Genomic DNA, 72,089 nt, shown 5'->3' with positions numbered 1-72,089 from the left:
TTCAACGCTGTCAAGCTTTATATTTGACATACTTCCAATCCATTAGGATTTAGAAAATTTTACAATTTTCTTTAAACCCCAAACATATAACTGGCTAAACGGCTGAACCAAATTGGCTGAATATTTGTGAGAGAACCAATGGGTATCCCGGGGATAACAAAGGCTATTATTTTTCTTTCAAAATTCAAAATTTATTTCAATATTTAAATTTTTTTCACAAGTGTTTCTAGAATTCCACATACAGATACTATTATGTATGTACATTTTGTAATTGTATATGTACAAAGTACATAATTATAAAAATGTATACGTACAAAGATTATTTTGTATCAGGTGTGTATACAGTAAATGGTTTTTTCTTATGTAAATATCAAGATATTTCTAGAAAAATCACCATATTTTTACAGAATATCTACAAAAAAGTATTTTTCACACTAACATTTTTTGGGAACAAAAACCTGACCAACTAGAGTTTCTTTAACCATTAAGAGATATAATTTACAATGTAACGTTTTTTTGTGTCAACTTTTTGTATTTTAATAATTTGTTTGTGCTATACAAAAGAAAACTTTTCAACTATATTTGTTCATTTGTTCATTTTTCATTTTTTTATTTTTCTAATTCAGTCCAAGGAGGATAAAATTTGAATTTTAGCAAAATTTAAAAAAATTATTTCACTTTTTCTTTTTAGTTTTCAGCGTGTTTTCTGTGGTCAGTTTCCCAAACGATGCTTGTCTTAGTGTTCTAGACTCTGCTAACGGTAAGATTTATAATTTTCATCTTTATATGATTATCAAAATACGTTTTTTTGAACTAATCGATTCGTTACAAAAATATCTAGGGTTACGGAAATTTAAGAATTTTAGCATTTTTCAAAATATTATTTTGGTTATAATATTTTGCAAAATATTATTTTTGCTATAATATTTTGCAAAATGTTGACTTACAGAAGATTAGGGCCTGAAGATAGTGAAACCATTCATTCGGTATTAATTCATTTCACAACGAGAACTAGGAACATGGCACAACATTTTAACTTAGAAATTGATTTGATACATTACTAGTACAACTATTTGATTTGTAACAACATTAAGATGTGTGATCAATATGTTTCGCTCTAATCTTTTTTTTAAGTTCACTTTATCCATATCGGATACATTTTTGACCAAGTCGATGTCAAGCAGATTTTAATTTAACCCTATTCCTGCTGGGGGGGGGGGGTCAATTTGACCCCCCCTGTAGTTTTTTTTACATAACTCAAAAAGTATTGGTCTGAGGCTGTTGAAATTTTCTGACTTTTCTTACATACCCAAAGCCCTCCCTTTAGGCCTAAAACCGGGCTTTAATACTAACTGCCTGAGTCCTCAGGCACACTGCCTGAATGACTGCTTTTGCCTGTAACAAACTAAATCTTTGTTTTGACCTACTTTCACTTATCAGATTTTGATAAAATTTAGCTTTTTGGAAAGCCTATGACATAAGGAAACGGATTGCACAAGTTTTGCAAAAAAAAATTGCAAATTTTTTGCAAACAACCTGTCAAAGGAAATTTGCACATTTTTAGTTTTTCTTGATTAAAATCAGGTTATTTAAAATTTTGCAAAATTTTTTGCATATTTGAAATGGCATGGTCAAGGGCTTTTCAAAAATGTATAATTTGTCATTTTTTGGACAAATTTTTTTTGCAAACATTTTTACTATAAAACTGGATTTTGCGATAAAAAATTCAATTTTCGCAAATTTGCAAATTTTTTTGCAGATTCTAAAAGTAGAGCACAAGAGCTTTCTAATGATGTATCATTTGTCATATTTGGACATAAAACATGGGATTTAGAGGGGGGGGGGGTCAAATTGACCCCCCCCCCAGCGTATCCTGGTTTTCAAGTACCCCAGCAGGGATAGGGTTAAAATAATTGAGTTTTTAAAATTTCTGTAGAGCCTCGTATAATGTAAAACTTGAATTATTTAAATTCTAAAATATTTCTTTAATTCAAAGAAATTAAAACAAAAGCAGAGCAAAAACCCCCAAAACAGGAAAAACACAACAATTTGTAAAAATGAATGAAGATAAAAACTTGCTTCCGTTCATTGCTCAGTGTTTCCAAAACAAAAAAGAAAAACATTGATAACACTTTACCATTACAATTTAACAAGTGAAATTATTTCTTCTAGGAATATAGCTAGGTTGGCTATTTTGTTCATATACAAAAACCCAGGATAGGGCTATATAATTGATAAAAACAAGTTTAAGAACAAAATCTCTATTAAATATCCCCGAAAAAACTCACTCACGCGAAAACATATTAAAGTTAATAATAGATGACAAGGCTGAACCGCTAAACCTTTGCAAAATATTACAAAATTTCCCCTTTTTTTCTATATTTCTAAGGGAGGAAGGTATTCAATCAAAAAAGAATTATTATGAAATACATTAAATTTATAACAAAAAACGGTAATTAAAAGCATACTTTCAAATGATGCTCTGGCAAATATGGCGTTGTGAATCGGGCATTGCCATATTTATCGGGTTACTTGAAATTCCTTAACTTTTAAGAAATTGTCCCAAACCACCCTGAACTAACGAGAGAGAGAAGAATTCGGTTTCTTTTATTTGAAATCAAACGTGTTTTCGTCTATAACTCAACAGTCTTTAGACTTACAGATTTGTTTATTTTATACTTTTTCGTTCAAAATGTATATGCCAACAAAAAAGTATCTAAAATAAAAGGCTATACAATTATGTAAAGGGGTCAAATTGTGATCGAAAGTCACAGTTTTCTGAAATATTGACAGAACCCTTAAATCAACGTGAAATAAACTTTAAATGCCACAAACCCTATTTTTTATCACCATATCTTTGCAACCAGATGTTAACTTCCAAAGTTTGACTATTTTATCTAATAGGATTTATAGTTTGAAATATCAAAAATCTTAAAAAGCATCAGGTTGCAAAGAAAAGGAATTAGAAAATTATAGTTAGAGGCGAGAGTTTGCTAAAGTTTTGATAAACTTATAACAGATATCGATTGAGTCAAATCATATGACTATCCACAGGGAAGGCTTTTACTGGTTGATGTTGACAAATTTTTCTCACAAAATGTCTTTTTTGATTATTTTTGAAAATGCACTAATTTAACCAGAAAATCCGCGAACATTTGAGAAGGAGTAAAGATTGTGTCAGTTGAAAGCTAAAATTGTGAATATGACAGGGGAGCAAAGCGCTTTAAAAGCCTAGTTAAAACAAAAAATATAAAAGAAAACAATAACAGTCTAAAATTTTAGAAAAGTTAAGATACAATTTTATATTTAGGAACCTGTTTGAGTCCACTGGAATGTAATCAACGGGTAAATATACAATTCAGTTTTTATCAAACAAATTTTTCACAAAACTTTTTAAATAATTCTAATTAAACTTATAGACTAATTTTTTTTTCTTAAAGGTCATAAAATGTTGAGAGATAAGGACCGGAAGTTGTTCTAAAAAGAGATTTAGTTTTATATTTAAACTATTGAATTATTTCAAAACTCAAGAAAAATTGATTAATATATTTACAATCTACGTTTAACAAAATTGAGTTTGTAGAAGTGTGTATTTTGGTTCCCGCATTTATATTTCTCGAAGGAAGACGACGTGGTATTGCTACAATGAATTGTGTCCGATTAGTTAGACACTTTCTAGCTATGATTTTGATGCTGCGACTTCCTTCCACTAGCTAGCCTGGGAAATTGCAGCCAAATTACAGCTAGAAACTGTTTAACGAATAGGATATTGTTTTCCCGCATTTTTTTTTTCGGAGGAAGACGACAATGAATTGTTTAAACAGGGTGGAACTGCAGAGGGTTCCTGTGCTTCTGGGTTCGGAATCTGTTGTGTTCTTAGACTTGAGTCCTGCGGGGGACAAATTCTAAATAATGTTACTCAAGTTCAAAATCCAGGTATGATACACTGGTAAAAACTTAACAGTAGAATGATTGTCGTCGTCGCTATTTCTTTAAGTTAGAAAAACCATTACTGACTTTGCAATTTGTAGTTGTTTATTAAAAACGTATCTCTTCAATATACAATATGCATTCATTATTATTAAATATTTTTATTGAAAAAAAATAATAATTTTGAAAAAGAATTTCGAGTTATTTTTGATTATTTGATGTAACAGAATTCATAGTTTGAAATAATATGATGAAAAAGATATATGATTTGCTAAATCGGGATTTGTGACAAACAATTTTTTTCCTTTACAAATTACAAAACATTCGAAAGAATGAGTGAAAATTACAATTATTCCGCTGTTTAAAGGTTATATATTACAATTATATTATTTACAAAGGGGGCTGTGTCATTGAAATTTAAGTTGCTCAAAGAATGATTCAAAACAGTTCCATTTTATACTTTTAGACTCATTGTCAAAAAAAGGCTAAACCTAGTTGTAAGCGAATTGAATTATGCATCGAATCCATTCCTCCTAGCCTATACATATTAAAATAAATAAAATTTTCTTATTTTAAAAAAGGAATATTGAAATTTGTAATTCTTTGAATAAGTTGTTGAAGGATATACAGCAATTTGATAAGTTAATAACCAATTTTAAATATTTATTAATTTCCTTGAAAAAGAATAAATATTGTTTAGAATATCCTATGTAGTAAGTATAATCCTAGTAAGTATAAAACTGCTGGTGCCTGTACATATATATTGTTTAGGATATCCTAGCAAGTATAAAACTGCTGGTTCCTGTACATATATATTCAGAATAAAAATTGTTCAGGATATCCTAGCAAGTATAAAACTGCTGGTTCCTGTACATATATATTCAGAATAAATATTATTTAGGATATCCTAGTAAGTATAAAACTGCTGGTTCCTGTACATATATATATATATTGTTTAGGATATCCTAGTAAGTATAAAACTGCTGGTTCCTGTACATATATGTATATATATTGTTTAGGATATCCTAGTAAGTATAAATTTGCTGGTTCCTGTACATATATATTGTTTAGGATATCCTAGTAAGTATAAAACTGCATTCAGAATAAATATTGTTCAGGATATCCTAGCAAGTATAAAACTGCTGGTTCGTATATATATATATTCAGAATAAATATTTTTTAGGATATCCTAGCAAGTATAAAACTGCTGGTTCCTGTACATATATATTCAGAATAAATATTGTTCAGGATATCCTAGCAAGTATAAAACTGCAGGTTCTTATACATATATATTCAGAATAAATATTGTTTAGGATATCCGAGCAAGTATAAAACTGCTGGTTCCTGTACATATATATTGTTTAGGATATCCTAGTAAGTATAAAACTGCTGGTTCCTGTACATATATATTCAGAAAACAATCGGAAGATATATGTCAGGTAATGTTCAGGGTTCAGGGTAATAACATACCATGCGGAAATCACTGTCCTTGCAACTCCAATAGTTTTGATTTAATGCATAAAAAGGCCTATATCTATCTGATTACATTTTAAAAATTCAGAACATTTTTTTTTCTGATCAATGGCTCTTCAAAGTAAAGAAGATATTATCTAAAACAAGTAAGATTTCAGTTTAATTTTATTTACTTTAGTTTGACACAAAATTCATATTTTTATAAAAGCTTTACTTCTCTGCTGGTTTGTTTGTTTGGTTGTTTGAAACCAATAAACGTCAAATTGGCTAAATGATCAGGCCCAAAGTTTGTGTGGGACCTCATATGACCCCAGGGAAGGTTTATAGATGATCAGATAAAATAAATTGCCTCCAAAAAACTTTGATTTTTGTAAAATTTTCCAATTCACGAAAACAAATTTGTGACATTTTTTGTTATTGATTAATAATGTACAAAGAGAAAATACGCGCAGATAGAGAAACAATAAGAAGTTTAAATGGGAGATGAGCGCGAAGCGTCCTTAAAGCCTAGTATTAATTTTTAATATATTCATGCAGTAAGAACCGGAAAACTGTGGAATAGGAAGACGACTGTGAGACTCAAGCTATGATTCTAAATAAAACACCAAACACGGAAAATGGCTGACTTTCTTAATAAGTTGATTTTTAAGCTACTAGTAAAACTATTTGCTATATTACAACACTAAATACATATTATATTGCTTGAATATCGTCTTCCTTGTTCACTGTTTTATTGGACAAGCTGTGATATATTCATAAATCATTTATTCTATCTAATAATCTTAAATGACTGTTAGTGTTGCCATAGTTGGGATTCTTAGTCTGGATTTCTACATTGTTTACTTTAATCCAATTTGCAAGAATTTACATTGTAATTTTCTCGACTGTCAAACTAATTGTTTTAAGTAAAAAATTATTAAATTTAAAATTTTTAAGAAAAGAATTATTTTCAAAAAAAGTTTTTATTGAAGTTGAATGCAATTCCTTTAACTCTATTTAATTAATTAAGAAGAGTCTTAAAAATGGTAAGTTGTAAAGAAGAATGTAACAATCCCGTTGTTAAAGATTAGAAAGAGGTTTCTCATGCAACACACAAGAGTAAGCTTAACAATTTTAACAATCTAAAGATTAAATATATATAATCACTCAAAAAAAATTAGATTTTGAATCAAACACCTTCAATCGAATCTCTTTCCCACTTTTATTTAAGTCGTTAGATGACAAAGATACTTCAGCAAACATTACAGTAGCAAGGAATTTATTCGTAAAACACATTTTTGAAGTAAAATTCTAGAGTTAAACACCCTTAGTCTTGACATTTCCAAATGTGGTCTGTCTTTTTTGTGCTCTCAATATTACTGGAGGAATGAAGAATTTCGTTCAGATTTCGACAATTTTATTAATTTAATAAAACTGCATGAAATCTGAACGAAATTCTAAATATCTTCAATAGTATCGACGGCAAAAATAAAGGCAGACCACAGTTTGGAAATTCCAGGACGAGAAGAATTTTGTGGTTATTGTTTAAAAAATCTTAGCGTCACATATCAATAATATCATATTGGATTAGCTCCAAGCTTTACCGCCAAAATACGCACATCTAAAAATAAGACAATCATAATGTCTACAGATTTGAGTTATTGAAATTTGAGTTATTTAAATCTGAATATTACAAAAATAAAAAAGTTTCTATAAATAATTTTTATTTAACTGACAAATCTGAAATTTGAAATGCTTAAAGATCTCTCAAAAATGCCGCAAAAAGCCTGTAAAGATTTTTTAAGTAAAAGTAAATAAAAATTGTAATGGATAGTTAAGCATTTATAAAGAAACTTTTATAACACTCATTTTTCAATTGGAGAGAGAGGGGAGTGAAGGGGGGGGGGTAGGGTATCTAAATATCTAAACCAATCTGTATATTGTTAAAACTATGTGTTCCTTGGAGTAATATAAACCACAAACCAATAATGAGTTTTGGAAATAATTTGACATTTTGCAAAGAAGTGCAAGGACAGTTTGGTTTGCATAGATACCGTTTGCATCATTCCATTTCATATTTTTGTAAAATCTTAGCAAAATTTCAATATTTCCCAAATGTTAATAATTTACTTTTGAGTTCGTGCTAAAAATGATTTTTTTTATACAAGACATTGCAGTTAAACTTCCATCTTATCCTGTCCTAAATATCACATTTTAGACAGGTTGACTAACTATCAAATTTTAAACAGGCTGTCTAACTATCAAATTTTAAACAGGTTGTCTAACTATCAAATTTTAAACAGGTTGTCTAACTATCAAATTTTAAACAGGCTGTCTAACTATCAAATTTTAAACAGGTTGTCTAAATATCAAATTTTAAACAGGATGTCGAACTATTAAATTTTAAACAGAATGTCTAAATATCAAATTTTAAACAGGTTGTCTAACTATTAAATTTTAAACAGGTTGTCTAAATATCAAATTTTAAACAGGGTGTCTAACTATCAAATTTTAAACAGGTTGTCTTAACTATCAAATTTTATACAGGATGTCGAACTATCAAATTTTAAACAGGATGTCGAACTATTAAATTTTAAACAGGTTGTCTAAATATCAAATTTTAAACAGAGTGTCTAACTATTAAATTTTAAACAGGTTGTCTTAACTATCAAATTTTATACAGGATGTCGAACTATCAAATTTTAAACAGGTTGTCTAAATATCAAAATTTAAAGAGGTTGTCGAACTACCAAATTTTAAACAGGTTGGCTAAATATCAAAATTGAAAGAGGTTGTCGAACTACCAAATTTTAAACAGGTTGTCAAATTTAAAAATTGCAAAGGAATTGAGTGTATGCCACAGACTAAAATCTTCTGATTCAAATATCTTTTGATGCAAACCTTCTTTGATATTTCAAACTTAAATTATTTTATCTATAAGCATTAATAGTTTGAAATATCTAAGGTCTACGACATTGGGTAACAAAGATATAGAGATTAGAAAATCAGACTTTGTGGCAAAAACTCAACTCCATTCCAAGTTTTTTAGTTTTGGTATTTTTGGACAAAAGATATAAAATACAAACCTGAGGATCTACATGGTCATGAAGCCGCTCCAGTAATGTAATATAAAGGTCTATAGACCAAAGTAATATTCCTTCCTGTTATCTTTAAAAGATATAAAATACAAACCTGAGGATCTACATGGTCATAAAGCCGCTCCAGTAATGTAATATAAAGGTCTAGACCAAAGTATCTTTAAAAGTGATTTGTTTAGATTCGGTTGGATTTTAAGACAGGAACATTTAGCTACTCTTCCAAGGGTACTACAGGTTAGTAATATATGTTTATTAAACTATTGTGTAAAGTACTTTATCATTCATGGTAACTTTATAGGAAATTTTATTATGTACAGGTGTTACAAATCATCGTATATGTTAAATTCCGTGGTGGTGCACATTAGACTGTGGCGTAATTGAATTGCTTCAAACTAGTTTATCAAAACAATAATAAAGATTGTAAACTTTTCTGGTCAGTTCTGGCCGTACTTAATTACTTACTGTTGTTTATTTACCTTAAACCAGTTCCGGGCCAGTCTAATATTTCATAGTAAAATGTACACATACTCTTTCCTCCCTACATTTAAAAGAAACATACCTGAGTCGGAAATTTAAGAGAATAGAATATATATTAGAAGGGAATTCACTAGAAAAAGTATAAAACGACCATTTTGTTGTACTGTTTCCGTACTGCAGGTGTACTTCACATATTTATGCTATATAGCCTTTCGGGCCCTGGAATATCATTATATAGAAAATCTAAAATTATTGTTAAATGAAAATCAAATTATAAAATAGGCTGGTTTCATAATTGACCAATGATCATTTCACATAGTCTCTATGCCTTTCACTTTACAAATGATGATTTCCCGTTATAATTATAAATCAAATGATGTTTTTAATTCATTATAATTCATTATAAAGTTTATTTAACAGCTCTAAAAAATTTGAAATTTAAATGGATAGATTAGGGAACATACTGTATTAATGTACTCTACTGCATATAATGTGTGAACATTTACATGATTTGTACACTTTGAACTCCCTTTCAGGCTGAAAGAGGGGTAAACAAAATGCATACCGAGGGATTTCTAAATTCCACTCTAATATATATTCTATTCTCTTTGATTTTAATTTAAAAAGATCAAAAACCAAAAGAGAATGTAAAGAAACCACATGAAGTAAAATTCTTGACAAAAGTATTGGATACGGGTTTTTATTACAACATTCTGTCTGAAGTTACTGACTCTATTTTTAGGATGTATTCCTGGTACTACGGATGTTCTCTCGTTCACTCTGAAAAACAAGGTTCCCTACTCTAAAGTATGCGGTGAACTAACAGGACAGCATAGTAAGTTTTAAATATTTATTCAGAACGAAAATGTAGATAATTAATAAAATTTCTATAATCAAATCACACAAAAAAATAAGTGGAATGATTCAAACGAAACACCACAGATTTAATAATTTCTCAATTATTAACACTGATTTAATTGTCTTTAATATTTTAGTGTATTATGAGGTTGGTAGTCCTGGGGATACGGTAACCCTGGATATATCTTTGGTTGGATCTGTTTTAGAAAGAAAATGGAATATTCTGGCTACACAGATTGCTTGCGCAGATCCTTGGAGGTTTAGTTTTCATACAGGGTATCCCAAAACCATGACAATAATTGACAAATGCAATTTTCCTAAAGAATTTGAGTCTTTGTCACAAACTCTGATATTCTAATTCCTTTATCTTAACAACCCAATGTCGTAAACCTTTGATATTTCAAACTATGGATCGTGTTATATCAAATAATCATAGTTTGACATGTTAAAGCTATACATAATCGGATTGCAAAGATATAGGTAGTAGAAGTTTTGAGTTTGTGACAAAGACTCAATTCCTTTGTCCAAAGTTTATGAAGTGGAAGTGTAGGATTAGAAATGTTCAAACTGTGGATTGCTGCTATAGTGCTGGGACATATTAGGGGCCGAGTGCTGCGTCCATATTTTTTGGAAAAGTGCTTCTTGGGATATTGTTACTTTTGAAAGTATTAACTTGGATTATTGAACATTTGGGAGGTTGCCACTTGCAAAATCACTTTTGGGAAGTTTTCTAAACTTTAAAGTATTTAATTCGATAAACTTAGAAATAAATTCAGAAATACAGCAGATAAGGTACAGTATGAAGTTTAAACTTTAATCATCATATTTACTAATTTTTTGGCAAAGTTTTTTTTTCTAATTTTGAAAATTGTTTAAATATTTCCAAGGGCCCCAACTAGTGTTGACATTTATTTTAATATTTTCCAGGTCGCCAACTGATTGTGAAATGTTAAAAATATTTTCCAGGGCCCCAACGGATTGTCTCCAGTATCATACAGGACCTATAGGATCCTTTCAAAGCTTTAATTTTGCCTCCGGTCAACTTCTGTCAAGCCAAAACTATAGAATATGCTTTAGACAGGAGCTAAGTAAGTATTACTTTTTATATCTAAGCTTTCAAGGCGTTTCACGCCCAGAATTTTCTTTTCTTAAATTATTAAAGAATAAGTAATAAATTTTCCAGGATTCATCGATTTTTTTCGTAGTTTAGAAAAAAATGATTATAAAAGAATTCTGACCAGCAATAATCCTTCCCTGTGGGTAATGTTTGCAGAAATTATAAAAAATGTCCAAAACACGTGCAACCATTTCTAAATATATAGATTTTTATACATTTATCTTTTATAACATATGATTGTTTCGTTTAATACATTATATATATGTGCGTCATCAATTTGGAGTCCGTACTTTTCTTCTTTTTTTATACACAGATAAACTTTAATAATTCTTTGCTATAATCAGATGGCTGAATCTAAAATTAGAATGTTTTCTAAAAGGTATTCTAATGTTTTATACCTGGCACTTTACTATCAATGAAAAATGTCGCATTCTAAACTAATGAGACATTTAAACTGTCGATTATTCAAAATGCAACTAAAGGAATTGAGTCTTTGCCTCTAGCTGAAATTTTCTAATTCCATTATTTTATCTAATTAAAACATCTTGTATTTAGGATACTGCTCCATCAGTTACCGTCCTAGCTCTCTTCCTTCCCCTCCTAATCCTTTTCTTCTACCAACTTCTAACCCTGGAGGAACAACTACTACAAACAACTGTGTTGTTGCCTATCTTGGTATTCCTGTGGTAAGAAGAATTTTAGAAACATTTTTTCTCCGGGTTTTTAAAAGACTTCTAGCATCTCTAATCATCTTGAAAATATTATTTATATTTTAAGGATCACAGGAGAGCTTTGTGAAAACTATCAAATCACTCCTGCTGCTGTAGTTTTTCATATATTTTTAGTACTATAATGTTTTGTTAACAACTGTTATAATTGATTGTTACCGAAAAAAAATATTTGATTTGACTTTGAAAGTTGAATCTTGAAATCAAACCTCTCCAGAATTATCAAGTCTCAAGATTTTTAAAGAACGGGTTTTCAGTCATAATGGGAAAGACCGACTAGACATGGTAGGTTGAGCTGAAAGTTCAGTATACGCTTTAATTAGAATTCATTGGATACCAATGAGAAATTTGGACGGTGTGCCATTTTTTTTAATAAGTCTTTTTGACAAGCTTCTGGCTTGATATTTGGATCAATTATATTTGTTTCTAAAAAAAACAGATATTCAAGAAACTCAATCTTATTATTCTTCAGAGTTCTAGGACTCTCAATAAACAATATATATTGCCAATACCATTATGTAATATAGTTTTTTTTATCAATGCTTAAGAAAAGAAAAAGAGCATAGGGAGAGAACCAGCTTGATTAAGTAAAATTTTTAATTTCCAGAAAATTTTATCGTCGTTCAGAAAAGAATGCGCGAATTTTTTCCCGAAAACTTCGCAGAACGGGAGGTTATTTTACATAACTGTCCCAAGGTACGTAAAAAACCTAACCTCCCTCTGTTGTGGGAATCATAGGTCGGCAATGTTGGTCAGAAGGCGGTGAAATACATAATAGTTTCATAAAAAAATTATTATAAAATCAAAACAAAACAATATTTTTTCAATTTTTAGGGAGGTGATTCCGGATTTGGAGACAGTAAAGCAAATAGATATTGTGGTAACTTTTTTGATAGTTCCGAAGGAGCTACAAGGAATGGTCAAGTTTCAGGTAAACGTTTAACAGTGATAAATACAGTGATAACCAGAAACTCTTAAATAGGAAGACGACTTTTAGAATCAAGTTATAACTTTAAAAAGTCCAAGGAGCATGAGACACGGCAATTGTGTAGTGTAAACAGACCCACTTTATTTAACTTGTGATTTAATAAGTGTTATATAAATTTTTATTATTTTTTAACCACATGAAATACACTTAAGTATTCCTATTATTTAGTCTTCCTATTCCATTGTTATTTGTTGATCACTGCATAAAAAGAATATAGAGATCTCTCATTCAAAATCCGTAAAAAACAGCGAAAAATGTTAAAAAATATAAAGTTAAATTGTTTAAAATAGAAAAAAAACGAAAAATATTTATAAAAGGAGTGCACACAGGTTCTAAAGTTAAGACTCACTGGACTGTTAAAAAGGACCTCTGGTTCACCGTGGATATAAATTGTGTAGAAAAGGGAAAAAGGTTGCAACTAATATGAAAAATACAGTAATTCTTAAACAAAATAACTTGTGTGATGTTTCAGCGGCAGTTACTCCATTTGATGTATTTGTATTCTCAGATGCTTTAACATTGGACAAATCTGGTAGAACAGGTACTCAAGATCAAAGGAATTGAGTCTTTGTCACAAACTATGATTTTCTAATCTCTATATCTTTGTAATCCAATGCCGTAGACCTTAGATATTTCAAACTATGAATTCTGTTGGATGAAATCTAAGTTTGAAATATCAAAGGTTTACACCATCAGGTGGAAAAAAATAGGTATTAGAAAATCAGAGTTTGTGACAAAGACTCAATTCCTTTATAAAATGTTTCCCCTTTTCCCGATATTATTTTTTATTTTAAATGATGCTTTCCATCCTACTATTTTTAATAATACATCTTAAAACTAAAAAAGGCAATGCTTTTAAATTGGTTCAACCGTTTTGAATATAATTAGATACAAACCAACAAGCGAAAAAAAGCTAAATAAATCATATTATATTGTATACTTTTTATTTGCAGGGTTTAATATGAACTATAGACAGAACGTGTGCTAATGTGCCGAACAAGATGATTTTAGTTAAGAAGTGACTTAACTTGAACAAGTTAAAGAATTTGTAAAACTGTTTCCATAAAAACTGTAAATCAACTTTCAAAATGCATAATGAAGGAACAGGCAGTTTTTATAATGAACCAAGATAGTTTAGGAGTGAAACTCAATGTTTTAATTGATGTCTAGGTAAAACTGCCTGCAGGTTGTAGTGCATATTTTTAAGGCAGAAAACAGGCAGTCATTATATATAGAAGTGCTAATTGCATTAACAGACAATTCTTTAAAAAAGTTTTTGGATGTAAATATATACACAAATATTTGTTTTATGTAATCATTCAGAAATGAAGAGAACTTAGTTTAGTTAAATCTGACAAATTGTTTAAATATCTCAAGCGATTTCACAGTATTCGATTGATCAAACTGTATTTTATCAATTTTAAATTACCAACTTAGTCTATAACAGTAAATTAATTCGTTTATTAAAACATTCTAAATGACAACAACTTCTCTGATTTCCTTCAAAAAAAAAGCTGCACTGAGAGGGATAATTGAAAGCATATAGATTTCAATTTAACCTGATATTAACTCGTGTTTTATTTTTTTAAGTGAATTAATTTGAATATTTAATGGTTTGAGCCCATTTATTTGAACTTAATCAGTTGATCTTAAATAAATATCTATCACAGGAAAATGTACACAAACTTTTTCCCTTTTTTTAGTATGTAAAATGAGCATGTATAGTACCATATGGTTCAAAATGGTCATTTACCATCATGACTATTTTAGTTCTCCAGAACCATGTATTTTAATATTGAATTTCAAGAAACATTTTCTTATTAAGTGTTTATTTCTGCATAAAATAGTGTTATTTTGTATAAATAAATATTATATATTATGTATATGATTAAGATTGCAAAATGTTCCTAATCTAATTTCATAATGAGTGATAACTGTGGTCAGCACAGTAATAAAAATAAATTCTAAGAATAACATAATCCTAGGTTTCCATTTTCTGAGGTTAAACTTACCAACCAAACGTGGAACAAATATATACTAAAGGGACTGTAGACGGAATTTCAAGTGAGTCTTCAGTTATAAAAATTGCGTGTCATATTCACAACGGTACCTTTGAGAGCCATGTAAGCTATTTCCAATCAAGAAAGTATAAGATATTTTTCACATTCATAATAGGATAAAGGTTTAAATTTATGAAATGTCGTCTTGAAAATTTTCAATGGGTATTTTACTATTGTACGTAAATTTCAGTAATTTAAAATAAATAGCCATGAATATGCGGGAACAGTTTTAAAGAGCTTCATATAATCATCTATATTAAAAAACTAAATATCTGCAGCATTCCATTATAAGAAAGTAAGGAATACGACGTTTTATATTTTCTTCCATTGTCTTTTTATATTTGAACCGTATTAATATATATATATTTAATTGTTCATCTTATAAAAGTTCATCGAACATCGTTTTGGGGGTATGAAGCACATCAATTTGGTGTACCGTCCCATTTTGCGTGTTCCTTATTCTTGTGTACTGTACAGCTTGCTCTAGCTGTTTACAGTCGGCCCAGTACAGCAAAATCAGATTTTCTAAAAGTTTGCTTTAATCATTTTATGCAAATTTTTTGCCTAACAAAACGATTATTAAAAACGATTTTATTTTTACCAGTACAGTGATTTAATAAGTGTCTAGTAAACTATTTGCTTTGTAACAACATCAAATACACTTAAGTTTTGCACTAAACTGTCGTCTTCCTATTCCATTGTTTTTTGGTTATCACTGTATTTAGAGTGCAAGCTTATGATTCTCTTTAACAGTTGTAATTGTTCATTTTGTAAAAAAAAAATACCTTTTTTCAAGACAAAACTTTTGGAAAAGATCGTTTCAATAGTTTTTCAAAACGAAATATTCCAAACGATTTCTTCATTTTTGGTTTTTAACAAATCATTTCGAAAATTTCAAAACGATTTTTGATCAAAAAGTGTTCATCACTACTTAGAAGCCTGTAAATATAATAAGCAATATAGTTGGATAAATGTAATTAAGTGCACAAGTGATGTAACTCGAACTAGTTCCCAGCGTGTAGGAGAGTAGAAGATGGAAATATAGATGGATCTATAACGAGATTATCACAACATGACGTCAACATTTACAAGAAACTAAACCAAACTAATCACGTGACTGTATTCATTTTTGTTTTCATTTCATTTCATATTCCAACCCTAATCTATATAATAATACTCTTTACCCAATATATACAGGGTGAGTCAAAAGAAAGTGTGACTAGCGGCGCCTGGTGCAAAATTTTACCTTTTTTGTGCAACTCTCCTGTTTGGTGTTTTTTTCTCAATATTTTTATTTAGAATATTTTGTTTGTGTATTCCAATTGTTCAAAAAAATTCGCGAACCTCTTTTTCTCAAAAAATCAAAAGTTCAGAAAGGCAAAATCTAAAACTTTCAAAAGATTAAATCACAGAAAATTTGCAAAATTGTAAAAAGAAAATTCGCAATATTCAGTTCTGGTCTAATTTTTTAGCTCCTTTCTTCTTAGTATATTCTAAAGTTTCAAATATACGCTGTTCAGTTGATTTGCAACCTGGAGAGCCATTGAAAAACTACTTTTCCTCAAAAATTAGACTAGAACTGAAAATCGCAAATTTGCTCATTACAATTTTGCAAATTTTCTGTGATTTTGTGACACGCTTTAAATTATTTTTCCTTAAGAGTAACAACAATTCAAGGTGATAATGTGGTATCAGGTATGGTATGGTTTGGCAAAACAACAAGAGGGCCTGTTTAAGGTTAGAGTGCACCTGCAGGCTACGCCTTGTTTTACCTGGGATATTTTCTTTGATTCTGTTGAATCAATTTTTCAAAAATCATGTTGCAAAGTAAGGATTAGAAAATTAGATGAAATCATCTGATTAGCGTGTCGGATTTCTAAAGGTTAAAGACATTTTTCAAATCTTATTTCCGTTAATAGTTTTTAATGAAATGATGAATTTTCGTAAAACAACTAAAGTAGTTTCTTTGAGGTTAATGTTTTTTCTATCCATAACCTTTAAACTTTTCATAATTTTAACATTTTCCTTAATTATGTCGGAAATTGCATTCTACAGATTTTTTAAAGAAAGTTTTTGCAAATTATAAGATATAAACAACCAAAGTATGAATATTTAAAATTGGTTAGACAAAATTTTCAACAAGTAGTTTAAACTTTAACCTTAAACAGGCTGGGGTGGGGGTTTGGAGCCCCTCCTGTAGTTTTTTTGTTCTACCACTCTCATTTTTGACACTTTCACGGTGAAATTTTGTGATCTTTAATGTAAAGTAATTTAAAGGATTTTTTGTAAAAAAATATATTTTTTTCAATTCATAGGGTCAGGGCGGAAAAAAGTCCGGTCTGTGAAAAAAAATCTAAAATTTCCCATAACTTTTTTGTGACTCAAGCTATAGATCTAAAAACTATATTTTTGACAAGCCCTTGAAAAATGCATGTAGAAACATGTGTCACATTTTGATATAATTGTTTGAAACAAAAACACATTTTTTTAATTTTTTGACCCTTTTTTAAGCATTTTATTTCACCCTCCCTAGCACCCAAACTATTAAAGTTTTCGGTCTAATTTTTTTTCTTTGAGCTGGCCATGAAAAATTGGGCTATGAACATGCATTTCAACCCTTTTTCTAGGCGGGGCCCCTTTTGAAACACTTTGTGGAAGTCACTACAATGCATATAAATCAATTTTAAATCCAGTTATGTAACTTTAAAAAAAAGAAATGAATAGGAGTAAATTAATGTTTCTTTTCTATTAATCATAAAAACGTATTCAATTAAGCTCAATTAAGACGGTGCACTTAAAGTACGTATGTTTATAAAAATTACTTAATAGTGCAGTACATAATTTGTACAGTTGGGTATTATAAGGGGTCATGGGGGGTTTGTCACAATCTTCCTTTTAACATGTATATGCCTAGTGTTTTATGATGAAAATGTACAATTTAGATTTGTTCTGAATTTTCATATTATTGCATTATTTATTAAATTACTTAATTTACCGTTCATTTATCTATCCATAAATGGATCTTATAAATCCGCTTTATTGCGTACATTATATACTTTATACAGTTATACGCAGTTAGGATAATCTAGATATAAAAATATAGTATAATTACCATTAATCATAGATTTTGGGGCGTCATAAACACGCCCAAGTATTTGTTTCTTCTCTTATTCGTTCATAAAATACCTCATAATTAAAAGTGTTTACGGAAATAACCAGTTTTCCTATCGGATTTTAGAACTTTAATAGAACATTATTACACCTTATTTACACTTCTCTAGAAACATTTTTTTTTTCTTGAAGAAGAGGTTTATGGTGTAAACCCCACCCCTAATACCAAACTGTGCCGGTGCGCCCCCTCCCCTCTTCATAAACATGGTTTCCTGACACAGCAGTTTATAGTTTAAAGCTTCGATTTTGGACAAAATTGCAGAAAAATGATAAATGATTGTTAATAAAAGATAAGTTTCTCAAAGGAATATCCATCTAGTAAGGGAAGTTATACACCAAAAAAAACTTACAAAAAATTTAATTTATATTATATTAAGTTATATATTTAATTATAAGGTTCCTCTTATGATTTTGCCCTTAGAGTTGTTATAGGGGAGTGTGATACATGTCAGTCCAACTTATCCAAAATTAGACCTCTTACTTGGTTAGGGTGTAAGGGAGAATTTTTAAAAAGTTCGAAAACTATGTCGAAAATTTTTGAAAAATAGTTATTTTTACTTTTAAAAAATATTAACATATAACACATGTTATTATATCTATTTTTATTCATATCTATTGTCTTAGCCCTGTAGCTTAATTAATAAAAAAATTAACCATTATTAACCATTTCTGATTTTTTAAAACACCAACCCGTCGTTTTACCGTCCTCCACCCTACCCTATTGCATCAAAAAAAATTGGGATAGGGTTAAAAGAAAAAATAAACAAAATGCTAATCGATGCATGCATATTATGTTTTTTAATCACTTTGGCTGGCAATGACATGAAGAGAGCCAGAGTCATCCTACCATTCACATGCTAATGATGGTCTAAATATATTTAACCAGATCTAGGCTTGTCAAATACCCTATCTTTCACATGCTAATGATGGTCTAAATATATTTAACCAGATCTAAGCGTGTCAAATATCCTATCTTTCACATGCTAATGATGGTCTAGATATATTTAACCAGATCTAAGCGTGTCAAATATTTCTGTAACCCTTGTGGGTTCCAACAATTAAAAGTGTAGTTTTGTATTATCTAAAAAAATAATATAGAGAATAAAAAATACGAGGTCGGTTTATTGTGTGTAAAATTATTATTAATAGGTTTAAAATTATAAGATGTTTGTTTTGATTTTTTATCTAAATTTTACATTTCTTCTTTAACAATTAAAAATCTAACTTCATGACCTCTCTCTACCCTCTCTACCCTCTCTACCCTCTCTACCCTCTCTACCCTCTCTACCCTCTCTACCCTCTCTACCCTCTCTACCCTCTCTACCCTCTCTACCCTCTCTACCCTCTCTACCCTCTCTACCCTCTCTACCCTCTCTACCCTCTCTACCCTCTCTACCCTCTCTACCCTCTCTACCCTCTCTACCCTCTCTACCCTCTCTACCCTCTCTACCCTCTCTACCCTCTCTACCCTCTCTACCCTCTCTACCCTCTCTAAGAGAGGGTGAATGATAATTAGTCAGCTAGTGAATAATGTTGGTTGGTATAAAGAGGACGAATCCTCACATTTTCCCGACACTTCCACCCATCCTCATCTTGAACACAGGACAACTACAATATCTTATAGGGACCATCGACGTAATTTAACGTTACCCTCTATACATATATATATATATATATATATATATATACCATGTTTGATTATCGATGGTACTCTTTAAACCATCGTCTGAGCAAATATATCAAAGTTCTCCTTTTTTATTTGATATTTTCCAATCGTGGATTTTTAATGAATTTGACTCGCGGATTTTTCTAAAAAAAGACTTATTGTTCTTCAAGTATAGAATTGTAAAGGGTTCGTACCGTTGTTAATAGCACATAGTCAATCTTATGGCTAATTTTAATTACATCGACATCATCTGTTACAGTTTACATATTTGTTATAACAAAAATTCATCAGAAAACATTTAGGCGTTTATAGGTGAAAAAAAACTATTCCCACAAACCTAACCTTAAACCAATATTTCTGTTCTGCAGATCTGAAAGGACAGTTTAAGCAACAAGACAAACTCGTAGTTTTAGAGTATGCGGAAGACCATTTACACTAATTTCTACAGAGAAATATCGGGGTGATAGAAAATTACTTTCAAATTTTTTTAAAAGGTTTCGTTTTCTATCCGATCCATGGCTATATACTTTCATAGAAAGTAAATTAAACAGATTTGGACAATTTTTCTTCATAGCACTTAAAAAAGTATAATTAATAGATATGAGTCGCTGATTATGTTAAAAAAATGTGTACATTTAATTAATATACTTTTCACATTTTTTTAAAATCTTGACTGGTCTTTTTGTTTGAGTCTGATAAACGTAAACATGCAGCTGAATTAAAATTTCAGAATGTTTATGAAACCAATATTAATTCATTAATAAATGTCTTAAATATTTTGATATTTTTAATGAATGAAAAAGTCTCAATTTATAAATTTCAGCCCGATTAATCTCTCTGTTTTCGACTGGTTTATTTTGAATTATTTTTTGGAACAATGAATTATGAAGCAGGTATTTATTCAACCCCACCACGCTAATAATTCGAATACTTAAAAAAGAAAATTTAACCTGGTTGAGCTCTCTAAAGCAAACTGAGAAATTTACACTCATGTCAATTTTTGGGGTCCTTGAGCGATATTTTCAAAAGAATTTTCAATTTACCAAACTTTAGCTTTTCCATTGATAAAAGAACGTTTCCTTGTTTTTTTCTTGCTATATTAATAAAAATATTAGTTAAACAGAGCATTGTTACATTATTACGCTGTACTGTACTGTGCTGCACTGTAATGCGCTATACTGTACAGTATTGTGTTGTACTGCACTGTACTGAGTTGAACTACATTGTACTACACAATACTACACTATACTACACTGTACTGCGCTATACTGTAAAGTACTGCGTTGTACTGCACTGTACTGAGTTGAACTGCATTGTATACTACACAACACTAGACTTTACTGCACTGTACTGTACTGCACCCTAGTTTTGCGTTGAACTGCAAAATGAAATTAACACCACATGTTTCCATCAAATTAAAAGTATTTATTGTCATGAAAAAAAGAACTGAATCTAATCATGCGTAGAAAACCTAATGCGGGTTTACTAATGTTAACCTATATATATCCAGCATAATTAACGCATGCAGCTTTTTAACCTAAATTAGTTTTCTAGTTGCAATTCATCTGCACTCGAGACTCTATAGGGTTATTAGTCAGTGCAAAGGGAAATGTACCACACTGTGAGTCATTAATTTTTGATCTTGTTTAAGCTGGAACCAGAACAAAAGTCCTATAAAATAAAGTCTCAAAATGATAGGACTTTATTTTCAGATACTTTTTATTTTACGGATTTTTTTCCACAGGACGTTTTAGTCCCAAAATTTTGGACTTCATTTCCGAAAACTTTTTTTCAGAGAAACTTTTTGGCAGTTATCTATTTAATACAGGCGTCCATATTATTCCATTTCTTATCGATCCCGAATGGGATAAGGGTTGAAAGTACATTTAGGGCCATGAAAATACACTTTCTGTTTCATTGTGAACTTTGGCAAATTTTTGTGTATGTGTTCTACTGGGTGCTCATAAGTTGTAAATATCAGTAATCAATATAAGAGATAAATTAGGATATAAAGGAAAATAAACACTCCCTTGCAGTAAGCATTCTGCAGTATGGAATTTTTTCTACAACTTTACATTATACTTCCAATTGTTTACAACAGGTTAATTCCTGCCCATAATATCAATAAATCAACAGCTGGGATCGTAGTAGATGGATCTATATGGACCCCTCATCTCAACACATATTATATTTTTCTTGCTAATTTGAGCTTAGGCCTATGCAAATATTAAAATCATAAAAATAATAAAAACCAACTGGATAAAAAGTCATTGAGCGTTAACTTTGAAATCCATTTTCAGCCGTTAAAAAGATTTTACGTATTTGCTATTTTATAATTTTGTGTGGTTCATAAAATACGGTTTATATGTGCACTTTAAATCTATTTCCATAGAATTTATTAAAGTTGTAAAAGATAAACTTCTTTAAAATCAAAACAGAAGAATGAAATAAGCTCAAAGAATATATATTGCACTAGCTTGAGAACCCAGCATTGACAAGGGAGGGTACCCCGCCGTTTACCCGCGCTTAGTCGTAAACTACGATTTTAGCTATTTTTTCTAAAAAATTTGTCTACTTAACTTATAATCTTAAAACCAAACTAAGAACATTCAATAGGATCTCACGAGTTCTCAAATCAAAATTTGACGCAAATCGGTCAAGGGTTCCTGAGTTATGATCGGATCAACAAATAGACAGACAAACAGAGATAACATCTTTATATATAGATGCAGGAACTATTAGTTTGTGGCCCATTATTACCACCAGTTGTCAGGTTTGGGCACAAACAGAAAGATTTTGGTTTTACGATAGCTTCCTAGCTATGGGATATATCAATTGCAAAAGTTAATAATAAAAATAATAACAACTATTAGCTACGTTTAATTAAAAGCTATTGTATTTTCAATCTTTCCTGCAGAGCTGATGTTTAAACAAAGAATTAGGAAACCTTCATGCTGGGTTTTTTTTTACTACGTAAACAAACAGACTATTTGAGTCTAAAACGAGACATCAAAATCGAATCCTTCTTGCGTTAGTAAAATGTAATTGACTTTCAGTGAAAACAGACAGATTCGGAAAAAGATTAGATAGCAGCTAAAAATCATTTCTCACGTTCAATTCATTTCTAGTTTTCAGTCTAGAATTGTCTTCCATCTACAGTTATACCGTTATTTTTCAAAACTTTGAATCTACAGTTGCAGTACTTGGTATACATGTGAGTACCCACCTTTAGGTTGGATATAGTTTCTTCCAGAGCTCTTTCACTTCCGTTTCTGTTTTTGCGAAAACGTAGTGAAAAATGGAGATTGGTGGGCAAATGGGAAATTTTAATCAATTTAATTATTTTTCCGCTTTATTTTTATTTACCTTTGAGTGTTACTTAAAAGAAGTAACCTATTAAAAGTGGGCAAATTTTAGAAAGAATTTATGTAATTTTATATATCACTTCTCAATTTAAGTGTCTTGAGGTTATAACTTATGTGTGGAAAAGCGCTAATCTACCATGCTTGATCTCACATTGTATAGACACTTTTAATGTACTTGATCTCAACTGTAGACACCGATAATTCTACAATGTACTTGATCTCAAACACTTTTAATTCTACAATTGACTTGATCTCAAACTGTAAACATGTTTAATTCAACAGTGCTTGATCTCAAACACTTTTAATTCTACAATGTACTTGATCTCAACTGTAGACACCGGTAATTCTACAATGCACTTGATCTCAAACACTTTTAATTCTACAATGTACTTGATCGTAAACACTTTTAATTCTACAATGTACTTGATCTCAAACACTTTTAATTCTACAATGTACTTGATCTCAAACTGTAGACACTTTCAATTTACACTGCGCTTTATCTCAAACTGTAGACACTTTTAATTCTACAATGTACTTGATCTCAACTGTAGACACCGATAATTCTACAATGCGCCTGATCTCAAACACTTTTAATTCTACAATGTACTTGATCTCAAACACTTTTAATTCTACAATGTACTAGATCTCAAACTGTAAACACTTTTAATTCAAGGAATCAATTTAATCTTTACAAGCATAAGTTAAGGATTTTTACTTTTGAGTAATTTTTTGCACGCACCTGTCTTGGCTAATTTTTGACATCTTTTTCGTAAAATAATAAGGTTTTAAAAGTATGAAAAACCGTGACCAATATTAAAAAAATTCTTTCCAGATTTATTTTTAAATTCTTAAAATGTTCTTATCACGTAAAGTTTCCTTTCATCAAAAATTCAATTTTCTCAAAACACGATATTTTGATTAACTTGTCCTTTGAGCATATTCGCTCTCAGCATACATGCAATTTGATTGACGTCGTACGTTTGTAATCAAAGTTGGAAATTGACTTTTTGAAAATTATAATCGTAAGAACCGTTAGATCTTGAAAACTAAGCTGTGGAAAATTATATTTAGCTTATACTTTGTACCTTACTCCAGGGCGTATCCAGGATTTCGTAGTATGCAGTCCCTAGTGAGATTCAGAACAAAGTGTATATACTGTCTTTAAAGTTTTTAAAATTAAAAATGCCACTTTGTTTTTTTTGTAACTCTCATATCCTTGAAAACATCTTCAGAAGAAAAATGCTAGTTCTATTCCTCACTTTATTCGCAATATCTTCAACATATTCAGCATTTTTTGCAACCCAGGTAGAACCAAGGTTGTGTAATTAGGTTAGACACTCTGGAATCTGGATGGCTCCAAAGTAGGTTAAGACGACCTTTATAGCAGAGGCCACTCTAAATCATCATATGACGTTACTGCTTATTTTAAAGAATTTTTCATTTTGTGGCTCACAAAATATAAACGAACCCAAAAATTGAGAACTTGAATTAGAATTGCAGAAGTATCAGTTACGTCATAAGAGGATTTAGACTGTCCATTGCAATAAAGATGATATTTACCTACATTGGAGCGCATCCAAAGCATCTAAACTTGTATTCAACCTTCAAAAAGATATTTAAAAAAATGGGCCGTCAAAATTTGTAAAATAATTGACGTAATACAGCAAATTAGTTTTACCAGTAGCGACCCACACCCGTTTTACCTCCGACCGCAGCTAGATGATATCACAAAACAGTATTTGCGGCATGCGTTTACCCCTATACCGTCTGACCCTCACCCGTTTTGCCTTCCTGCAAAATCTCTTAATTTGTATATGCTAATTATAGACGAATGCAGCATTAGTTTAAATTTATAAAGATGTGATGGCATCTATCATAATAATAAACTTATTCAGCATATTTTTTTGTTTGTTTGTAACAGTAGCACATTTCCCCGCTTAAATAAGCGATAGTTTTAAGAATTCTGATCAAACAACATTTTAGGGAAGATCATATTTGCGGCAGTGCGTTTTTTTACGTCACTTACCCAAACGTGTTCCGACCCGCAGTTGTATTCATACGATAAATGAGGTTTTTCGCAATTTATTCTGTATCAATATATTTAAGTATATACGAGGGCTAACGATAATCTACTCAAAAAAAGTTTTGGAACACTGAGAAAAAAAAACATTTCTTAAATAGTATCTCGCATTTGGCGTGCCATTTATTAAAAGAATATTCTATATATTATAAATCCAATTAAAATTTATATTTCAAAATTATAAAATTTTAGTTAAAACCAGTCGTGCCTGCCTGACGCTGCCTAAAAGAAATAAAAACAATTCAGACTTAAAATAATAAAAATAATTACATAAGCAAATGAAGACGGGAGAGGCGGAGGCCGGGTCGGACGGCATAGGGATAAGCTCATGCCGCCAGACCCTCTGACGTCATCTGCGGGTCGGAGATAAAACGGGTGCGGGTCGCACTCGCAGCAGATAGCTATGTTTAGTTTACATTGCAAAATTTCTATGATTTATGTTTATTGGATTATTTATATCATAACTTGATAGTGCACAGTATTATTGGTCTCACAGTACTTTTAATTTCAACTTGGGTTTTAAAATAGTTTGGAAATTCTGTAAGAGCACAAATCTAAATATGATTTACAAATGAAAATAAAAATTGAAAAGTTTTCTTTTATCTGTAACATATATAGCTTCTTTTTCTATTTCAACTTGCGTGATATTTAGCTACTTCTCCCAACTGATTGACTTCTTATAATAGCGAGAAATAGCTAAATATCATAAAAAGTTGAACCACTTCTATGCGATAAACCACGTCAACGCTATTCATAAAATTTGGTCTCTTAGCTCTCTAATTTTTTCAGTATTTATTTTTTTTCTTGGAATCTAATGGAGAACAGAGTTGTGAGATGTTTTTAGATTTAGATTATAAATTCAAATCTACAATCCAAGGTTTAACGTTTAACAACACACAAATACTATCACATTTCAAAAAGACGACTTTTATATTTGCACATCAACATATTCTCTGAAAGCATTACTTTCCTACCTTTTTTATCGATCTAGAAATAACATTTTTTCTTTTTTTTGTATTTTTCTAGCGCCATTTCTTCCCCGGATTGGATACAGTGAGACGAACAAATTCTGAGCCGACATTGGCCGACCTACAGGTATTTACACTGCTTTAAATCAGGTTTTAAGTGAAAAGACGAACAAATTTTCTTTGAAATATACTATTATGCAATCTACTGACTTATAATCCAAATTTCCAGGCCACCTGGGGAATTTTGATAAATACACTATTTATAGATCTAAAATATAACATTTGTTAGGCAATATTTTGTTAACGATAAATGGCAAGATCCTCAAGTGAACTGAATGATTGCATGAGAACTGCCTAATAAGCTTTTTGTCAAGTGAAATCAGTAAAAATTACATCAAAAAGACTTTTTTAGAACGTAAACACAGTCAAGCAGATTACTTTTCGCTACAATGTGTCTGATGACTGTTTTTAAAAATGTACAAAATTTGGGGACCCTGGCATTTGACATTTACTGTTAAATATTTGGGGACCCTGGCATTTACTGTTAAATATCGCAAAAAGCAGAGGAAGTCTTGAAACAAAATTTACGTTTAATATTAGACCTGTAAATGCACGAGATTTCTGAACTTTGCTAAAAGAAATATAAAAATGAGACTATAACTCAGTAGACTGCATGTCAATATATTACAAAGAAAAAGGTGTTTCGACTATTTTGGTAAATTTTCAGCAATGTGATTTATTCTTATTTTTATTTTCTAATAACAAGTGAATTTTGTTGAATTGGATGATGTTGAATGATTTCCGTCTGTATCACGTGACCAGTATAATGAATTCTCATTGGCGGGAGCTCTTGTGACGAATACGGACTTATAAATAATATTATCAATTATATCTATTAAAATGCAAATAGAAATGAAAGATTATAACAGGAGCAAACCTGAGATTCTCAGGTTTCTGTAAGATAAAATCGTTTTCAGACTGTTTGCATATCTGATGAATATGATCTGTTTAAACTTTAAACCTACTACTTTTATACAAAATTTCATATATTTAGATTTTCGTATAATTTTGACACAGTTTTATTAACAATTTCTCGAGACAGGAACATCAGATAGATGTCTTATATGTTCAACGCCTGAGTTTCGTAGGTTTTATCATATACCCTCTTTCATTTTTCCTGTACAGTCCCTTTAATCATAAGAATGCCATTCTACTTAACCCATTTTAGCAAACTCACAAGTAAATTCAGAATTCATTTTTTTTGTGAGTGCATCAAAAACACCCAAAAACATTTTAAAAGTCTTAATAACTTTGAAGGACAATTTTTGTGCAGAACCTGACATACACTTTTAACTTGTTCGGTGGCTGATTTTTTAGTTTTTTTAGCCTTTGACACAAACTCTGATTTTCTAATCCCTATATCTTTGCTACTTAATGTCGTAGACCTTAGATATTTCAAATTATGAATTTTTTAAGACCTAATAATCTAAGTTTGAAATATATAAGGTTATCACCATCAAGTTGCAAATGTATAGGGATTATAAAAGTTGAGTTTGTGGCGAAGACTCCAATTTCTCCGTTAATGTAAAATCTCAGTTAAGAATAAAGAAGTAAAAAAGGAGCAAAATGGTGCTTGCAGAAAAAAGTCAAAATAAGAACTGAGAGAATGACGTTGATTTCTTTAAAACTCCAGATTAAAAGAATTAAACTGTTAATATTATCTCCTCATTTTAATAAATTTTCTTTCATCTTTTGTGAAGCAGAAAGCTTTGCTTTAAATTAAATATTTTCTAATAAAGCTCTCTGGATTATCATTTACTTTAAGAAATTCTTATTATTTATTTTTTTTATTAGTTTTCAGTTTGCTGACTTCTTTTTGAAAAGGAAAATACTAAAGAAACTGAGTTTTTGCCACAAACTCAAATTTTATAATCTATATATCTAATTGGAACTTGATTGTCTAAACAATTAATATTTCAAACTTAGACTATTTGATCTAACAGATTTTTTAGTTTGAAATTAATGGTCTAGAACATCGGGTTTTACAAATATAAGATTGGAAAGTTAGAGTTTGTGAAAAAATTTATTTCCTTTGTACAAAAGGTACAAATTTAAAACTTAATTCTTCCAAAGATGTTGTCTTCTAGGTTTGAATAAGATTTCTTGCTTATTTTTAAACAAATATTTTGTTTTATTTAAAAATAATTAAAAAATACTATTACATAATCATATAGTAATGGTAAATGTTTTTATACATTTTTGATTTCGTACTTCTGAGAACTCTGTAGTGTTAGAGTGTCTATATATATCTAAATGCGTACAGAGGTAGACACTTTCGTGTGGAGTAGCATTAATCTTAAAAGGCTTAATGTTGATATCCAATGTGGACACTTAAAGTTGAGTATCTCAATGCTTGATTCCTTAACTGAAGTTACCCCTTCAAGGTATGCGTTTCAAGGTATGCGAACCCCCGCAAGATATCAAAGAAAAATTAATCCTAGATCTGCACAAGATGCAAGGTTCTAATGCAAAGAAAGTTATTTCAGAGATGTACGCATCTTTTGTACTGCAGTGAACTGTCTCTGGGCGGTATTGTAAACACAAGACGGATGTGGAAGCCTGACATGGGATCCATCTTTCTCATAAAAAAATCAATGAAATATTCTGGTCTTTGGAAACTATTATGTGAATTATCAAAATTATCAAAATTTAATGCTTTTGACCTCCTCGGATACTAAACGAACACTGATGCATTTATTCTTGTTTACAAATTCCGCCCAGAGAGAACTGGTTTCAATATGTACGCATTACGCAAAGTATACGCAGCTGCAATTAACTTTCCTTGAATTACAACCTTGACAAGATGGAGATCAATGGTTGTGTCCAAGATTCACAGCACAAATGTTCTGACTTCTGAGATCGGAAAGTATATTGAAGAGGGTCCGTAGGTCTGAATGAGATGGAGATTAATGCTAGATTCTAAGATTAAAAGCACAACAAATCTAAATTTAGTTGATGTTTGTTCTTACGTATATTTTAATTTTTTAAAATTTTCTTGCTATTTAAAGGTGAACGAGATGTTTTTAAATATTTGGATACTTTAAATCTGTTTTTTAACAATTTTGTCAAAATATTTTCAAGTTTAGTTTGGAGAAGGAAAAAATAGATTAAACTTAAAGAGAATGTTAATTAGATTCACAAGAAAAATATCTTTGTTGTTTGAAAAGATCTAGTTTCAAAACAAAAACACCATTTAAAAACTTCATCATCTTATGAACTATTGTAAAGTTAAAGTAAACAGTTTTTCTTTTAAATTCCCAAACTTGAAAACAATGAAAAATAACAGTAAGACTGTTGAATAGGAAGACGACAATCAGGTGTGTGGTGTGTCTTAACAACATCAAATATACAGATTAGATTTCATAAATCCCGCCTTCCTGTTCCAGAGTTTTTTTTGGATCCCACTGAATATTCCAAAATAATTTTTTTATCTTAACCCTATTCCTGCTGGGGGGGGGGNAATGTATTTGTATTCTCAATACTTTCGGCAAATTTATTTGTATTCTCAATACTTTCTGCAAATGTATTTGTATTCTCAATACTTTCGGCAAATTTATTTGTATTCTCAATACTTTCTGCAAATGTATTTGTATTCTCAATACTTTCGGCAAATTTATTTGTATTCTCAATACTTTCTGCAAATGTATTTGTATTCTCAATACTTTCGGCAAATTTATTTGTATTCTCAATACTTTCTGCAAATGTATTTGTATTCTCAATACTTTCGGCAAATTTATTTGTATTCTCAATACTTTCTGCAAATGTATTTGTATTCTCAATACTTTCGGCAAATTTATTTGTATTCTCAATACTTTCTGCAAATGTATTTGTATTCTCAATACTTTCGGCAAATTTATTTGTATTCTCAATACTTTCTGCAAATGTATTTGTATTCTCAATACTTTCGGCAAATTTATTTGTATTCTCAATACTTTCGGCAAATGTATTTGTGTTCTCAATGCTTTCTGCCAGTTTACTTCGTCGATCTCAAATGTATTTGTATTCTCAATACTTTCGGCAACCTTAATTGTATTCTCAATACTTTCGGTAAATGTATTCGTATTCTCAATACTTTCGGCAAATGTATTTGTATTCTCAACACTTTCGGCAAATGTATTTGTGTTCTCAATGCTTTCTGCCAGTTTACTTCGTCGATCTCAATAATGTTTGGCAAGTGTCGTTCTTGACTAAACTACTTCGTGTAGGTTTACTCTTTTCTCAATGCTTCTTGACAATTTACTATTATATCCCAAAAGGATTAAAGATATATGGATTAGAAAGTTAAGGTTTGTGAAAAGAATTCAATTCCTTTATGAATATTTCTAATTTTCTTCTTGTATTGTACAATGTACATAAATATTCAATTTGTAAACAATTAAGGTGTCAAAACCTCACCATGTCGCACGCCCTTCTCTCTCGGCATTTCATCCCCAGCTGGAAGGTCATCAATTCTACAAGAGGAGAGTTCAGAAACCAAGGTAAACTTTATTTAAACACAAATGAAAAATTGAACTGTAAAATTCTACAGTTGATTATTTTTTTGTCTACTTATACAAATTAGACATTTTTAACCTTTTAAGGCGTTCCACGTCAAACCCTAAATAATATATAGTGAACTCAAAATTTCGGAATTTTGTCTCACAGCAAAAGAAATTAAGTCTTTGCCACAAAATTTACTTATCAAAAATAATGGTGCAATGATATTTTAAACTTAGTTTATTTGTTCCAGCATAATTCATAGTTTAAAATATCAAAAGTCATTGGGTTTCAGAGCAATAGGATTAAAAAATGTGGGTTTTGGCAAAGACTCAATTCCTTTGCACAAGTTGAACCCCAGTTTTTTCTTTTGCATATTGTTCTATTCAGGCATTTCGCTAGCGCAGCCCTGAATAAGCAAAAGAGGGGTTCGGTTCACTCTCAAGAAATGGCCGAAGGATGGGATAGCTATCCAAATATAGAGCAGATAACAGGTTAATCACGTGATCATCTATTCGGAGATGTCTTTTATTACTTTACATGTGTGTTTTTATTATCATAGCTAAAAGACATGGTGTTGTATAAATAACCATGGAGTTAAATCCTTTTCTTTTTTAAATAAATAAAATAATTAAATGGTGTGTCCTTAACAATATTTCGTGAATAAAGACAAAAAATCGAAATATAAATTTGAAAATTTTGTTTAGAATGTATGACAGTTGGGACAATGGGGTCTGAGGAAGAAATTACTTGGTTTTTCAGGTAGTTTCTATTATTTTAGGTTTAATACTTTAAAAACCTAAACCTTACAACTATTTTTTCTTATATATACTTACATTTCACCTAAAATTATTTGCCCCCATTTTATTTTTTGAAAATCTTTATTAGTTCTAGCAATAAAATTTCTCTTTTAATTGTTTTTTTTTGTAAAGAAAAATCTATATATAGCCATAAAACAGTTATCCAACAGCTTCATAAAATATGGTGATGGTTTGTTTAAAAAAAAAAAACATAATATCCGCGGAAGACGAAATTATACAAGTTCTTCCGTTGTCCTCTTAAACATGGGTTTTACTGTATTGAATTGTAACCAATGGTAGACTGAACCTTTAGAGACATGGGGTGTCCCACGAGACTTGACAGTTAGTAAATATTTTTGGATGTCTTCTTCCATATTCTGTATTAGATATTTATAGATGTTTATTTAGTTACTCAAATATATTTTATTTTGAATTCCATTTTACTATAATATGACTGCTTTGTGATATTTTTTATAATTCTCTTTGACATCAAACAACTTAACACATTATGGAAGGAGACATTTTGAACTATTCTCCAACTGTCATGTTTCGTTGGACGTATGTAAAAAAAGTAATTAACTAAATCCGTCACGGTATAACTTTAAAAGTCCTGGCTAGTGATTTCATAATGGATTAACAATGGCATTGTATAATAATCTCAAACTTAGTACGAGTATGCAGTTGTTGTTGTTTAAACCAAACAAAGTTATTTGTGAAACAACCCGAGCTGTAGCACGTGTATTTAACATTTTGGTCCCTATTCCAGCAATCTGGGACTTTTGATCACAATTTGACTTTTTAACATTGTTTTTATTTTCTCTTTTATACTTTATTGTCTGTAAAATATGCGTTTCAATTGAAAACGCATACAAACTCCATAGTTTAAAGGCTGAATGAATTATAGAGTTAAATCGATTGAATTTAATTGAAAGAAATAGATAATCAAGTACAATAGGTGGCAACAGAGAAATGGACAAATTATACACAACGTCACAAGTGTCAAATATAACGAAAATTTTTTTTTCTCACATTAGTTGACATGTTTTCCAAGATTAAATAAAAAAGTGTAAAAACAGAAAATAAAGAACACATAAAATTGCACTTATTTTACTGTAAAATAAGCATTGTATTCTAAAATTATCACTATTATTAATAATTTTGTCGGACACAAAAACCAAGTTGACACTTGTGACATCAGAATACAGTTGTACTGCGAGTGTACAAATTCTACAAATTGTTTTAAAATCTATTTGATTAAAAGTAAAGACATATAGAAGATAAATACAAAATAAAAAGTACTATGCCGCGGTTCCGAAAAAGTTTGTAAATATCATAAAATGCTAAACATAAGTGTTTTGGAAAGTTTCGGAAATGAATATAAAACACAATATCACTTTGTTGATCAATTCGAGGAAAATAGTGCTAAAATTTATCATGCTGTAAATATAGGCTTAATGGTCAAGAGGGGGTAAGAAGGAGGGTACCCCCCCCCCTTTTTAATTTTTGTTCTTGAGCAAATAATGATCATCATCATTGATTCATTATCATTAATTCACATTTTTGTTAAACCCTTAACGGACTTTTTTCTTTTCAGAAACGATTGCGAGTATAGATATCTTAGTTCGTATAAGAATGTTTTGTTCATAAAAATACCAATGTTTACTTTCCAAAAGGTTGTTTAGTTTTTGAAAATTTGAACAATATTGATAATCAGTCGAAGGTTGAAAGGTTACCATAGTGAATTGGATATGCCACTTTTGTTTTAAATGGTGGGTATTTTTGAAATAAATAAAATGTAAACCTGCTTTTTACAGATCTCAGGGGGAGACGGAAACCTGTGGATTATACATCGGTAAAACATTAAATTATTTAATTTTTAAAGATTCTTGGGTAAACTTTCAGAATTTGATAACTTCCAGTGGCAAGAACATAGAAGATTTATTCGACACTTATATTAATACAATAATGACAACTTTCGATTTTAATTTTGATTTCAACAAAGCTTCTTAACATGATGGATATTCAAAGAGAAGCTTCCAATTAACAGCTTCTCTTTGATTACGTGCAAACTTGTAATCTTATAAAAGTCTTTTAGAAATCAAAATTTAAATAAAAAGTTGTCTTTATTGTATTAAGAAAACGCCGACCACAAAATGTCAAAAGATATGAACCAAAACGATTCATCGAAATGATCTAAAAAATCGTCTTTTTTTTTTTAGCCTTTTATTAACATCATATCAAAGTCAAACATGATTTTCACAAAACTATAATATCGATCTTTTACACCGTTTGGGAGAAATCGTCATCATTGGAGTACTATAAAAGAACCCCTCTCATTGAAGACCCCAATGGAGGTCTTGTTGGAGGCCCCAGGATTTTCATTGGGGTCTCCAATGAAAAGCTTGGGTTCTCCATAAAAAATCTGAGGGTCTACAATGAAAATCTGGGATCTTAGATGAAAATCTGGGGTCTCCAATGAAAAGACTGGGGTCTCCAATGAAAAGACCGGGCACTCCAATCAAAAGACTGGGGTCTCCAATGCAAATTTGAGCGTCTCCAATGAGACATCCATATGGGTCTCCAATGATAGGGTGTCTCCAACAGTGATGATTTCTTGCCAGACTCCAAAATGATACACATCTCTATGTACTAGTTGGTGAACCTGACAGACTGATAGAGATAACTGTTGATAAACTAGACGTAGACTGCTCAAACGGTCTTATTATGGTAATATGATACTTTTAACATTATGTGCCCCCCCCCCTAAATGTGCAGAAATCCACAAGTTAATTTTGAAGAAATTAATGATAATTAATTTTTATCTTACATTATAAATGCTATGAAAGATCAAAAGGTGAATTTATACTAGTCGTCTCCAAATACCATGTTTATATTTTGTTATGGCCAGATAATACGAATTTATTGGTTTGGAATAATTAATAATAATAAAAAATAAGAAAGTTTTTCTTCCAAACCTATTCACATCCATTCCACTATTTTACACTTTACAGGTGTTCAATGGCTGGGAGTTAAACAGTAACATATTTCCCGGGGCCGAGGATCATCAGCTTCCATTGAACAAGAGGTCAACGACCTTCTGTAACCAGGAACAAGCATCTAATAAGGTAAAACAGTTGTTTATTGAACAAGAGGTCAACGACCTTCTGTAACCAGGAACAAGGATCTAATAAGGTAAAATACAGGTATATTGAACAAGAGGTCAACGACCTTCTGTAACCAGGAACAAGCATCTAATATAAGGTAAAACAGTTGTTTATTAAAAAAGAGGTCAACGACCTTCTGTAACGAGGAACAACCATAAACTAAGGTAATACAGTAGTTTATTAAACAAGAGGTCAACGACCTTCTGGAACCAGGAACAAGCATCTATAATAAGGTAAAATAGTTGTTTATTAAACAAGAGGTCAACTACCTTCTGTAACCAGGAACAAGCATAAACTATAGAGAAAACAGAAATGTATTGAATAGAATTAATAGGGCGATAGAATATGTTGATATTTAGGTATTAGTATCCAGTCAGAACGCTGCTCTGGTATCCTATAAGATACCAACCCCGGGACAAGGATTTAGTGTTAGAGTTAGAACACTTCATAATCCAGATCGTAAGTTTTAAATTACTCAATTTGTTGAAAACAAATAAAATCAGAAAGTTTTAAATGTTTTTGTTGACGATGAAGTATGATTTTTTTTCTTCATTTTTTTTATTTATCCTAATTCTGATAAAAACTTTACATAAATAGTTAGATGCATAATAGTTTTCATCAATGTATAAAAGTCATTTTAAACTCATCGTCTTTTGTTTTGTTTAGCCTGTAATATTCTGATGTCTGACCTATCTGGTTACTTTACTCTTCAAAACCATGGAATAGCAAGGTAAAATAATTTTTACTGCTGAAAAGCCGTAATTTCAAGTGGTGCGGCATGGAAAGATGGCATATGACTGATTTACAGAGCTTTGCTTGATACAGTATAAATTATATATGAATGCTTTTGCTTCTTTGATTATTTTCATTTGCGGTTTCTCTGCAAAATTGACTTTCGCATTTTTTGCTTATAAGAAGAAATTGACCTTGTTTCGCAATTCAGCGATTCATGAATCCTGACCCTGAGCAAATTTAAGAGCTCTTATCGTAAAATTTAAAAAAATAATAATCGAACGTTAGTTTATTGAGCTTATAGTTCAATCCATATAGCACTTAATACACATATACACAAACCCCCTTTGCTTTCGAGCCTTACTGCTGCCTTAGATTCTTGTCCCCCCCCCCCAAAAAAAAATGTTGTTGTTTTTTTTTTTGGGGGGGGGGAATTTTTTTTTCGCACTTTGCGCGAAATAATTACCTTTTCCCCCTAACAAAATGTCAAGTTGTCCGGATGCACAAATGTGTCGAATAAAGTTCGATGGTTGTATAGGTTGTAATGCAAGGTGTCCAACGAAACATGACAGTTGTTAAATAGTTTATAATGTCTTATTCCATAATTTGTTAAGCTGTTTAATACCAAAGACAAGAATAAAAATATTATAGTAAAATCAACTTTAAAGTAAAATATATTTGAGCAAAAGATTTGTTAAACGAGATAAACTGTTAACAGCCTTTAATAACTAATACAGTGTATGGATAACGACATTCAAAACTATTTACCAACTGTCATGTTTTGCGGGACAGCCTGTATCTGAATGATTTGTTTGGAATTAAATTGATCTAATATTTGTTGACGTAAGCCTATAAGCCCTTCATTTTTCGCGAACACTCCCTTTAAGGTTCCAAGGTTCCTAATTTTACAAATCGAGAATATTATTTTTTTTTACTTGATGAAGGATCCCTTGGAATTATCATTAAATGATTTATAACCTTCAGAAACTGTTCTTTAACAACCCTTCTGTTTCCTGCAAACTTTGCTCTTCTCTCTATGGATGTTGGGGAACCTTACAGAACCAAGCGAAGTCAGGATTCAGGACTACAAACTCAGGTAGAGAACACACCTCAGGACTACAGACTCAGGTATAGAACACACGTCAGGACTACAGACTCAGGTATAGAACACACGTCAGGAATACAGACTCAGGTAGAGAACACACGTCAGGACTACAGACTCAGGTATAGAACACACGTCAGGACTACAGACTCAGGTAGAGAACACACATCAGGACTACAGACTCAGGTAGAGAACACATGTCAGGACTACAGACTCAGGTATAGAACACATGTCAGGACTACAGACTCAGGTAGAGAACACACATCAGGACTACAGACTCAGGTAGAGAACACACATCAGGACTACAGACTCAGGTAGAGAACACATGTCAGGACTACAGACTCAGGTAAAGAACACATGTCAGGACTTCAGAATCAGGTAAAGAACACACGTCAGGACTACAGAATCAGGTAAAGAACACAGGTGAGGACTACAGACTCAGGTAGAGAATACATGTCAGGACTACAGACTCAGGTATAGAACACACGTCAGGACTACAGACTCAGGTAGAGAACAAACGTCAGGACTACAGACTCAGGTATAGAACACACGTCAGGACTACAGACTCAGGTATAGAACACACGTCAGGACTACAGACTCAGGTAGAGAACACATAATATATCCTAGCAGGTTTAATATATCCTAGCAGGTTTAATATATCCTAGCAGGTTTAAACAATGTATTCTAATTTCTTCCATCCAACTCCTTACCTCTCCAAATTATTCCAAACTTTATATTAAAATTAAGATTGTTTATTTGTAAAACCTGAAAATTATGATTTTTTATAGTGTTCTCAACATGGTTGGTCTGATTATATTGAACTCGGAGGGAGTCTAGAGCTGGAATCATCTAATCTGGCATCCTCGGAAACCATTTGCGGATTTGATTCAGAACCTATCAAGAAGGTATTATAATGATTATACTATGTTCTCTTCGTAGAGACATATCTTAAAGGGTTTGTCAACGTTCCCATTCAAGAGTTTCATTTCCAATTCACAACGGTACCCTTTAAAAATATGTCTGAGCAAAAAATTGCAATTTTCTATAAAAGTGACTTTGTGATTTATTGTGGCAAACGCAAAGGAAGGGACAGAGAAGAAATATCATCTTTTTAGGCCAAAAACATATCATATTTTTCTTATTGTTAAAGGGACTGTAAACGAACTTTCAAGTTCAAGTGACACAAAGATTACAATGCCTGATTCACCATGGTACCCTATGTAGACGCTTAGTTACATCAAGTATGGATTAGATATTAATGTTTATAAATTGGAAAATAGATTATTTCAATAGAACAACGACAATATCTTCCACATTATTAAACAGTTAGAGTTTCAAAAATACCATTATTAAACAGTTAAAGGTTTCAATTATACCACTGTGAAAAAGTTAAAGGTTTCAATAATACCATTGTGAAACAGTTAAAGGCTTCAATAATACCATTTTTAAACAGTTAAAGGTTTCAATAATACCATTGTAAAACAGTTAAAGGTTTTAATAATGCCATTATTAAACAGTTAAAGATTCAAAAATACCATTATTACATAGTTAAAGGTTTCAATAATACTATTGTGAAACAGTTAAATATTTGAATAATACTAGTCAATATTCAAAAATATTCAAAAATAACGTCTTAATTGTATTGATACAAACGTCTACCATTGTACCATATACCAGGGGTTGACTGTTCTGTGTGGATCTAGCACTGTGAGATTAGTTTCCAGCGGAGACTTTGAAAACACTGTCTCGGTTTATGTCAAGGTAAAAAAAATTAAAAATTAGTTTTTTTTTCAAAATTTGAAATTTTTTTTTTAAGGCTGCTTCTGATGACGATCTAGACTTCAACACTAACTATGTTATCACTTGTCCTGAAAACTAATTTTATTTTCAAAATAAAAATAAATATCTATGAAAAAAGCCAATTATAGTAGCAGATGGAACATCAGAATTATTCAGGTTTGGCTTTCAGATAATAGATGTTTCCGCATTTAAGTAAAACCAAGAATATAAAAAATATATTTTAGAAATTTTCTATTTAATATGTTTAACTGTTTGTTAGAAATATATAAGAAAAATTTAAGTAATTGTAACATTTTAAACTTTAGGTTTGCTGTGCATTTTGTTATAAGTATCATTTAGTTTTAAAATGTTTGTAAAATTTAATGAGATTTTTTAAGAAAAGCGGGGTCATGAGGCTAAAATATGAGTAGATATGTGTATGTATATATGCTGACTATTATAATGTTATTCTGTTTAATAAAGAAATATTATTAAAATATTTGTTTTGTTTTTACAAAAATAGTTTCTGAAAAACGGTCAAATTCAGAGATAAGAGAGTAACAGAGATCAATTGAAACTAGTGTATGCAATATTTTCCATAGCATGTTCTACAGTGTACAAGTACTGTACACCGTACACACGACCAATCAGCAGTCTTCTGCATTCAGGGATATTAAAGGATCCGTGAAATAAAAAATCTTCAAAATAGACTTAATTCATAAATTTGATGTTTCATGATAAAAATTGTGGGAATTCTTTAAAAGTTGTAAAACTTAACCCCTGAAATGGGTACATGCCACCGTAGCATGACGTGCTGGGACACTAGGCCTGCTTAGCCTATCCGGGTAGAGAACATGCACAGTCTGGTTAGCCTGTGGTCAAATTGTTTAATCTGTACATTATACAAATATCATATTACTCTGAAAATTAGATTCTTTTTTAATTTTTCCTGTAAAATATCGATGTGTTTCTTCTATTGAAATGATCTTCATTATAGTGCATTACACCCTATAAACCTCTTTTAGCTATTCCAATTGACAAAGAACGGAGACCCATGACCATACAAGAATAGTGATGGAACATAAGTTAAGGTTTTTTTAAAAGCTTCAAACATTTAAAAACTTTATATAATTAAGGTTTGCTATCATAAACTTTCTAATAAGAAAAAAACAAAACCTTGGTTCCTTTTGGCTTGTTTAATGCATTTTTTCACAGAAAACTAAAGTAAATTGTATGTAAGATAGAAGAAAAACAAGAATGTTTAATACATGTATCACGGCAAACTAAAGTAAATTATATGTAAGATAGAAGAAGAACAAGAATGTTTAATGCATGTATCACGGCAAACTAAAGTAAATTATATGTAAGATAGAAGAAGAACAAGAATGTTTAATGCATGTATCACGGCAAACTAAAGTAAATTGTATGTAAGATAGAAGAAGAACAAGAATGTTTAATACATGTATCACGGCAAGCTAAAGTAAATTGTATATAAGATAGAAGAAGAACAAGAATGTTTAATACATGTAACACGGCAAGCTAAAGTAAATTGTATGTAAGATAGAAGAAGAACAAGGATGTTTAATACATGTATCACGGCAAGCTAAAGTAAATTGTATGTAAGATAGAAGAAGAACAAGAATGTTTAATACATGTATCACGGCAAGCTAAAGTAAATTGTATATAAGATAGAAAGTCCTCATATTGAAGAAGAATAAGAGTGTTTTGATGGAACTGCAGATAAATTTTCTTTTCTCGTGATTATGCTTGACATCAAAACTAGAGGAGCTAGTAGGTCGTAGTAATTTCGAATAATTTTTACCTTCTCCTTCGGTCTAGTTTGCAGTGATCATTTTTTCAGGGTCAAAATTTGCCCAAGAGTGTTAAAAAACAAATGTTTATATGAAACATTGTTGAATTTTTGTAAAACTTTTCAGTTTTTTTTTGTGTAACCTTTTATAAGTTCAAAACTATATATGGAATAAGGGAATCTTGTTTATTTTGTACTAACCCCAATTCTATCAGAGTGCTGATATCTCGAGCACAACCTTGGCTCTTTTATTACAACTTAAGTTTGTTTTTCCTCGGGGTTTTCTTAAATATAATAAAAGCAAAGCTAAATAATAATACAACGTAATGGATAAATATAGCTTACATGAAGTAATATAGATGGATGGAATTTCTTTTTTATTTCTAAATAGGTAAAAGATGTTTTCACTGATTTAATATCAAAATAAATTTTAAAAAAGTAGAATTTTTTTTAATTCAAAACGCCTTTCTTATTACGAAGTGGATGATTTGCAAATCTGCCTTTAAAGCGAATAAACCAGAAATTAAATTTTCATCTTACTTTTAATTCCAGAAAACATCTCTACACTCTAATTTAATCTTAAACATGGCTTGCTCTCAGTGCAGTTGGAGTTCAGTATGAAAGGGAGTGTTCACAAAAATTGAAAGGGGGTATAGGCTTACGGCGAAAATATGCGATTTTGATCGCTACGAATCTTACTTCAATCTATAAGGAGAAAACTGTTAAAAACAACTTATACTGAAGAACGTAGCGTCCATACAAACTCAGAAAGTTGCAACATTCAACTTGGATCGTAAAAATCAATTTAATTAAAAAAATCATTTAGTTACTACAACCAATAATCTTCTATTATTTTTCGACGCATTCGTATATAGTTGATATTTCATAATAGTTTTTATTTTTTATGATCTGAGAGTAACTTTTGAATACATTTATTCCTGTTTCGAGGATTATTGATAATGAAGACGACATTTTCATATTTTCCAGGAATGTTCGAAAATCCAGCGCCAACGAAATATTATTTAAAAAAATCAAAAAATGATTTGCTTGGAAGTAAATTGATTATTTTACGATCAGAGTTGAATGTTGCAACTTTCTGAATTTGTATGGACGCGATTCGTTCTTCGGTATTAGTTGTTTTTAACAATTTTCTTCTTATAGACGCAACAGAGATAGAAGTAAGAATACTAGCGATCAACAGCGCTTATTTTTCGCCGTAAGTCTTTACCCCCTTTCATTTTTCTAGACCACTCCCTTTTATGAACGCCGAGATTTTCCCAGAAAAGACATCATCATGTTAGAAACCCGTACTCAAGAATTTTTTTAGAGTCAAAATGATTTAAAATAAATGCTTATAAATCTGTTGTTAACGAAATTTAACTATACAAATATTAGTAATGCCTTAAGAAATGGATCAAAATGCGTTGCTTTTTTAAAAATGATTGTTTTCACTACCCCTGTAGTATATTAGGGACTTACAGGTTGTCACACATAATTTCAGATCGTCTTCAGATCTAAATTGAGAATTAAGGTATTATTTGATCAGAAAATTAAAAAGTTAATAAATCATTTGAAAAATTGTATAAAGCTAATATAAAAAATGTCTTTCAGAAAATACCAGATTTTTTAATATTAGTGAGTTAAAGTTTGGAGATAATATCTAATACGCTATGGAACACTCGATGTATCTAAAGTTTTATAAGGCTGTTAATCGTACAGTTTACATTTAGATATAGTTTATATTTAGATATCTCTGTACAATCATGAGACTGATCGAGCTCCAAACTTGTCAGGAAAATCTCATGATCCCAGATCCCAGGTTTCAGTGAATGTTCATGGATGTTTAAAAAATAATGTTTTTTTTTTTTTGAAAATGCGACAGTTTTAACCGAAAATCTCCGAAAACAAATTGATAAATAAATTATGTAGACTTCGAAGCAAAGCTTAAAGGTTGTTAATTTTACAAATTGTTAATTGCATTGAATGAGTTGACAAAAAATCCTTTAAAGGGACAGTAAAGGAAAAATGAAAGGGGTATAGGCTGAAAGCTAATCACTTTAGCTCTTGATCGTGACCCATGAAAGTTTTATCTGATGTTCCTGTCTCGAGAAATTTATATAAAACTGTGTTAAAATTATACGAAAGTTCATATATGTAAAATTTAGAAAATCTTAAACTTAAATCACGTGACCAGAACTATCACCAATGGCAGAGCAGTATATTGGTCACGTGTCTCCGCCTGTATCACGTGACCACTTTACTGCACTGCCATTGGTGGAATTTCTGGTCAAGCAATACGGACGTATATAAATAATATGAATTAAATCTATAAAAAATATAAATAACAAATATAAAATTAGAATTGGAGTAAATCTAAGTTACAATTAGCTTTCTCTGGGATATCATCGTTTTCAGATTCGTTGCATATTTGCTGAATTTGATCTTTTTAAACCCACTACTTTTATACAAAATTGTATATATATTAATTTTCGTATAAATTTGACAAAGTTGTAAATCATTTTCTCGAGATAGGAACATCAGATATAACTTTCATGGGTCACGATCGAGAGCTAAAGTGATTAGCTTTCAGTCTATACCCCCTTTCATTTTTCCTTTACAGTCCCTTTAAAGTAAACCAAGAGTGTAAAAAAAAAAGATTGAATACACGGTCTCATCTTTTTGGATAATATAAATATGTTTTAAGAACAGAATTATAAATTTTTTGCATTAACATTAAAAATCCCCCCCCCCCCCTCTCTCTTACAATATCAACTATGGCGTCTTACGGTCTTTATGATTTATATTCTCGAAAAAAATTGGGATTGTAGTAAAAGTCGTCTTACAAAATGATCAAATTTGCTTTATCGGAAATCATCATAGATATACAAGAATTCGCCAAAGTATCACCATCATCCCAAGAGATTTAATAGTTTGAAAGGTCTTCCAACTTTAATGTGTTCTTTGTGTGTAAGGGGAGTCTGATTGTCATCATTATCACTCGCATATCGGTAGCAAGCTGCATTTAATCTTCGTTCTAATCCTTAGAAATTCGAAACTTTTAACTAGTCCGTCTGCAAAATTTGTAAACATTCCCCATAAATTTGTATACAGAGTACAAAGATACTTGCCGCAAACCTTTAAATGTACTGTTTGTCAGTTGCTAGTACCATAGCTAAATTGCCATTTTCTTAAGCTTAAGCACTGCGGATTGTGAAGACGACATAAGCGATCTATATTCTTGCATATCTATAAGAAATCATGATAATAACTAAAAAGTAAAATATCCGAAAACCGTATTAATTATCTTTGCAAGAGTCATAACAAACGCTTATTAATAATATTCAGAAGCTAATTATATGAATATGATTCATCTACAATTATTAGAATACATACAGACTACAGTAATTACCAGAAAACAATGGACTATGAAGGCGACATTTGGAGGTACTTTTTGAAAGGCCGTTACCAAATGAAGCGGCAACTTCCCAAGTCTGTCAAAGCCGCAGCACTCGGCCCCTAGCCTTTTCTAGCCACAGCGCTTGGTCCCTTAGCACATCCAAGCCGCAGCACTCGGCCCTTTTATCGTTAATTATTTTATATATTTATGCCAAAAATATATTCAAATTACGAATGTTCAATTTTCATTTCTTTGAAATTAATTCGTTCTTTTTACTCTTTAATCGTTAAGTGCAAAATCATAAATCTGTTAATTAATAAACATTGAACAAAGCAGTATTACATCTATCACATATTCTTCGTTTAAATCAAAGCTAATTGTCGTCTCATTTTAAAATTAAATGCTCTTTACAAAAAAATGTAAAAAAAAATCTCAAAACGAATTTTTAAAGCTCGCCTGAAGTGTAATTACAATATTTTTTTGGACATCCCGGCCAAGAAGATTAATTAATGATAACAATTCTATTTTTTATCGAGAAATTTGCAGATATCTGAACACGTGGTTAATATCTACTTATTCTAAACATAAGGTTGATATCTGCTGTTTTCTGAACATATGGTTAATATCAGCTGTTTTCTGAACACACGGTTTATATCAGCTGTTTTCTGAGCACGAGGTTGATATCAGCTCTTTTCTGAACACGAGGTTGATATCAGCTGTTTTCTGAACGCGAGGTTGATATCAGTTATTTTCTGAACGCGAGGTTGATATCAGCTGTTTTCTGAACACGAGGTTGATATCACTGTTTTCTGAACATGGTTGATATCAGCTGTTTCTGAGCACGAGATTGCACAGCTGTTTTCTGAGCACAAGGTTTTATAGCAGCTATTTTCTGAACACGAAGATGACATCAGCTGTTTTCTGAACACGAGGTTAATAGCAGCTGTTTTCTGAACACGAGGTTGATATCAGCTGTTTTCTAAACGCGAGGTTGATAACAGCTGTTTTCTGAACACGAGGTTGATCTATGAATAAATATTGACAAGGTTCCAGATTATGAGAATTGTGAAGGAGATTACGTAGATCATAAAACAAACCCACCAAACTTTAATCTCCCAACTTATTACACGGAAATTCCTAAAAATAAAATAGATGAAATAAAATATCAATTTTGTCTTTACGTTAATGTATTCTAAAAGATAAAAGAATCAAAGGAACAAAGGAACTGAGTTATTGCCACAAACTCTGACTTTGCATCCAATTATATCGGAATTGTAGCAAGTACTCAAATCCTTTGTACAGTGATGAATAGGAAAACAGCATCACGATCGTTGGCTTTTTTATTTTGATTAAAAATAATGCAATGGATTGCAGAATTTCTGCTTTATATCCGAATATGAGACCTGAACTTTTGAGCAAAGTATCGATGTTCTTTAACGCCTGAAATTGATAGTGGGCACGTTTATAGAGGATAAATGCTTGACTCTCAATTAAATTTATTCCTGAAGATAAACCCCACGGGATATAGCAGAGGAATTAAATCAATTCGCAGGTCAGCATAAGATAAAGATCAATTCACAATACAAAAGTTCTGGCTCCTTAATTTTGTTTGTTCGATAAAAATGTTTGAAAATAATTATAACAGTTTATAACAAATAAAAAGCTTAATTCCAACATTTCAAATGAAAAAAAGAATTTTTGAATTATTTATTTCAGTATATTTGAAAAGTTTTCAAAAATTTATTTTGCTTTACCTTAGTGTTACAACGCCAAGGAAAAGTCCAACAAAAGCTCCTGCAAGATGGGCCCCATAACTCACCTTATAAATAAACAATCGTATAAACAGAGATATATTTTCATCAGTTGGATCTTAAACAAAAAAAAATTGTGCAAATCAGGGAGAGACAGAAAATGTTCTTTAATACGATAATGTATTTTTTAATTGTGTTGCATGGATATTAAATGACCCTTAAAAATGGGCTATCTTTAAAATGCCCTGCATCTATTAAATATACTATAGAAATGTCCTGTCTATGAAAAGTCCTGTCTATGAAATTTCATTTCTATGAAATGTCATGTCTATGACATGTCCAGTATATAAAATTTCTATAGAAATACTATGAAATGTCTTGTCTATGAAATGTCCTGTCTATGAAATGTTCTGTCGATGACATGTCCTGTCTATGAAATGTCCTGTCTATGAATTGTCCTGTCTATGAAATGTCCTGTCTATGAAAGGTCCAGTCTATGAAATGTCATATCAATTAAATGTCCAGTCTATGAAATGTCCTGTCTATGAAATTTACCATTCATGACATGTCCTGTCTATGAAATGTTCTGTCTATGACATGTCCTGTTATTGAAATGTCCTGTCTACGAAATGTCCTGTCTTTGAAATGTCCTGTCTATGAAATGGCCTCTCTATAAAATTTCTTGAAAAAGAAATGTTCTGTCTCTGAAATGTCCTGTCTATGACATGTCCTATCTAGAAAATTTCTTGAAAAAGAAATGTTCTGTCTATGAAATGTTCTGTCTTTGAAATTTCCTGTCTATGAAATGTCCTGTCTATGAAATGTCCAGTCTATGAAATATCCTAACTATGGAATGTGTTGTCTATGAAATGTCCTGTCTATGAATTGTCCTGCCTATTAAATGTCCTGTCTATGACATGTCCCATCTAGAAAATTTCTTGAAAAAGAAATGTCCTGTATATGAAATGTCCTGTCTATGAAATTTCCTGTCCATGAAATGTCCTGTCCATGAAATGTCCTGTCTATGAAATGTCCTGTCTATGAATTGTCCTGCCTATTAAATGTTCTATGAAATATCCTGTCTATGAAATGTGCTTCATCTATGAAATATCCTAACAATCGAATGTCCGGTCTGTGAAATGTCCGGACTTGAAAATGTCTATCAATATAGTTCCGTTCAATTAAATAGAAATAGATTATTTATTCTGATATGTCCCCCCTACTATCGTATTCTGATATGTCCCCCCTACTATCGTATTCTGATATGTCCCCCTACTATCGTATTCTGAAAATTGGCAAATATCTTGGTGAAAACTGCGCCTATTGTCTGGTCTCATATTTTCAGGTGTTTTCTTGTTCAATCCAGCCTTTTTCTCCCTTTTCTCTGGCACTTACAGTGTGTGCAGACTTTTCTTCAGTTCTAATCCATCATCAAGTTTTAAAATAGAAGACAAATCTATTTTCAATCAGATACTTTACCTCTACAAGACACACGCCGAGGTAAATAAGTTTTCTTTGCCTTTTTTTTGCATCTATTTTATACACAAGGTTACAATTTTATTTCAGATTAGCTTGGGAACCATGTTTTGCCTGGCAATATAAAATTTCTTTGCGTAAGTTGACCAAACTTAACCCTATCTCTGCTGGGGTACTTGAAAACCAGGATACGCTGGGGGGGGGGTCAATTTGACCCCCCCCTCTAAATCCCATGTTTGATGTCCAAATATGACAAATTATACATCATTAGAAAGCTCTTGTGCTCTACTTTTAGAATCTGTCATAATAATACTAATAAATAATTCTTATGAGTATGAAGCTATGAGAATTAATTATCAATTAGCTTTTTCATGAAGTCAAACCTTAAAGAAATTTAACGTATAAAAACAGCTACGTATAGCAACAAGGCGTATTTTCCGGGAGAACATTTTTTATGTTTTTGAGAAATTAAACGTTTTTGTAAAACATTGTAGCTTATCATTATCATTATCATAATTTCTATTTTGTAACATACCCCAGGCATTAAAGGGACAAAATAGTTTAATATGTACATTTGTACTGCTCTCTATTGTGTTTAAGGTGCCCCAGATTTTATTATGTACTGACAATATAAATGAATGATTATATGGTTATACATAAAATTGCGTGTTACTATTTAAAAAAATATTTTATAAAAATGCTATCTAATGTTTTGTTTTCAGAAAAAAAAATTCTTAAAAGTATAAAAAAAAATTTCTCCAGTAATGCTAATATGATTTCATAAAATTTCGTTTTACCATTTAAAAAAAAGGATTTTATGAAAATTATATCTACTTTACACCTATTATTTAATTTCTCAAAAATATAAAAAATGTTCTCCCGGAAAATACGCCTTGTTGCTATACCTAGCGGTTTCTATACGTTAGATTTCTATAAGGTTTGACTTCTTTTTCATAAGGTTGTGAACTTGTAACTTTGACAACGAAATCATAATATTAAAAGTATGAATTTTAAATTAAATGGGAAACAGAATCTTGTGTACGCTAAGTTTTTATATTGAATATTGATATACATATTTCTTCTAGAATTGTCTTGTAAAGCTCAAAGTCTTTGTTTTAAAAGGAAAAGTGATGGATTACTTCAGAAGAGAATCCATCTTTATCAAACTTTATCTTCAAGGTTAAGTGTGTACAAAGTTTAGTGTAGAACATTCTTCTTGTATTCAAGGTTTAGTGTAGAATAATCTTCTTGTGTTCAAGGTTTAGTGTAGAATAATCTTCTTGTGTTCAAGATTTAGTGTAGAACATATTCTTGTGGTCAAGGTTAAGTGTAGAATATTCTTCTTGTGTTCAAGGTTAAGTATAGAATATTTTTCTTGTATTCAAGGTTTAGTGTAGAATATTCTTCTTGTGTTCAAGGTTAAGTGTAGAACATTCTTCTGTGTTCAAGGTTTGGTGTAGAATATTCTTCTTGTTTTCAAGGTTAAGTGTAGAACATTCTTCTTGTGTTCAAGGTTTAGTGTTGAACTTTCTTCTTGTGTTCAAGGTTAAGCATAGAATATAATTCTTGTGTTCAAGGTTTACTGTAGAACATTCTTCTTCTGTTCAAGGTTTAGTGTAGAACAGTCTTCTTGTGTTCAAAGTTTAGTGTAGAACATTCTTCTTGTGTTCAAGGTTAAGCATAGAATAATCTTCTTGTGTTCAAGGTTTACTGTAGAACATTCTTCTTCTGTTCAAGGTTTAGTGTAGAACAGTCTTCTTGTGTTCAAAGTTTAGAGTAGAACTTTCTTCTTGTGTTTAAAGTTTAGTGTAGAACATTCTTCTTGCGTTCAAGGTTAATCGTAGAAAATTCTTCTTGTTTTCAAGGTTTAGCGTTGAACATTCTTCTTGTGTTCAAGGTTAAACGTAGAATATTCTTCTTGTGTTCAAGGTTAAACGTAGAATACTCCCTTGTGTTCAAGGTTTAGTGTAGAATAGTTCTTGTGTTCAAGGTTCAGGGTATAAAATTCTTTTTGTGTTCAAGGTTTGGTGTAGAATATTCTTCTTGTTTTCAAGGTTAAGTGTAGAACATTCGTCTTGTGTTCAAGGTTAAGTGTAGCACATTCTTCTGTGTTCAAGGTTTGGTGTAGAATATTCTTCTTGTTTTCAAGGTTTAGTGTAGAACATTCTTCTTGTGTTCAAGGTTTAGTGTTGAACTTTCTTCTTATGTTCAAGGTTAAGCATAGAATATTCTTCTTGTGTTCAAGATTTACTGCAGAACATTCTTCTTGTGTTCATGGTTTAGTGTAGAACTTTCTCCTTATGTTCAAAGTTTAGTGTAGAACATTCTTCTTGTGGTCAAGGTTAAGCATAGATCTTCTTGTGTTCAAGGTTTACTGTAGAACATTCTTCTTCTGTTCAAGGTTTAGTGTAGAACAGTGTTCTTGTGTTCAAAGTTTAGTGTAGAACTTTCTTCTTGTGTTTAAAGTTTAGTGTAGAACATTCTTCTTGCGTTCAAGGTTTAGCGTTGAACATTCTTCTTGTGTTCAAGGTTAAACGTAGAATATTCTTCTTGTGTTCAAGGTTAAACGTAGAATACTCTTCTTGTGTTCAAGGTTTAGTGTAGAATAGTTCTTGTGTTCAAGGTTAAGGGTATAACATTCTTCTTGTGTTTAAAGTTTCGTGTAGAACATTCTTCTTGTGTTCAAAGTTAAGCGTAGAAAATTCTTCTTGTTTTCAAGGTTTAGTGTTGCACATTCTCTTGTGTTCAAGGTTAAACGTAGAATATTCTTCTTGTGTTCAAGGTTTAGTGTAGAATAGTTCTTGTGTTCAAGGTTTAAAGAACATTCTTCTTATGTTCAAGGTTAAGTGTAGAATATTCTTCTTGTGTTCAAGGTTAAGTGTAGAATATTCTTCTTGTGTTCAAGGTTAAGTGTAGAATATTCTTCTTGTGTTCAAGGTTTAAAGAATATTCTTCTTGTGTTCAAGGTTAAGGGTAGAAAATTCTTCTTGTGTTCAAGGTTTAGTGTAGAATATTCTTCTTGTGTTCAAGGTTTAAAGAACATTCTTCTTATGTTCAAGGTTAAGTGTAGAATATTCTTCTTGTGTTCAAGGATTAAAGAATATTCTTCTTGTGTTCAGGATTAAAGAATATTCTTCTTGTGTTCAAGGTTTAAAGAACATTCTTCTGATGGTAGAACCATTAATATTTTACGACACAAACATCTCTAATATAATGTGCATTTAACATTTAACACTGCAGAAAAGGGGTTAAAAAATTACAGTTTTGAATGAGCATGAAAAATTTGAATTCACCAAAAACCTTACTTTGTTGTGTATTCCACTCCCAATATGTCTATTAATTATTGCCACTGCTATATCAGTTCCTGAAATTAAACCTTTTTGAACAATTAATTCATTGAATGCAAGAAAAAAACTGTCTACGATTAATTCATTACTGAATCAGGGATATTTCATCCATTTATAGATAAACATTGTTGGATGAAAAGAATCGTGCTTTTTTGCCACAAAATAAGATTTTCTATTCCTTACATTTTTCAAGCTGGTAGTTTAAACCTTTAATATTTCAAACATTCAAATTTTGCAGTTTGAAATTTCTAAAGTCTAAAGACATTGGGTTGCAAAGATACAGGGATTAGAAAATCAGAGATTGTGAAAGATTGCTTTGTTTGACCTGCTACAATTAAAAAGATGGTGAGACGTATGCACGGGTACTCCATTTCATTCCAGTTTGTGATCACATTTGCTGAACAAATGAATTTTTTTCTTGGATTAATCTTATTCATTATTTGACGGACATCAAAGAGACTGTTGGTGTAATCACAAGTTACCCTCCATTTAAAAAGGTTGTCGGATTCACAACAACTGTAATCTTTAAACCTTCCTCTATTTAAATATATCGATGATCCGAACGGTGGTTTACTATAAAAGTAATTTGTGTAAAGATGCAGCAAAGACAAAGACTAAATTAAGCAAAATTCATCATGGTTTAAGATAAAAAACGACGATATAATTTCCATTGATACTCCGATAAAGGTATAAAGTGTACATGTGTGAATCGAACTCTCCTGAGCTGTGAACTTTAGAATGGGATACCTTTAATCCCGACTGCTTAATCCTAATATCCAATGTGGACACTTTTAATTTTTTGTCTTATCCATTCTTTTTTGGACATAGCACAGAAAATCAAAAACCGGTTTTTCAAAATTAGAGATTTTCTCCCGTTTCTGTATAATAATCTTAAATGGCGCGCAAAATTTCAAATTTCCCGGCTTCTGATACGCGACTCTGATTGGTTGATTATTTTGCACTTTTCAGGATACAAGTACAAGATTAGGTTAGTCTTGAGATTAAGAAAAAGAGAGGATCAAGCATTGATCTCGATATCCACCATTCTGAAGTTCAAAGCTCTGATTATATATATTGTTCGTATTATATATGTTGAGAGGCATTTTTTAACTTAACAGTCTACATGTTTTGGTCGATGTAAAGTAGACATCTAAATCCTCAAATAGACTTTAAAATTTAATAGTTTTTAATAAAAAATACATGTTTCCACGAGTTTACATGGCATTCAAATTTAAAATTTGACTATTTTAAAGACATTTTTTTCAACTATGCGTGCTGAATCGCTGATATTAAACCATACTACTCAAATAGAATTCAAGTTTAAAATTTGACAGTTTTTGACTTGCATGATTTAACTAGGTGTGCTGATATTAGACTGTATAGTAATATATTTACTACTCTACAAAATGTTCAAGTTTCAAATTTGACAGTTTTAAAGACATTTTTTTTAACTATGTGTGCTTGGAACTATATTACTCAACATGACATTTAAGTTTAAAATTTGACAGTTTTTTGCAGAAATAGATTTCACATAAAAATACATTTTTCACCTAGGTGTGCTGTTATTTAACTATATACTACTCAACAAGGCATTCAAGTTTAGAATTTGACAGTTTTCGCAGAAATAGATTTCACATAAAAATACATTTTTCACCTTGATGTGATGATATTAGACTGTATACTCCTCAACAAGGCGATTAAGTTTAAAATTTGATAGTTTTGAAAAATTAGAATTTAAATACATTTGTTGACCTAGGTGTGCTGTTATTAAACTATAAACTCCTCCGCTCGCCCCAGCCAGGTATACAGACGGATCCACGAGAGACACTAAAATAAAATAGAATAAGATAAAAAAGTGTTTTTAAATATTTTTAAGAAAGTAGTTTTTTACATTTAATAAAAGTTTATATTACTAATTTTTTTATATATTCGAAATATTAAAGGGAACGACAACTATATACTAATAACCCCAAAACTTTATACTTATAACCTACCTACCTATGACCCAAAAAGTATCTCCTAATGACCCAAAAACTACCTACTATTGCATTGACCCAAAATCTACCTAATAATGACCAAAAACTATCTTCTAATGACCCAAACACTACCTAATAATGACCCAAAAACTACCTACTAATGACCCAAAAACTACCTACTAATGACCCAAAAACTACCTACTAATGCATTGACCCAAAAACTACCTACTAATGACCCAAAAAGAACTCCTGAGATATAAATAAATAAAACCCTCCACCATCTATGAACCATCTCCAAAGGAATTCCCAAAATCAACTAAAATAGATCAATGATAAATTAGGAAACATTTATAAAAAAATAATGTCAAAAGTTTATATACGAACAAGTATAAACCCATCAATTCTTTGAACAAATTGCCAAATAGTTAAAATTTAAAAAATAAAATTAACATCAGCATATTAATTAGATGTTCGTTAATTTTTTTAAAAGAACAAAATTTCTAAATATTTCTCAGAATCCTACATTACCTGAATTAAGATATTAAATATGATATGAAAGTATCCACTGTGAACAAACATATAAGTAAAATATCTCCATAATTCCTTCTTCTTGTTAGGATTGAAGATAAATATACTCTAAACAATAAAATAATTAGAACCCTGCATTTCAAAGTAATCTAGTATTGTTTTACAAAAGTTGCGTTTTATCTAACAAGACTCAGACTTATTGTGGACTAGAAAGAATGCTTTTGATTTTTCAATCTACTACCTAAACAATTGGCTTTATATCAACAAAATATGAACAAGATTTCTTGTATCATGTTTTCCTATTCAACAGTATTATAGGCGCGCCTCACTATATTTTAGAAGAATGAATCATCTTATATATTTGTAATCCGCAAAATTGTTTTTATTAAGAGAGTTTGGCTGTGGGATTCATCCCCTTTACAATACCTGAATATATACAGGACCTTCATGATTCATCCTAACCCCCTTTACAATACCTGAATATATACAGGACCTTCATGACTCATCCTGACCCCCTTTACAATACCTGAATATATACAGGACCTTCATGATTCATCCTAACCCCCTTTACAATACCTGAATATATACAGGACCTTCATGATTCATCCTGACCCCCTTTAGAATACCTGAATATATACAGGACCTTCAACCCCCTTTACAATACCTGAATATATACAGGACCTTCATGATTCATCCTGACCCCCTTTACAATACCTGAATATATACAGGACCTTCATGATTCGTCCTAACCCCCTTTACAATACCTTAATATATACAGGACCTTCATGATTCATCCTAACCCCCATTAGAATACCTGAATATATACTGGACCTTCATGATTCATCCTAACCCCCTTTAGAATACCTGTATATATACAGGACCTTCATGATTCATTTTAACCCCCTTTACAATACCTGAATATATACAGGACCTTCATGACTCATCCTAACCCCCTTTAGAATACATAAATATATACAGGACCTTCATGATTCATCCTGACCCCCTTTACAATACCTGAATATATTCAGGACCTTCATGATTCATCCTAACCCCCTTTACAATACCTGAATATATACAGGACCTTCATGATTCATCCTGACCCCCTTTACAATACCTGAATATATTCAGGACCTTCATGATTCATCCTAACCCCCTTTACAATACCTGAATATATACAGGACCTTCATGATTCATTCTAACCCCCTTTAGAATACCTGTATATATACTGGACCTTCATGATCGACTGTTTTCCCCTCTGTGTTTAGATACGTCAACTCTATTATGAAAACCACAATCTACAAATACAACCAAACATTCATCTTATTTAAACAATATACAAAAAGACAGAAAAAATGTTATCGCCCTAGTTCTGTATCAATTTAGTATCATGTTTCTGTATCAATTCTGTATCACATTTCTGTATCAATTCTGTATCACATTTCTGTATCAATTCTGTGTCATGTTTCAGTTTCAATTCTGTATAAATTCTGTATCAGTTCTGTATCAATTCTGTATCAATTCTGTATCAATTCTGATCTTGCTTTTTAGGATTTAGAATTTTTTTCTGAAGGAACTGATTTTTTACAACTGTATTTAAGACATAAGCAGAATGCATAGTTTTACATATCTTTACAATCTAATGTCGTAAAGCTGTGATATTTCAAACTGTAAATTCTGTACGATCAAATAATCTAATTTTACACCATCGGATTCAGGTTTCAAAGAAATAAGGATTAGAAAAGTTGAGTGTATTGTGGAAAAGATTGAATATTGTTATCTGGAAACCAACCTGTAGAATGGAAATTGTTAAAAGGAAACATGGTGGAGGTTTACAACTGTACTCATCCAAATAATCTAGTCGAGCGCTTCTACAACAAATCATTGTTTAAAATCTTTACGAGAGAAAACATTCAGGTTTACTTGTTAAACCAGACCTGGGAACTCTTGTATTGTGGATATCGAGATCAAAGCTTGATTTTCAACTGCAGATTATAATTTTTATTCAATCTTTTATCCCGCTTGGTTATCGTACCCTAGAGTAATAGCTTATATGAAGAGATTAAGCATTGATCCTCAAACTTAAAGTGCCCACAGTGGATATCGAGATCACACAAAAGTTACCAGATCAGGGAGTCAGGGGGCATTGGTTAAATATTAAAGAGATTTTTTTTTCGCCAATCATTTCCTTAAAACTCCAAACTTTATAAATGGTGTGTTTCACTAAACATGAAAATTTCTTAGTGAAATATAATAATAATATTTAATAACAAAACTATAAACTTAGTGAAATATTAGAATTTGTCAATTTACAATTGGTCATTTTACATTGTCTGGATATATATTTGATGTGAATAACTAAACTTTCTTATTTTGTAGTGTGCGAGGTTTTGGCGCCAATATTCGTGGATTTGTCACGCTAGTCTTCAAGTAAATTGATTTTTTCTCAGCTAAAATTGACCAAATGGAAGGCCAAGTTGTCAAAGTTGACAAAGATGACTAGATAGACAACTATAACATGTAAATAATTATGACAAAATGCAAATTGAGTAAATTCAACCCAGGCTGTATGTAGAACTATATATTTTTACCAAGGAGTATTTAAAATTTTACCTTTTGTGATTGTTAGGCAATGCTAATGAAACGGCGGCATGATGTGCCCGTTTTTTCTGTTTTTTATAATTCATTCTGAAACATTCATTAGTTTTGTGTTGTTTTCAGAATAGGATTAATAAAATGTTAATATATTGTATTATGCTATGAACTGAAAGTTTTCCTTTTAATGGGAGGTTATAAAGGCATTTTCGACAACTTTCAATAAAACTATTTTGATTAAATTCATAATTCTAAAGCAACCACTGGTTATACATAAAAAAATTAAACATGGTGATATCTGATAAAGATACACTAGAGGCGAGCGTGACGTCATATGCGGATTCTATCTATCTATGCTTCGAAGACGACATCTTCCGTACATTGGAGCGCATCAACAGTAACCAACATTATTTCAGAACCTTGCAATACTCTGTCTTAAATTTCTGGCTCTATCTTTATAAATGGGTAAGACAATTTTGTAGTTATTCATTTTTAGGTTCGAAATATTATTTCCTTTAATATAGATTTTTCATTTTCTAATTCTTAAAATTATCTACACAGATGTATAGACCACTCTCCACTAAACTCTACTATTTCTTCGGTCAGAGTACTGTAAATCACTGTAGTAAACACCGAAAGCTTAGTTGAGGGTAAGGTACAAAAAAGAAACTGGGAACTTTCATTTAAATGAATTTTTTTTTATTTCCGCTTCAGTGTCCTTGTTTGTTTTTAAAAGGCGTACAATATCAAAATCAAATATGATAAAATATGATATGATAAAATATGCTTATCCCAAGTAAAAATCTAAAATAAAAAGCTCGTCGCTCATATATTTATATATATGTTAGCTATAGCTGGCCAAACGGCTAAACCAAATTGGCCGATTTTTTAGGAAACCCATGGGCACCAACGTTGGGCACTAGCCTGAAAAAAAGATTCGTTTTTTCCATATATTTTCTCTAGGCGACAAATGTTAGAAAGTAACAAATATAAAGAAAAATATTATTTAGAAAGGAATTGAGTCTTTGCCACAAACCCTGATTTTTAAATCCCTTTATTTTTAGAACACAATGTCGTAGACCTTAAATATTTCAAACTATGAATTGCCTTAGTTCAAGTGATCTAAGTTTGAAATATAAAAGGTTTCCACCAATAGGTTGTCAAGATATAAGCATTAGAAAATTTGAGTTTGTGACAAAAACTCAATTCCTTTAATAACTTTTCAGATTGCTATGGAACCTTTTAAACGTCCAAAAGCTCTGATAAACGAACCAAAACTGTAGCTTTGGCATCTTCTCTTGAATTCAACGGAGCGATTAAGCTGGAGAAGTGTAAGGTTTACACAGACTGTTTCTAAAGTATGGTTAGTATAAAACTAATAAAAGTAGAAAAAGAAAGTTGAAGTTACTGTAGCTACAGCCTAATGGAAATACAGACCTTTATAAAATTCATATATCTATATAATAAAACTATTCATACATATATGTTGCGTATAGTCGGCCAAACGGCCGAACCAATTGGGCTGAATTTTTTTTATGGACACTCTTGTGTGGCCAGGGGGGGTGTTTTAGGCTTAAAAAATCGAATATATTTTTTTTCGTGACCCACCAGCCCCTGTACTAGCTACAGTAGCTACAGCTATAGTTGACCCACCAGCCCCTGTACTAGCTACAGTAGCTAGACCTATAGTTGACCCACCAGCCCCTGTACTAGCTACAGTAGCTACAGCTATAGTTGACCCACCAGCCCCTGTACTAGCTACAGTAATGAGTCTGTGTGAATATATTTTGATATTACAAAACAGACAACATATTTATAATGTGGCCAAATCAGAATCTGGATATGTAAAAAAGAAATCTAAGTATAATTCGCTCAAATATAGATTAGGACACATTTACTTTTTCATAAAAAAAATTTTCACAGGCAACGCTGGGCCCTTCATATATATATATATATACATATATATATATTCATAACAACCAGAAGTTGATGTCAAATCATCAATTCTTAACCCTAAACAATATACGTACATAAAAGGAGTCTTGGCCAAAAATCAAATTCTAGAATCCCTATATCGACTTCGCAACTTGATGCTGTAATCCTTTGATATTTTAAAACTATATTATTTGATCTAACAGAGTTTGAAATATCCAAGGTCTACGACATTGGATTGAAAAGATACAGGGATAAGAAAATAAGAGTTTGTGACATAGACTCAATTTCATGACATGACACAAGGTTTATGTTTTCCTATATTAAATCGGAAATTTGTCTAGAAACATGGAAATCTGTTCAGATTTAATTCAGGCACTCTGGCATCAACTATAGTTTTTATAGATACACCCTGTTCATAGCTAATATCTATAGGATGGGGATGGGAGGGGATGCATATGTGGAGAATGGGGAGGATGTGGAGGATGGGGAGGATGGGGAGGGTTGGGATGGTGAGAATGGGAAGGATGGGGAAGATGGGGAGGATGGGGAGGGTTGGGATGGTGGGAGGGTGTTGAGGTTTGGAGGATGGGAGGATTGGGAGGATGGGGAGGATGGGAGGATGGGAAGGATGGGAGGATGGGAAGGATGAGAGGATGGGTACCAGGTATGAGTTGGTTCCAGGTGTGGCCTCTATAACTCCTCTCAACTCTAGAGTCCTCTGTCCTCCAGGCTCTCCTCCTCTAGTAGTATAAACTAACCTCTACTGGAGGATGATGTATCCTCTAGAAATCTATCATCCATCAACCAATCCTCCTGAACTTGACATACAGCTTATCCAGGTCTAATGGATCACCCTGACATCTTACGGAGAAAAATTGAAGGTAAAACTACGGTACATGAGTGTACAGTTTATACACAAATAGACGATATAACAGTTTTTGATAGAGAAACACTACAGCGTAATAAATCACGTACAATAAACAAATAAAACTAGAATTGGTCCTATAGTAAAATGTCGTGTTATTGGTATATTTGAACGTAATGAAAGATTTGTACATATTGGTATACATTCATTATACCCTAGGATCAATATAGGTTTATATAAATACGCAGTTGCCATAATATAACAAATATATTATTACATAGTTGAATACAGAACCCAAACCTTGGCACTGTACTGTACTAGTTCTTTTGTACGCAAATGTACGCAATCTAACTTATTCAGAAATAAAAAACTTATATTTTGGATATTCTATGTAAAGTACTGTTAGATTTTTTTTCCCTATTTGAACAGAGCCTTTGCCACAAGCTCAAATTGTCTTATCAATTTATCTTTGCAACCTGATGATATTGAACTAATAGAATTCATGTTTTGAAATATCTAAGGTCTATGCCATTGGGTTGCAAAGATGCAGAGTTTGTGGAAAATTATATTTCTTCCTATTTTTATCATTCTAATTCGCCTAATTTTGGAGTCAGGAATATTTTTATCTTGACAATCAATTTTTAATTTTTTTTTTGCGGGCAAAATTTTGCACGGAAACACTTTTATTTTCGAGATGAAATTTATATTTATGCATTAGAATATGAGACATCAAGTAATACATATCTATGTTCTCTTATGAAAAAAAATGTTTTCCCATCCAAAATCTTTCATCGTCCCAAAAGTTTGAAATATTTTGAGGAATTTCCAAAGAATAATCACTAGAATTCAAACCATGAGTTTTCTTCTTATTTTCAAGTTGTTGGTGCAATTTTACTTTAATTTTTGTCTTTCATCCATTTCTGCCATCTGATATATTTTTGTAATTTTACCTTTTACTAATTTTATGTTTTCGAATATAGAGACTTAATAACATGAAAATCTGCTTTTAACGAGATATTTTAGGAGTACATTATTGCTTCTAGATATAAATACATAATGAATAACAAGTAGTGCTGGGCGTCGTTCCTGAGGAACGATTGTTCTTTCAGGAGAACGAATGGAACGATCAAGAAAGATCCCATCGCGTCATTTCAAAAAAAGAACGAACGCTATAGAACGCGACCTTAAAAATGAACGATTTGTAAAGGAAGGGAACGGAATTTTTTGAAAAGAACGTTTAAAATCAGAAACTCGTTCTTATTATCAAGAACGCACTCTAAGTCGGGAACGCATTTTAAATCAGGAACAAGCATATTAAAGGAGAGAAAGATGAGTAGGTCTTCTCTGGTTCCATGGAATCCGACGCTCTAAAATTTGTATTTTATAATCCTACTTTGGGGATTTCATCCTCTGCAATATAATAAATAGTTTTGTGGCAGCACATTATAGATTGAAACATATTGTAGTGTGCACTTTTGAAACTGTGCAGTTTGCGTTGAATTTAATTTAATATTTTCAAAAAGTTTTGACATTTTACAAATTTTTAGCTTATTTGGCGGTGAAAATTATTTAACATTTGACTCTCAATATATGATAAGTACTTCTGGCATTCATTTAAAAAGTATCACAGTAGAGCAAATATACATATTTATTATTTTCAAATATATGAAAACTGAAAATTTCTCCGTCTGTAACACATGACAATGAAACTTCACTGCCATTGGTGGGAGTTCTGGTCACGTAATACAGACGTATTAATCATATTATCAATTATGAAAAATTATTATATTCAAATAAATTTCTCGAAACAGGAACATCAGATAGAACTAGTATAGATCTCGATCAACTCCTGAAGTTCTTAGGTTTCAGCCTATACCCCCTTTAATTTTTTTAATACAGTCCCTCTCCATTCTATCGATATATATTTTGTGACCCAAACTTAACTTCGTTAATAATAAAAAGTTCTGACTAACTTTCTATTCCTGTTTTACCACAGTCATTATATCAATACTTTAATAGATATTACTGTCTAATCCTTGGATATTTATGTTCATTAAGAAAAATACCCATTATTGATTTTATAAACTACTAGCTGAATTGCCGGCGTTGTCAGTGGAATTTTGCCCTACAGCTACAGCTAACATATATACACTTATATTCATATTTATCTGCGGAGAGCTTTGTTATATAATATATATATAAATATCTATTTTACGTTTGTTTTCCAGTAACATTCTTTTAATACTCAATTTAGGTTTCAATGCACAATACCTTTTTTTCGATTTCAGGAAAGTTTTACCAAATTTTGCAAAAACTTGCTTTTGAGAATAATAAAAAATTATGTTATACATTGACTAGTAAAAAACTACCCATTGAGAAAATGCACAACTTCTGCAGGAGTTTTGATATACAATACATGCGATAAGATTGGTTAAGCTAACCTGCCAGAGATCAATGAATATTCAACAATTATAAAAAAATAATTTCCAATTTAATATTTGATTTTATCCAGAATTCTGAGGTTAATGAGCTTTTTTAATGACAGAAAGGTGGATAAGATGGAACTCTGTGTCCCTGGAAGGACGGTTAAATCAAGCTAAATATTTACAAAAACATCGGAAAGAGAAAAAGATAGATTCAGACTTCAATACTGTCGTTTTTTCATCTACACTTGTATGCGTAAACAATACCCAGGAAGTTTTGTGTTGTGAATCTCAGGAACAAGCATTGAGTGGGAGCTAGGGTTCCAGCGAACGAAACGTTTCGCGAAAAAATGCAAAGAAATGCAAAAATATTTTTGTTCGTAATTCGCAAACCTTTTCGCGAAATTTCGCATTTTTTCGCGAAAATGAATGAAGCAAAAAATGCGAAAACAAAGCGAAATTTCGTTAAAAAATGTTAGCTAAAAATGTTTTCGCGGTATACAACACCTAAATCGGACTTATACCGATATACAACACTTATACCAAAATGAAGGAATCACGCATTTATCTCCCATTTAAAAGTGCTCACATTGGATATTGAGATCAAACATCTACCGTATTCTTCTCACACATAAGTTCCTAGCTCAAGGGTGAAAAGTACTTTCTACATCTATCTCTTTATCCAGGGGCGTACTTAGGAATTTGTCCCTGGGTGGGGGGGGGGGGGGCTTTGTTTTGCTATTTCTAGGTTGGTTCATCACCCATTGGGAATTCAAAACCCCTTGGAAACTATAGATCTCACTGATCCAGGAGGGGCTGAGCCCCCCTCCTTAATATTTATCTTACTGGATGGATGTGGGTTAAGTAAAGACCGTTTACTACTACGTTGGAAAAGAAATATGAACCTGTCTCGGAAAGTACAAAGTAGGGTCTATATATATCCACATTCCTTAACCAATACCAATTCTGTCTGGATTCTAGAGACTACTCCTGGTTTTACAGAAGGACGGGTCAACCAGAGCCGGAAATGGATTCTTTACCACAAACTCTGAGACATACCTTATATTCTTTACAGTTTAGAATAGGAAATAATCATAACTTATAAAGTGTCCAACTGGGAAATGTAGTTAACTCTGTGATAATATGACAATCTGATGATTGAGTGGCCAAGACTAAAACTTTTGTATTTTTTACATGTATGCAGGGTGTCCCAAGAGATGTAAGAATTTCTATATTTTCTTTATTCCGCGTGACATTACATTTTTGTAGTATTCTAGTTAAAATGGTTAAAATTACTAGTCTTGGGATTTCCAAAATGTGGTTTACCATTTTTGCGCCTTCAAGATTGACGGAGATATTAAGAAATCTGTCCAGATTCTAATTTATTAAACAACAACGAAATATTAAATATCTCCATAAATTTTACAGATACAAAGAAGGCAGACCACTTTTTAAAATGCTCAGAAGACGTTCTGTCTTTTTTTTGACACATTCTTTGACATTTAGCCACCAATCAAATACGATTTTAAAGTGATCTCGTATGCCCATGTTTATTGGGACACCCTGTACTGTACATAAACCGTCAGGACATTTGTTGGAAAAAGTACGCTAGATTCTGACGTGTGTATTTAGCTTAATCAACTACACTGATCAGTGTTATTAGGTGCAGTACGTGGAAAAGGGATATGAAAATAAACTAACATTTTGTGGGGGGAGGGGTGGTTTTATTCATGGTCTAAATTTGGGTTATATAAAGAATTGTAACTTTTTCTTCACCTTAATTGTACATGATAAAATGGTAAATGAAGACAACTTCTCATAATTATACAGTGCTCCCCAAAATAAAATGATAAGTATTGACTACTTTTCAAAATATACACTACAGTGCTCCCAAATTAAAATAATAATCATTGAAAACTTCTCTTAAATATACACTGCTCCTCAAAGTAATATGGTAAATGATGACTACTTTACATAAATATACAGTGCTCACCAAAATAATATGGTAAGCACAGACGACTTCTTTAAATATACAGTGCTCCTCAAAGTAATATGGCAAATGATGACTACTTTACATAAATATACAGTGCTCACCAAAATGATATGGTAAGCCTAGACGACGGCTCATAAATATACAGTGCTTTCCAAAATAATCTTCTTTTCTCACTTTCTCTTTCTTCCTTTCTTTCTCTTCTTATTTCTTCCTTCCATTTACAGCAACATACAGTAATAAAATGGTGAAGTGAAGACAAATTTTCTCTAATATGCAATCTTTTTTCAAGAAGCACTTATATTTATGAAAAGTAATCATCATTTACCATATTATTTTGGGGAGCATTGTATATTTATGAAAATTAGTTGTCTTTATTTACCATTTTATAATTTATGATTAAGGTGAAGAAAAAGCTACAACTCTTTTTATAACCCAAATAGACCATGTATAACCCCCCCCCCACGAAATTTTTGTTTATTTTCATTTCCCTTTTCCACGTACTGCAACTAATAACAATGATCAGTGTAGTTGACTAAGCTAAATACACACGTCAGAATCTAGCTTACATTTTCCTCCAAATGTCCTGACGGGGTACATAATAGCAATGATAGAGAAGAGTTGGTTTGAGGGGAGGGGGATGTTTATATCAAGCATTGAACTCAATATCATTCTTCCGAACGGCTAAGCCGATTTGGTTTGAATCTGGGGTCAAACCTCGCGCGGATGAAAATGGTCTTTAGAAATTTTATTGAATCTTAAATTTTCGAATTCTCCAATAAAAGCAATTAATCTGAAACATTTTCATCATTGTTAAATTGTGAATTATTTACGAGGTCGAGAACCTAATCCCGTTCAACCAGCTGTAAAAAGTCAACATATTTACTAAGAAAAGTATCATTGACAGCACATAATTAAACCTTCTCTTTTTAATGAGTGGCTCCCAATAAACGTCGCGACTGAGTTCAAATTTTATATGCAGGATCTTGCAAAATAATTTTAGAAATAATCATAAATTGAGAACATTCTAAATTTGCCACAGGACAAAAAATATATCAATATCATGAAAAATAAACAAGGAGCAAAGAAGGTATATCTAAAATAAATTTTAAACACATGTTATCATTTGGCCCATTTTAACATATCATTTTTAAAGATCAATATGGGAATCAAATGCCAACGATACCATTGAAAGCTTTGTCGGATCAAATATGAATTACATATCAATGTTAATAATTTTAAAATCTGGGTTTTTCTTTAAAAATATCTTCCTCATTATTAATTAATTCGTGCAAAAACTAATTTTGCATTTTTGTATATACAATATATTTATCATTAATAATTAAAGGTGTTTTCTCAATGCTTAGTGAATATATTTATATATATATATATATATAATCTGTAGGCTGCTGTATAGAAATATGTATAGTGCTATGATGTATGAACAAAGTCATACATGAAGTTTTCTATATATTCCTACCTTACATACACACACTTTATTCAATTATATATCAATATCTTCTTATGTATATATTGTACATCGACTATACTCTATACATTAGATATAATGAATAAATAATAAACATCATAGATATATTCAGAAAAATAAGTCTCGCATATCAAAAAATCTATTTCTGGAAGAATGTTATTTTATCGTGTTTATTTATTAACTGATAATTCTTAAACATTTTTTTATATTTTGATAATTTTAGAGTATTTAAGGATAAAATTCATTGATTTAATCAAATAATCTGAATATTGGTACAATTAATCACATTAATTAAATCAAGTTTTCGCAAAATCAAAATCCTTATCTTTGCAACCAAATATCGAGAATTTCATATATTTAAAACTATGAACTCTTTTTCATCAAACAATCACGATAATAACAAGTTTGAAATATCAAAGGTTTACACAATCAGGTTGAAAAGATATGGGGATTAGAAAATTTACGTTTGTGACAAAGACTGAATTCCTTAGTCTACGTCTTGAGGGTTCAAATAGACACATAGTTAGAACATTAAGTTTTTTTTGTCACAGATTCAGATTTCTTGTGTAATTTTTCAAATTATGGTCATTGGCAGGTTTAAAGTTGAGCTAATTTTCAAAAAAGAAGATGGACTTAAATATACAGGGTTACCCACAAACGCAACTTAAATATACAGCCTACAGGGTTACCCACAAACACGACTTAAATATACAGGGTTACCCTCAAACACGACTTAAATATACAGGGTTACCCACAAACACGACTTAAATATAGAGAGTTACCCACAAACACGACTTGAATATACAGGGTTACTCTCAAACACGACTTAAATATAGATGGTTACCCACAAACACTACTTAAATATAGAGGGTTACCCACAAACACGACTTAAATATACAGGGATACCCTCAAACACGACTTAAATATAGAGGGTTACCCACAAACACGACTTAAAACTCTTTAAATAAAATCTGCTGCCTTGAATGTGGTCTTTAAATGCAGCTTAATTATTTAATAATCTGGAAAAGAGAGAAAAAAGTTTAGGCTTGAATAAAATAAAATAACAGTATAAATTCCGTACAGTCGTCTCTGCAGTCTAATTCTTTGGTAGTTAATTAACCCTGTATATAAATTTCAATCTTGAATGATAAATGAGAAAATTACAATGTTTGAGTTTTTTAAAAGGTAACAAATTGTAAAGTTGAATTACAAAAGTCATTAAATCTTATTATGGAAACTTTAATTTTGTTGATTATTTCTTTAAATGTCAGGAATGTTAGTAAAACTCAAAACTTGTTTTCATTTGTATATTCTCCAGAGAACACTTCTCCAGAATCCCTAGACATCTAGATGGATACATTTCAACTAAAAGAAAGTCTCCGAAGAAAGAATTTGCAAAAGTATATCTCTCTCTTCTTTTGGCCCACAGCGTTATCATATCGTAAAATTATTCTTGTCAGTTTTTCTAGCTTTAGATATAATCTTTAAAGCATTTCTTTCATTGTAAAGTTATTGTAGAAATGAGAAATAGTAGAAAAGTGTCTTGTGCAATTTTTGCTTATAAGAAAAAATGGAGACATTCACAGAAATAAACACTTTCGTGTCAAAAAAACGACGTTATCTTCCACATTATTGATCAGGATTCACCGACAAAGATCAAACGACACAGGGTCAAACGACAAAGGGTCAAAAGTGCGACAAAGGGTCAAACGTCAAAAGGTCAAAATGATAAAAATATTTTTTGATTTCAATCATAGGAAACTCGCAACCCTCCTCTCAATTTTGTACATGGAGCTTTTATGTTAGAGATGGATATAATTGACCATGAGTCCGCAGCGCTCGGCCCAGAAAGTGTCTTAACCTAACCTAACCCTAAATAATAATAAATAAATACTAATTGTAACAGATGTCAAAATTAAAAAAATTTGCTCCTTTGTCGCATTTTTTGACCCTATGTCGTTTTACCCTTCGTCGTTTTACCCTTTGTCGCGCTTTTGACCCTTTGTCGTTTTACCCAGTGTCGTTTGACCTTTTGTCGTTTGACCCTGTGTCGTTTGACCCTTTGTCGGTGAACCTTGATCAGGTTAAGATTTCAAGGGTAATTGTAAATCTAGCATTCCTATCTTTGCAGGAGGGTCACTTAAATACACGCGCACAGTCCCTTTAAATCTGGAAATGTTGTCCATCTCTAACACTAATTAGATATATCTAACGTCTAAGACAGGTTGAACAGTTATATGGAAATTAGCGTAGATTCCCAGGCTTGAGATTCAAAAGTATTATTGCCCTTGAAAAGTTCTCATTCGCACATAAACCTACAAGTACCTGTCAAAAAATCTAAAGAAAGTTAAAGAAAATATAAATGCTCCATGCAGCTAAACTGCTACTTTGTGTCTGTCCAGTGCCATTAAATAATAGTATTCAGATAAATATTGGAGACATTTAAATGAATCTGACGTGAATGTGGTTTGTCTAATCTGACATGAATGTGGTTTGTCTAATCTGACGTGAATGTGGTTTGTCTAATCTGACGTGAATGTGGTTTGTCTAATCTGACGTGAATGTGGTTTGTCTAATTTGGCAGAAATGTTTGCTGCCAAATTACTGTTTACTCCTGGTCTAGACCTCAGTTTGGTAAAAGATGGAGGAGGGAAATTACAATAGATTTACCAGAATACATGTTCCAGAACCTTCCTTCAATACAAATAAATAAAGCCTTACTGACCATTAGGCATATTTTACTAAAGTAGTTATAAATGCGAAATTAAACATTGAGGCCCAAAATTCGATTGACTAAAATTTCTTCTGGCATACATTTGTATTGTAACAATTTAAGATAAAGTTGTAAGCAAACTTAAAACTGTAAAAACTTGTAAAAAAGCATATTTTATTTTAGATAGATAAAGTGTGGTGGTCAAGATGCCTCTTACATCGGCAATTCAGAGTGCCATGGCCATCCGCAATGAGCGGGAGCGTCGTGAGCAACGGCGACTCAGTAAAATCCGACGAGAAAGCGGAAGGCCAAGTATGGACGCGGAAATTGAAATCGCAATTGCTCCGAAGGAAAGTGATTCATCATCGGTGACAACATTTCACTTGGGAGTAGTGTTCATACTACTAGGTTAACCATCAACATAATACAGAATGACAACACTACTTAAGAGAATGCGGAAAAGGCAATGTACAATATAAGTTATTCCTTTTCTTTATCCCTGCAGTATCTAGACGTTGTTTACTAATGATTCTGTTCTATTCATCAAGAGTTGGTTCTTATATGGAGGCAAAATTATTTTTTTTCATTCATCGTCATTCAGGGTTGTCTGTAATATCGTTGATGGTATCTTTCAGGGTTCATAATGATCTTCTCGAGTATGATACCAAGCAGTATTATCGATGCAGACTGGAGTAGACTATTCGGTGTTGGAGTCTCATTTATATTCATAGGTAGGATATTTACTATTGGAGGAGAAAAATAAATATTCTTTCTTTTTATTTCTAGACAAATTATTCAGTGCCCGGTCCAAACTTCAAGACATAATAAATGGTTGATTTCCAGCAGCCGGATAATTTTTTTCCTCTGCGAAAACATAATTTTTCTCTTGTCGGTGTTTTTGTCTGTTTTAATGATATATAAGCCCTATTTTAAATATTAAATCACCCTGTTCTGCATCGGAATAATCCAGAATGTTTGTTTGTTTAGTTGTTTGCAGTTTACATTGTTCTGTGAAGTTTGCACTGGTATTGAGTTTGCAATGAAAAGATACGGTTTATCTTATTTATGAATATTTTCATTCAGAATAGTTTTTGAGAAGGCAATAATTTATCCAAAATCATTTCCCCAGGCCAAATACTGCATACAGAATATAGAAGTAATTTTCCTTTTCTTATTCCTGAGTTTGTGTACTTTCTACTGTCTATGCAGACAAAGAATAACAATTATCTGAGAAAATGGATTCAGATTGATGAGATCAATCTGTGTGAGGATGAGAGGTTAAGTGAATGGAAGAAGGTGNGGGGGGTAAAGAAGTATTGTGAGTTAAGAGAAGTCGGCTTGAAAGATATCTATATAAAGTTAGATTGCTGTGTTTGTAGGGATGGGAAATGGTGTAATTTGTTCTGTATTATGTTTGATATGAACACACTCTGAAACATGTCCAACTATCTAGGATTAATGATGGTAATGGTGAACCGTATTATAACTGCTCGAGAGGAGGAGGAACTAAGTAGGTATGTGAAACAACGTTTGTCCAGAACCAGATCAGGACATCCTTTTGTCAGGGATACAGACCCAGAGCAACCTCAACCACTTCCATCAGCGCTTAAAAAATCATGGCAAGGTCCTTCCCCATCTCCAAAGAGTCCTAAAGACAAAGTTACCTTCGCAGAGTTTAAAAATGAAGTATTCAGTGAGAATGAAAACAATTTACCGAGAAAACTCAGCGTTCCCCCTGATTTGACGGGTATTTTAAAAGAATCCGGAATAGTCGAGAATGGCACAAAGATTGTGCCAACAGTGACCCTTACAGACACATCTGAACTTGACAAGGAAGATAATTCATTGTCATCAGACAGACTTAGCCCCATTGCAGAAGCACAATCAGTTCCACTTATAAACATATGTGAAGCTTCGTCAGAGAGTCATATAGACTCAGATTTTGATGAACCTGAACCTGATGATTTCAAGGGAACTTTGGAATCAATTAATGGTGATAATGGTGATATCTTTTCTCCAACAAATGAAACTCAGGAAAATTTCAATACAATTTTATTATTCTAAAGTTTGGGGAAAACAAATTAATAATTAAATCTACTTCTTTTGTGAATAACAAACTTCTTTTTCTAAATCAATATATTGTGAGTCTTGAGAGTGGGTGAGGGTTAAATTCATAAACAACAGATCCATTAAAGGCCTGGTATAGTTTCTAAAATCAATATATTGTGAACCTTGAGAGTGGGTGAGGGTTAAATTCATAAACAACAGATCCATTAAAGGCCTGGTATAGTTTCTAAAAAAACTTTTACTTTTAGATTTTTTGTACCCGTATAATGTTTTTAGAATATTTTTTTTTCGACTCTGTTTTCGTTCTTGGATTGAATGAATTGAAAATTTAGAGATTACTTCCTGATCCTGAGGATTTAGTGGTTGGCAGGCAGAAGATTTACTAACTTGAAATCCCAGGATGAGACAGGCAAAAGTTCAAGAGAATGCAAAATCTAGAATTCTAAATTTCTCTCTCAACCAAATTCTTGGAGTTTACAGCATTTATAGCTTCTAGCTAAGAACTTCTAGAACCAAATATTTCTAGGTACTAGAAATGTAATATTCTAAGCATTCTAATTCAAAGAATCCAAAAAAGAAAAGACTTCTTTTCATCCTTTTTTGCAGCCATCCAATAATTCTAAAGCAATTTTTCCATTTAAATTTTTTTTTCTAGTTTCAGTTTTCCATAAAAATTATATACTGCATTTTTATTTGAGTATTTGTTTCCAATAGTTTACCTTATGATTATAATTCAAAGAAAAGTTATCCAATGGAAATCGTGATTAATCAAATAATTATATTATCTCTTTTCGTTAATAAAGCGAAAACCGAAAGGAACTTATTTAATGATCATAAATTTGCACTACGAGCATTTGAAAAGAAAATGAGATAATTTTAAATTTGTTTGATGAAACAAAGAATGAAAATTATCTATGATGATATCTTCATTCCTCTTTACCAATGCAAAATCTAACCCCTTTTAATAAACTTGTGACTTCAAAAGTTAAAAAGACTGGTTTTCATAACTTTTCTCTCAATGCAACATTATTTGTTTGAGTTTGTGTGTTTTTTTATCCTCAATGTGTATTAATATTTACTCCTTGTGAATGCTGAGATCGACTAAAAACCCTTTGCCAAAAAATATTAGCCTTAGCATTCATATTATTCAAAATCTTCGTTTCTATCAGATCTTTTTTTTCAATTCATTTATTGAAAATGTTAAATTGTATTAAAATTTTCACCTTAAGATCTAAAAGTGTAAACAGTAATTTAAAGATTATCAAGTTATTTTGTTTTTATTAAAAAATTTAAATCTTTTTGTAGATCTTCATATCTTTGATCCAAAATAGTCTGATACAAAGGAACTGAGTCTTTGTCACAAGCTCTGTTTTTCTAATCCCTGTATTTATGCAACCAGATGTTGTAGACCTTAGATATTTCACACTATATGTTAGATTAAAAAATTCAAGTTTGAAATATTAAAGGATTACGCCATCAAGTTGCAAATATAAAGGGAATCGAACAGTTTAGTTAGTGGCAAGAACTCAGTTCCTTTAGATTAATTTATTTTCTAAAAAATCAAAATATCTAAAAGCATAATTATTTCTAAATTTAAATTTTTTAAGTGAAAATGTTTTATTGGGACTAATTTTTCTAGTCTATCAAATGACCGAAATCTGAGTTCTTATATATATATATATATATATATATCAGTGAAAAGTATTTTTATTCTGTGTATATTATATATGCACAGTTTCTCCATATTCTCTCTTTACTTCCTTAGAAAAACCTACAAATGTGATTTTATATTTAAAAGTACATTATGTACTGTACTCTACTCAATATTCATATCAGTATTAGCAAGATTAGATAGTTTGGACTCAAAATGTTTTGTTTTTTAAAATCTCTCTAGGTTTATTTTTTTAAGCAAGAAATTATAAGACAGTGATGTTTCGTTTTTAAAATGTTACAAACAAAAATGAGTAAAAAAACAAAAACAATAAACAATTCGTTCCTTAATTTCTTAATTTTTACTCACAAAGTCCAATTTTTCTTAACTTTGTATAATTTTTTCTCTTTCTTCCAACATTTCTTTTAAAGTTGAGAATGAAAACATGCACAAATCAATGTTTTCAATAAACAAAAAATCGTACAATTTATGTACATTTATCTTAAAAATGGAAATGTTCTTCATATGAATTATCTTTATGTACCCCTTGGACTGGCTCATTGTACTGTAAGTGAAAAAGTACATATCTAAATGTACACTCACATTTTTTATGTTCACAAACTCCAATTTTCTAATCTTTATATCTTGAAACTAGGGATGGATTCCTTTTTTTTAACCAATCGTTTCGTTATGAAAACGACTAAAAAATATCGTTTTTTCAAAAACAGTCGTTTTCAAACAAACTCAGATTCATTAGCGAACGATCGTTTTTTTAAAAACGATCGTTTTCAAGAATGGAAGTTTTTCGTTTTTTAGATATAGGATAGTTTTTAGAAAACACTCGTTTTTCGTTTTTTGAAAGTTCAAAACAAGTGGTTCGTTTTCAAAAACGATCGTTTTTAAAAACGATTATCAACCCTATATAATGCAACCCGAGGTCGAAGATCTGAGATTTTTCAAACCATGAATTATTTAGTTTTTTGCAAAGATTAAGTTCCTTTAAACTTAATATTTATATTTGTGCTATTTAATTTTTTTCAAACAACCTCCATCAAGATTGCATAATTAAAAGAAAAAAATCTCCTAATGTGAGCCAAAATACCCAATATATATATATTATTATAAAACTCAATATTGATATTGTTCTCAAATAAAAATTTAAAAAAAAACATTTTGTTGTATTTTTAAATAGCTGCAAATAGCCGAAAGAACTTGAAAGGTTTGTCTGTTTAAGAAAGAATGAGAAATTCTGGATATAATAGAAGAATGAGATATCCAGGATATCATTGAAGAATGAGATATCCAGGATATCATTGAAGAATGAGATATCCTGGATATCATTGAAGAATGAGATATCCAGGATATCATTGAAGAATGAGATATCTTGGATATCATTGAAGAATGAGATATCCTGGATATCATTGAAGATTAATATATCCTGGATATCATTGAAAAATGAGATTTCCTGGATATCATTGAAGAATGAGATATCCTGGATATCATTGAAGATTGATATATCCTGGATATCATTGAAGAATGAGATATCCTGGATATCATTGAAGATTGAGATGTGCTGGATATCATTGAAGAATGAGATATCCTGGATATCATTGAAAAATGAGATATCCTGGATATCATTGAGAAAATTTGTATTTAACATTGTGATTTCTCGTTTAAGTGGCGTGCGGATTTAAAAAAAGGGTTTTAGGGTAACTGTGTTAATTGACCCTACCCCTCTTTGATTACATATAGGCTCATTTGAAATTACAAAGGAACAATTAGAGCCTCTGGTACGCACGGTGCGATGGAACCAGTGCAAAACGATTTTTCAAAAAAATTAGTAAAATCGTTTTCCGTATTTCGTTTTGAAAAATCGTTAGTCAATATCTTTGTTCAGAGTAAGCATTTTGCAGAGTAAAACAAAAGCAAACTTGTCCAGCACGCAGTTTTGAAATAGGATTTTCCTCTCCGATTCTTGTGAAGCCGGCCTTTAAAAAATCTTAAAAAC

At 31.2% G+C, this 72,089-nt stretch overlaps 4 protein-coding genes across 5 annotated transcripts in view; 3 read left to right on the top strand and 1 right to left on the bottom strand.

Moving 5' to 3' along the window:
* Positions 1-13,951, top strand: part of LOC111705003 (uncharacterized) — a 17,302-nt gene extending 3,351 nt beyond the window's left edge. Inside the window, exons 3-14 of one of the 2 annotated variants that reach the window (XM_023477428.1) lie at positions 692-760; positions 3,311-3,345; positions 3,825-3,936; positions 5,296-5,369; positions 8,660-8,714; positions 9,700-9,792; positions 9,953-10,073; positions 10,782-10,903; positions 11,488-11,618; positions 12,495-12,591; positions 13,121-13,189; positions 13,602-13,951. In XM_023477428.1, coding sequence (XP_023333196.1) covers positions 692-760; positions 3,311-3,345; positions 3,825-3,936; positions 5,296-5,369; positions 8,660-8,714; positions 9,700-9,792; positions 9,953-10,073; positions 10,782-10,903; positions 11,488-11,618; positions 12,495-12,591; positions 13,121-13,189; positions 13,602-13,636 — 1,013 coding nt within the window. In that variant the 3' untranslated portion in view covers positions 13,637-13,951. Of the gene's footprint in view, positions 1-691; positions 761-3,172; positions 3,210-3,310; positions 3,346-3,824; positions 3,937-5,295; positions 5,370-8,659; positions 8,715-9,699; positions 9,793-9,952; positions 10,074-10,781; positions 10,904-11,487; positions 11,619-12,494; positions 12,592-13,120; positions 13,190-13,601 lie in introns of those variants that run through there. The other variant, XM_023477429.1, reaches the window with a different exon arrangement.
* Positions 13,952-24,114: 10,163 nt separating this feature from the next.
* LOC111705007 (corticotropin-releasing factor-binding protein) lies at positions 24,115-38,553 on the top strand. The gene is made up of 14 exons (XM_023477433.1): positions 24,115-24,215; positions 26,017-26,085; positions 30,399-30,496; positions 30,885-30,988; positions 31,202-31,256; positions 33,109-33,146; positions 33,948-34,021; positions 34,306-34,419; positions 34,818-34,917; positions 35,125-35,188; positions 36,175-36,286; positions 37,081-37,197; positions 37,970-38,053; positions 38,109-38,553. Exons 1-14 carry the CDS (start codon positions 24,150-24,152, stop codon positions 38,169-38,171), a joined length of 1,158 nt encoding a protein of 385 aa, XP_023333201.1. The 5' UTR covers positions 24,115-24,149; the 3' UTR covers positions 38,172-38,553.
* A 4,144-nt stretch (positions 38,554-42,697) lies between these two features.
* On the bottom strand, positions 42,698-55,040 carry LOC111704997 (rhomboid-related protein 1). Its single transcript, XM_023477413.1, has 10 exons — positions 54,967-55,040; positions 54,146-54,224; positions 53,571-53,651; positions 52,357-52,464; positions 52,054-52,144; positions 51,605-51,679; positions 50,178-50,249; positions 49,811-49,869; positions 45,033-45,097; positions 42,698-44,415 (listed from the first exon to the last, which is right to left on the bottom strand). Exons 1-10 carry the CDS (start codon positions 55,038-55,040, stop codon positions 44,304-44,306), a joined length of 816 nt encoding a protein of 271 aa, XP_023333181.1. The 3' UTR covers positions 42,698-44,303.
* A 2,564-nt stretch (positions 55,041-57,604) lies between these two features.
* On the top strand, positions 57,605-69,840 carry LOC111705009 (uncharacterized). The gene is made up of 5 exons (XM_023477434.1): positions 57,605-57,764; positions 66,547-66,771; positions 66,999-67,094; positions 67,817-68,397; positions 68,763-69,840. Exons 2-5 carry the CDS (start codon positions 66,570-66,572, stop codon positions 68,814-68,816), a joined length of 933 nt encoding a protein of 310 aa, XP_023333202.1. The 5' UTR covers positions 57,605-57,764; positions 66,547-66,569; the 3' UTR covers positions 68,817-69,840.
* The last annotated feature ends 2,249 nt before the right edge of the window (positions 69,841-72,089 follow it).

The sequence above is a fragment of the Eurytemora carolleeae genome, unplaced genomic scaffold (genome assembly GCF_000591075.1).
Source record: "Eurytemora carolleeae unplaced genomic scaffold, Eaff_2.0 scaffold637, whole genome shotgun sequence".
Lineage (NCBI taxonomy): Eukaryota > Metazoa > Arthropoda > Copepoda > Calanoida > Temoridae > Eurytemora > Eurytemora carolleeae.
Note: the sequence above shows the minus strand (reverse complement) of the source record. Positions and strands in the feature narration are given on the sequence as shown.

Bases quoted from the DNA above. Each gene is read 5' to 3' on its own strand.
- LOC111705007 (XM_023477433.1), top strand. From the start codon at position 24,150: ATGCTAGTTCTATTCCTCACTTTATTCGCAATATCTTCAACATATTCA. The intron at 31,257-33,108 runs GTAGTTTCTATT...TGCTTTTTACAG, and splicing joins GAAATTACTTGGTTTTTCAG to ATCTCAGGGGGAGACGGAAA. The intron at 33,147-33,947 runs GTAAAACATTAA...TCTATGTACTAG, and splicing joins AACCTGTGGATTATACATCG to TTGGTGAACCTGACAGACTG.
- LOC111704997 (XM_023477413.1), bottom strand. From the start codon at position 55,040: ATGAATTATAAAAAACAGAAAAAACGGGCACATCATGCCGCCGTTTCA. The intron at 49,870-50,177 runs GTCAAACAAAGC...GTTTAATTTCAG, and splicing joins CATCTTTTTAATTGTAGCAG to GAACTGATATAGCAGTGGCA. The intron at 45,098-49,810 runs GTAAGGTTTTTG...TTTATTTATAAG, and splicing joins GGAGTGGAATACACAACAAA to GTGAGTTATGGGGCCCATCT.
- LOC111705009 (XM_023477434.1), top strand. From the start codon at position 66,570: ATGCCTCTTACATCGGCAATTCAGAGTGCCATGGCCATCCGCAATGAG. The intron at 66,772-66,998 runs GTTAACCATCAA...GGTATCTTTCAG, and splicing joins AGTAGTGTTCATACTACTAG to GGTTCATAATGATCTTCTCG. The intron at 67,095-67,816 runs GTAGGATATTTA...CCAACTATCTAG, and splicing joins AGTCTCATTTATATTCATAG to GATTAATGATGGTAATGGTG.